We start from the raw sequence: 72,089 nt of genomic DNA on the forward strand, positions 1-72,089 counted from the left end.
ATGGGGATCCCAGCATCAGAAAGGGCCAAAGTTGCAGCATTGATACATGCAGATCTAGTTCCTACACAAGGAATATTGGGGAAAAGAGTTAGTTAATGGTCAATAATGAAGAGCTTCAAAGAAACTAAAGAATCATTTGTTAACAGAAGATAGATTATTAGAAGAGCACAAGATAAACAAATATTTATCATGAGGAAAAATGGTGATAACAAGATCCCATTATAAGGTTTTAACTTACCGCCATCTGCTTGGAGAACTTGGACATAAATATCTATCTGCAAATGATAAATATGAATCATACAAACAATAAATATACAATTTACATTAATGAAAAAGAGATTCCAGAAGCTGTGTATAATGGAACCTGGGAACGAGGCATTAAATGTGTCATTATGCATGCTTCCATAGTCTGTCGAATAACCATAGAAATTTCAGTTGATCTCCTGTAGCAAGAGAAAAAATTTGGCCATAAGAACCTGGCAATTTGGCCATAAGAACCAGTTTAACACAATCTAAAAGAAAAAATTGAAGTGTCATAAGATGTATATTGGTGGGGAATGGTATGTCCTAAGTTTCTCCTTCCTTTCCAAATTCTCTTCTGTACTGTCAACTCTTCTCAAACCGAGATATCTTAAAGACCCTTCACTTGGACACATCAGTGATTAGTTGCTCAAGTTGGCTACTTACATATCTCAGTGACTCCTTCGTTTGGTTGCTAAATTTAATTGTGGGACAAAGATTCTAGTGTTCTCCAAATTCAGCATTGCACTGTTCTAGTTCACACATTACATATTCTACTGCTACCGATTGAAATTAGAATGTTATGTACTGCTGACATATTGGTCAGTGTTCTGTTTCATAATATTAGCATTATTTGCATCATCCAATTCAGTCTTGAGCTACTATTTCAACAATTATAAATAACTAAAAACAGTGCCAAACAAAAAAGAACTAGGAATTAAATTTAAGCAAAAGCATATGAGAAAACCTGTCACCCTTTGGTTTCCTCTTGCGATCTCCAGTGCTGAAGTTAGCCATGCTGTACTCACATCGAATCTGCAGAGATGATGAGAAGCAGATAGATAGAGAGACAGCAATTAGGTATCCAGCAAAATACACTACCTAGACACAAAATGCATAATAACTTGATAAGAAAAAAAATGTTTTTCACCAGAGCCTGGTCACTCATTTGCTGGCTCCTATTTTGGACCTGAAAGGCATACAAGTTAATACAGCAATCATATCAGATAATGCTGAAATGCAAATTGAAAGGTTATTTACCTCTCTGGGGCCATATACAGCAGCAACCACTTTGGTATTACCCATCTCAAAAATAGCAGAACTGGTTCCAAAAACAAAAAACATGCATTAGCCAAACCCTAATTTGGAAATTAAGAGGTTTGAAGAGCACGAAAAGAATTACCCATCAGCTCTGGAAACAGCACCAATCTCGGCTCGAATTTGCCGCATCTCCATGGGGCGGCGACCATCCAAGCGAAGTCCTTCAGGGCTCACATACTCCATCTTCCTTCAATTTCCTTAATCAGGAGAAGAACCAAGTGGGTGGCAAGAGGTGGTGGCGCAGGAAGCTGAGCTGGTGCAGCTATTCTGAGCTGCTGGAGTAACACTGTAACCGGAATTAGAGAAGGGCAAATTAATCAAACCGGTCATCCAACTTGTTAAATGAACGATTCAACAGTTTAATAGTCCAAAAATCGTAGATGAATCACTTTAATTAAATATAAAATAAAAATTATTAAAAATACAGAATAAAATTTTAAATATTTAAATTTAATCATTTATATAATAATAAAATTTAAAATTTTACACTTTTATATAATAATTTATCTGTATTTCATAATTAAAATTTTACATTTATTTTAAATATCAGATTTCATAAATAAAAAAAAAAACAAAATGTACATAAATCATTGCGTCAATGCTAATTTTACGTTCAAATTCATAATTTTCTATCACCAAGAGTAACAATTAGTCAATTATGTTGTGTTTCGAATGGAGACAAAAACTGAGAGATAGAAACTATTGTATTTCATGTAAAATATACTAGATTAAATTATGTCTAATTATTATATTCCGTTTAAGATAAATATAAAGATTGAGAGGCAGATTTAGAATTTGAAAAATTAAATAAGCGAATTTTTAAAAATAAATATTATTAAAGTTTCAATATCAAAAATCCTATCAATTTCAGATTTCCGCTATCTAGAGTTACCAAAGAAATTAAAATTGTGTCCCATTAGCCGTTGCAGTCTCTAACCACAAACACAATCTTTAAGTCTTAGTCCCATATCAACTCTAAAAACAACCTCTGCCTTACAAACAAGTTTGTATCATAGTTATCAAAAACGAACCCGTAATTGATCCGGTCATACGACCGGATCACTGGGTCAACCAGTGGGTCACTAATTCACCCTGTTGACCCGGTCATAATTACATAAAAATAAAATTACCATCAAAAGTTAAAACTTAAAATACATTTCTTCACAAACATATTAATACCAATCAAGTATCAATTCTTAGACATAACTAATAATGCAAAAAGAGATAATAAACTAGTCACTTGGTACAAAATACTTTTTCAATTTAAATGAACAAGAGAGAACAAAAGATAACACAATCAGTAAATCAAATCCGAGGAATGATCTGAAAGTCGGCATCTATATCTTCATAGGACAAATTTAAAGCTTGACCAACATTTCCTTCATTTTGATTTGCATCTATATCTACGTTTGTGTATGTTTCACAAATCAATACCAAGAATAATTCATAATAATACAAACAGAACAATTTAACTAAACAATTTTATCCTGAGTTGCAAAAAACATGAACTTCATTTTCAACTACAATAATTTTCGGCAGCAAAAGATTTAGCTCAAAAGATAATTTACAGATTTACAGCAACAAAAAATATAGCTAAGTGATTATTTCAGCAAGACAACAATAGCTTCAATCTTCAGTGATGAAGATCAGTAACAAATTTAAATGATTTTTAGCAACAAAAAATTTAACGAAGTGATTATTCAGCAAGACATCAACAAACTCAACATTCAATCAGTAACAAATTCATTCAGCAATGAACAAATTTATGTTAAGTGACATGATATTCAGTAACAAATTTCAACAACACACTCAATTTTCAGCAACAAATTCAACTTTCAGCAACAAAATCAGAGTTGCAGTGATGAATTACGGCAACAAAATTGAAACTGAAAGAAAGGGGGAATTTGTTGGAACTCACCAAATCGGTTGCGCGAAGGAAGATGACGGCGAGGCTCGAAGCAAGAAGACAAACGAAGACCAGCCCACCAGGACCTGATGCCTCTGCTGCCGGCGACAAGGAACGCAGGGAAGGCGTGCGTCTGAGTGCGAGATGGTGACGAGACCGAGAGTGACGACGACCGGCCCCGGGACCTGCTGCTTCTGCCGCGGCGACGACAATCGCGGGGAAGGCGCGCTAGTTGGGTGCGAGACGGTGACGGGTGAGGAAGCTGGTTCCGTTGGGTTCTGCCGCCGGCGAAGCGAGCGCAGGAAGGCGGCGACTGCGCTTGAGACTGTGTGGACACAGAGCGAGACGAGTGGCCGAGTCCGAAACGGTAAGTGCCAGACCGAGATGAGGGGAGAGACGAGAGAGTGACGCGGTGAGGGTGAGGCCGTGAGTGAGGCCGTGGAGTGTCGAGAGAGAAGAGAGACGAGGCTGGGGGTGGGGGTTCCATTCAGAGCAGGGTTTCATTTAGGGGCACCTGAAACGACGTCGTTTCCAGGTAAAATATATAAAAAAAGTAAGAAACACAACCCGGTCTGGAAAATATAAAAAAAAAAAAAAAAGTAAGAAACACAACCCGGACCGGGTTGCATTAACTGGCCGGGTGAAACCGGTTTTTACCAGATCTCATACTTGTCCGATTCGATAAGTAATTCGACCTGACCAGATGACTCGGTGGTCGGGTTCTAGTGAACTGACCGAATCAAGTCAAATTTGATAACTATAGTTTGTGTCCATCTTCAAAATAAAAAATATGTTACTAATTATTAATCACAACTTCAGTAATTTACTAATTTTATTTTATTAAAGCACAACAATCAGCCATAAAAAACTCATATCCATCACAAAATTGGATTATTAGTTTTATATTATCAACAATGAACATATATTTTCAATTTAATTTAACATATAATTCTAATTTCATAAAAATAAAATATAAAAACTGGAGACGTTAGCCTCACACTTGAATTACAAACAACAATTAAGTGAACATAAATCAAAGATGAATATAGATTGTATTGGAAAAAAAATGCAACAAAATATAATAAGAACACCCTATTTTTCTTTTGAATCTCGGAACGTGACTCCTTGAGCATCAACTAATTTTCTTTTAACCTTATTCTCTCACTCCCCTTACAATATATATTCTAGGATTCTAACTAACTGTAAAGTCTCCTCACTCAGTATTCTCTACTCTATTCACTCTATTTTTCAATGTTCTGAAAATCGGACCGGATTGATCGGTCCAATTGATTCAACTGTGAACCGTTAGTTAAAATGGTTCGGTTTACTATGCAAAACTATTAATTTAATCGAATTTAAACCATGGAACCGATCAAAAAACGTTCGGTCAGACCGGATTGAGACTCGGCCGGTTCTCATCAAACAATGTGGTTTCACGTTAAACAAAACCAAAAAGAAGCACACGTGAAGCCACAACCAACCTTTTCTCCAATTCTTCCATCTCCTTCCTTCTCTCCAAAGAAACGGAAACCTTAGCCTCACCGCTGCAAGCCACAAGAAGTGAGCCACCACCGCTGTCCGTCGCAGTCAGGGGCACGTGTGAAGCACAGAAGCCTCTCCTCCCAACCCTAGAGCCCCTTCTCCGATTTTTTTATCTCCTTCTTTCTTCCCAAACAAAACAAAAACGGAAACCGTAGCCTCACTGTCGTCCGTCACAGTCAAGGGCTCCTCTCTTCGTTTCGTCGGCGTCCTCCAAAGAAGAACCCATGTTAGCTCTTAGTCTTCGTTCTCTACTGTCGACGTCATCTGCTCACAGTCATCCTTCGAAGGTCAATGCTCACTGCTCGAAATCTTCGTTCTCTTTTGTGTCGTCCGTCGTCTTGCTCGTCGCTTAGTATCCGTCTCCGTCGCGCTTCTGACCATTGGCTCAAAACCTTTAGAACAAAGGCAAAGGCTTCATTTTTTTTTAATTTTCGTTCTATATTCTTCATTCTTTACTCAAAACATTGTTTATTTTTGGATTTCACTAATGCTACTCAGATTGAAATTTGAATCTAGATGTATTATACTTTATTTTCTTGTTTTGGATTGAATCATTGAATGATTAGTTGATTTATTTTGCTGGTTAATCTTCATTAAAACTGTGCTGCTGTCTTTTGTTTTGGTGTTGTGACTCGATTGTGCTTAGATTGTGACTGTCTTAATGACTTAAAATTGTACTTAGATTGAATAATTAATTGATTATTGATTAGCTATGGTTGTTTTTGTAATCTCAAAAAAAATTTTGTGGGCCACTCTTCTTTTTCTTTTTTCCCTAACCCTAATCACACACAAACACTTTCTCTCAATCTTCAGTCCCTCACTAGCCGTCACCCTCCCCAAACCCCCCTTCCTCACTCACACACGGACACAAACTCACAACACACACAAGTCACATGAACAAAGAAGAGAAGAATGGAGGGAGAGCTGCGCTGCGAGAGAGAAGAGAGGATCACCACTATGTGTCCTGCTGCTGCCCTCCCCACCGAGCCGCCGAAGCCACACCTCGCTGCCAGTTGCCGCCATCATCAACAACGATGGAGGAGAGAGAAAGAGGCGAACACGAGGAGAGAGAGGGAAGCCTTTGTGTTGTTGTCGTCATGTTGGAGGGCTGGCTGTCGGAGGAGCTGCTGTGACGAGCTCACCGCCAGCTAAGGCCCATCGCCGTCCGTGGAGAGTCGTCGTCGTCTGGGTCGCTGCCGGAGGAAGAGAGCTTGCACAAGGGGTTGCTGGAGTGGCTCGCCGCTGCCGCAAGTGCCACCACACCTCTGGCCGCCAGAAAGTAACATTGAGGTCTCCGTTCTTCTGTCGTCGCCGCTGCCGGGGTTTCTGGTTAATGGGTATGGCAGTGTTGTTGTCGGAACCACCACCGGTGCTGCTGCTACTTGTTTCCCTTAAGTCCGAGTCGTTGTGGTTGCTGAGAAAGTGGGTTGGAGATGAGGTTGCGGCTGCCGAAGTTTCAGGTTGAGAGGAAAGGTTCCGTCGACACGTTTGGATTATAGTTTCAACAATCGAGAACTATCGCGAGCTCCATCTTGTCGCTACTCCAGTCCAAATTCTACGCTCATTCGTTCCATTCCACTTCAATCCTCCTTACCTTGAATTTGGCACTCTGGATTTGGTATCTTCGGTCCCTTGGGACCACGTTGTGAGTAGGCTTTACATTTATAATTATTTGACTGTGCATCTATAACTATTTTGACATATATCTATTATGATCTTTGAATTATATTCATTATATTTGCTTTGAACGATTTTAAATTGATTAAAATAATTAATTTATTAAAATTAAATAATTCATTTTTATGAAGTTTATACTTTCAGAATTATACATGAGACTATATATATTTTTGATGAAATTTTGCATTATCCCAAAATGTTTGATTTTACTTGAATATCTGTTTTTGAAGTATTTGTTAGTATTCACTTACTTTAAAAATTGTGAAATATATTTGAAATCTCTTATGATTGAGAAAGTATGATTGAAAAAGATTTCTGATGAGAAAGTATTATCTGATTTGAATTTATTCGATATCTTATAAATTTGAAAGATAAAATAATTTTTGTATTTGAAATTATATGTTTTGCATTGGTTTGGGAGACTCGTATTAGAAAATCGTAGTTAACGGCGGTTATAACGTTAACTTAGATGCATCTAACTCAGACTCCAGCTACCAGGGGTGTTGCTAGCCTAACGTGTAGGCCACACGTTAGATCTGTTATTCTGTTAGGACACACAAGAGAAAAGGGCTACCCATAGAGGTGGAGCCGCCCAAGTGTGGACTTTTGATTTGATTTCTGTATGAGAACTCCCTTATTGATTCGCTTATTATAATCAACTATTATTTTCTAATTAAAATTACTTTGATGATAAAGTTTGTTTAGTCTCATGTCGATTATAAATGTATTGTCTGGTCACTGAGTTGCAAAACTCACCCCGTTTTTCTAAAAATATTTTTCAGGAACAAATATTTGACTGTGTGAGACTTTCTATTCAAGAGTAACGGTCTACAATGAGTACCTATTCTTTGTCGAATTCCTAGAAGTATATGCTCCATATGTCACAGGCAGGATCCAACAATTTGTAATTATTTTATTTTTGAAAAAAAAAATATATAACTATTTATTTTAGAACTTGTAAAATATTTGTACTTGCTTATTGAACTTATATTTGACTATGTTAGGCTTGCTATAGGATTATTTTTCTGAGCGCCGGTCATGACTCATTTTGGGTCGTGACAGTTTTGCTGTGTTGTTGTTTTGTATTTTGTGATTTTTATATATAGTGATGTGTTGTTGTTTTGTGTTTTGTGACTTAGTTGTGTTTAAATTGAATGATTAATTGATTATTGATTAGGATGATTGTTCTGCTATGCTACTACTTTGTGTTGTGATTTTTATATAGGATGGTTGTTCTGCCATGCTGCTATATTTTAGGATATTTATACTAGTGCTAGGAAATATAAATTATGTTCTATAAGCATCCTTTTTTTTTGTGACTAGACAAGAAAGAAAAGAAAACAAAAGAAATAAAAGGGAGAGGAAGGTCTCCTAAAAACCAATAGCTAAGTCCCTTGTAAGTAAGACACGAAGCTCATCCCAAGACTCCAACAACTCAGTTTGAGGGATAATGTTCACTACTGCAAACTTTGCTATAGCATTCGCAACGTGGTTGGCTGATCTCTGAATTACCTTGACATCAGCTCTCCAATTCCAAATCAAAATATCATGAATTTTAGAAACCAAATCATGATCAGCACTTTGGATGTTAGTAAAACGGTCTTGGACTAGGAGAAAAACTTCCAAACAGTCTGTCTCATAAGAAACCTGCCTGTACCCTGCCTCCCAAGGCAAAAGTAATTCCCTCCAAATAGCAAAAAGTTCACAACGAAGAACTGTTCCTAGCGGCAGAACCCCAATACAACCACCTTGCCAGGCACCATCCAAGTTTCTAATAGTACAGCCAAAACCAACACAATCGCCATGGATACTAGCATCACTGTTAATCTTAAACATCCCCCCAAGGAGGAAGAGACCAAGATGAGCTCGAAAAAGATAAATGGACACCGTTAAGCTTAGTGAACAAAGACTTTAATTCCTTATCAGATGCTGAGATTAATGATAGCACTTTATTAAAAGGCCAAGAATTCATAGGATTGAAAACATCATTATTCCTGTCTCTCCAAATCCACCAAAGACCAGAAAAGAAAAGAGTAGCATTGACATTTTTCATTCAAATACCCACTGTTTAAAGGATGGACAGTGAACATCATTAAACTGTAAAGTTTGCCAAACTGCACTAGCTTTTGGACAATCACACAAACAATGAAGGATGGTTTCTGGAGCTAGAGAGTAATGTGGGCATAAATCAGAAGAAGAAAGCCCACGGTGATGTCTAAAAACAATAGTTGGAAGAGCATTATGGAGGCAAAGCCAAACAAAAAATTTAAATTTCTCAGGTACCTGGGTTCTCCAAAGCCAGAGCCACTCTTCAGTCTTCTCCCATCCATATTTGTGCTTGCAAAGCCATAAGTAACCACTACTAGAAGAGTAAATTTTTTAATTTGATGCATCCCATCTCCAACCTGCTATGTTCCCAGATTCCACATCAAGATTGTAAGAATTAATATTTAGAGACAAAACATCAGGTATAGTAATGTAAATTTCATTGAAATTCCAACAACTATCTCTCTAAAGATCACCAATAGCAAGGTCAGTATTTACGATGTGGACATATGGTAACTTATTTGCAACAGCACTTTCTCTTCTCCAAGAATCAAACCAAAAGGAACCATTTAGAGAACCAATACACCAAGAAAAACCCTTTTCAAAACTTGATAAGCCTTCACAATACTTGTCCAAACATAAGAAGCATTCTTATAGGAGGACAAGCCTCTGCTCTTGTATTTCATAGCAAGCATTTGAACCCAAAGTTTCTTTGGACACTTAAAAAACTGCCAGACAAGCTTGCCTAACAGTGCTATATTGGCATAAGCAGGGTCTCTAATCCCAAGCCCGCCAAACTTCTTTGGGGTGACCACTGTCCTCCAATTAACAAGACTCATATACCTTCTTTCAACATGGCCCTTCCAAAGAAATCAGCTCATTAGCAAAGATATCTTATTAGTGACATTGATAGGAAAGAACGAAACCTGCATTTGGTAAACTGGTAAAGAGGCCATTACTGAATTAATCAAACAGAGCTGTCCGGCCCTATTCAAGAGATGCCCCTTCCAATTAGCAAGCCAACTCCTTATTTTATCCACGACACTATTAAAGGAAGCTCTGGACACCCTGGAGTGATTAAGATTGACGCCGAGATACTTTCCAAGATCCTGGGTGAATCTAATAGCAGAAACTCCGGTGAACATCTCTTTCCTTTGATTAGAAACATTCTTGGAACAAAGAGCTTTTGATTTATCTAAGTTCATTCTCATCCCGGAAGCTTTGCAAAATAAGTTGAGAGAATTCATAACAACTTGGACTTGGGATTTTCTGACTTTGTAGAAAAGTAGCAGATCATCAACAAACATAAGATGGGAGACCCTAGGTCCCCCTTTAGAAATAGCCACAGAATCCCATATACCCATATCAACCTGATTAGCAATATAGCAAGCTAAACGTTCCATATAAATAACAAACAAATAAGGGGACATAGGATCTCCTTGCTGAAGACCCCAGTTAGGGACAAACTTATGTAACCTGCTGCCATTCCAAAGAATTGAAAGAGAAAAAGCTTAGACACAGGACATGATAAGTTTGATAGTAGCAGTGGGGAAACCAAAACCCCTAAGGGAATGTTCAAGAAACCTCTAGTCAACCCTATCATAAGCCTTCTCTAAATTAATTTTAAAGGCCAACGTTCCTTTGCGTGATTTTGTTTTCTTCATGAAAGGGAGAATCTCCTTAGCAATGATAATGTTCTCTGGTGCGCTCCTGCCTTGGATAAAACCGCCTTGAAGAGGTCCAATGATATTTGTCAAAAAAGGTCAGAGCCGGTTCACCAAAACCTTGGTGATAATCTTATACACCATATTATACAGACTAATCGGCCTGAAATCTTTCATGTAATTAGGCACCTCCACTTTGGGAATAAGCACTATGAGAGTTTCCATAAATGAAGGTCAATGTAACCACTTGTGAAAGCATTGTGAACAAGCCTCTAGATATCCAAACCAAGAATCTCCTGATACTCTTTAAAGAAAAAAGCTTGAAAGCCATCCAGGCCTGGAGCCTTGAAGGAATTCATAACAAAAATAGCTTTTTTTACCTCAGCTAGCGTTACTGGTGCAGTGAGATTCTGACAAGCTTCATCACTTAAAGAGGGTAAGCAAATATCTCCAAGACAATCCAAATCCACTTCCTCTATTGAAGAGCATCTTGATCCATAGATCAAGTACCAACGTTTAAAAATAACCCATTAATCTTATTATGTTTCCTACGATTCAGAGATTGGAGGTGAAAAAATTTTGTATTCCTGTATCCAAAACGCACCCACTGTTCTTGGAACTTTTGAAACCAAAAATTTCTTCTTGTAAAAGAATGCAATTATACTCATCTATAAGCTCTTTTTCTTTGTTTCTAAGAGAAATGGAATCAACCAAGTCAAGCCTCTTCTAGATGGATTCAATTTGCTTCTTTAGCTTTCTTTTTTTCATAAAAATATTACCAAAAATTTTGGAATTAAAATCCAAAGAACCTTATTGCACCTTGTGAAGATTTTCAGCTACACACCAAGACCCACGCCTCCAATTTTGCTGCACAACCTGTCTATATGTTGGGTGAGTAGCCCAAGCAGCTTGGAACCTAAAGGGACGAGCACCTTTGAGTTGAGGAGCACCTTCACATCTCACTAAGATTGGGCAGTGGTCTGAATAAAGTCTACTGAGAATTTTTGCATAAGCTTCTGGAAAGAATGAAAGCCAAGAACTATTAATAAGAGTTTTGTCCAACTTCTTTGCTATGTCTCTATAATTTTGGATTCTTCTATACCAGGTGAAGCTCCTACCAATCATACGAAGGTCAAGTAAGCCACAGTCTTCTAGGACAAAGGCAAAGATCTCAGCCCTTTGAACAGAAAAGGAGCCTCCTCTGACCTCATCTTCTCTCAGAATTTCATTAAAATCCCTAAGCACAAGCCACAGACCATCAAAAGAAGAACCCAAAGATAAAAGATATTCCCATAATAAGACTCTACTATTAAAATGGGGACTATCATACACCGCATTGCATCTCCAATTCATATTGCCATGGCAAAATTCAAAAGTGAGACATTGATCAAAATTACTAATATGCCTACAAGGAATATTTGGAATAAAAGAGAAACCAAATACCTCTTTTATGACCTATAGCCTCCACTACACCAATAGAATAAAATTCCAGCCTCTCCCAAAATACTTTAAGACTTTGAAAAGGTAAATGAGTTTCCACAATAATGAAAAAGGTAGGATGATATTTTCTCACCAGCTCCTTGCAATGAACCCGTGCCAATTTGTTAGAGGCACCTCTAATATTCCAAACTATTATATTAAGACTATCCATAAACAGTAACATCAAAGAAAAATAAAGAATAGGGGTTCTAATTCTCAGCCTTCGCCCCAATCTGGCCATCTCTTTGTTCCACCTCAGTTTGCTTCTCGCCATTCTTAGGCCCCTCATGAACTCAGTCATTGTCCACTGGGGATGCTTGGAGGGACGCCGATCTTGATCTTTTTCTACCAGTTTCGAAGAGAGAAGTATACATTCGAGGAGTTGCGCCCTTCTTCAGGTTTTGTTCTGTGATTTTTAGTGCAGAAGATTCTTCAAGTTTGCCTTTCTTAGCAATATCATCTTTGGGTGTATGTTGTTGTTTGTTTTGGCCCAAATTCACTAAGCCCTTCAAGATAACTCCTTTCTTAGCTTTGTGGGCCTTGCTGGAAGATGGCCCATATAAAGCTCCACCCTTTTTTAAACCCACTTTAGCCTTTCCTTTTTTTAATCACCTTAGCCCACCCCTCCTCTTCATCACTTGTTGCCAAATTAACGTGATTTGCATGAGAAATTGTCTCCAAAGAATCCGGACCTTCCCTATTCTTTTGCTCCTTACCATTATTATTTCCGAATTAAAAAACTTGCCATTTTTTATCAACTACTACATTCCTCATCTCTGGCAATTTTTCGGCTTCCGGCGACTCCTTTCCTTCCACACCCTCATCAATGTAAGAAGAAGCACTCTTGCACTCCCTTGCTACATGACCATAGCATGAACATGTCCCACAAATAAGATGGAGACTCTTGTATTCTACCTTATATTCATAGTCATCAACAATTATTTTCTTTATCACCGCTATACCGAGGTCGATCTGGACACATGCACGTGCAAAATTGCCTCTCTATATCGATTTTGTAGCTAAGTCAACTTTTTTGGCTTCCCTACTGTCACTGCTATGCGCATCATTGCCTCCTCTTGGTAGTACCTTATGGGAAGTCCAGAGATGCAAAACCAGACCATGGTGGATCCAAAAGAGGCCTCACAAGGTCTGAAATCATAGGACCAAGGTTTTACAGCTACCTAAAACCTCGCAATCAGCCAAGGACCACCTAAGAGAACTCTCTCCCTATCTTCGAAGAGATCATACTTAACCATGAAATATTCAAACCCAACATCTAACAATTCAAAATCACCTTTGAGGTGCCATACGACCTTCAGCCTGTGGAGAAATGCTGTGTAACTGAAATACTTTCCTAACACCTTAATAACCACTGCATCCATATATGGTTCAATCAAAGAAGATCTAGCTTTTTTCCGAAAAAGTTACACGTGGTGGTGTGGAGTCTCTCTACTTTTCAGTCACTGCAGCCATGCTATCTCCAGAAAGAGATTCTACCCATGTGAAAGCCTTAGTCGTCTTAGCGCCCACCACTTTATCTCTAAAGGACACCTTTAAAGGTTTAACCGTCTCTCCCAAATTAATTTCCTCCTTGTCCCCAGATACAAATCTCCCCGCACTCTTCCCCTTATCTTTGCCACTGGCATTGCCAGCTTCCTCACTATGTTTCTCCCTCGAACTCTCTCCCCCGCTCTCTCCTCCGCTCATTGAAAGTATTGAAAGATTTGTTCACTCATACTACAAGCACCCTTTTATTTGGGTCTTAAGAGTGTGTAGCTTCACAAATTATATTGCATTATAACTGTCTTAATTCTCATATTAATTTATTTGTCTTAGTTTAAGGTGAATACACGAGTTTTTAAATAGTGATATGTTAAAAAATTTTGCTTTTGATTTACTATCTTATTTTTCCATATAAATTATGAGTATCATGTCATTATGCAATAATAATTTAATCTTAGTCATCAAATGATATAGATAATGCCATTAAAGTTTGAATAATATTTTGATGTTTGTATTTTTTAGGGTGTTTATTTATAATTTTAAAATTATTTATTATGAAACGGTTTTGTTAGTTAAACTACGGTTGAACCAGTTAGACTAGTAAACCAGTAAATCAGTAACTAGAGCGGTTCAATTATCGGTCCGGTTTTTAGAACCTTGCTATTTTTTCATATAGTAGTTCCTCACCTAAAATGGGGCTTTCGTCGTCCTCCTACTAGTTAGGCTTGGTTCTTCAGTTGCTTCTGGTATTAGTTGGTCTTGATAACTTAGTTCCGGATCGGGTTGATCAGTTGCATCAATTATTCCCTCATTGACAACAACCTTGTCCTCAAGGTTGAGTTTAAGGAATATATTTAGTAACTCCTCCCAATCAATCAAAATAGTTTTGTCCTGAGGTAATCTCTCCTAATCTACCAACACTTGCGCAACTCTTCCCCCATCCCGTATTACTGTGCGTCGTGCCAGGATTGCTGTCAGTGCCGACTGAGACGATGTTGGCATTGCCGCGAGAATAGGCACATCCGTTGGCTACTCACCATGGAACTCCTTCAGCATCGAGACATGAAAAACGGGGTGAATAGCGTTATCCACTAGAAGCTCGAGCCGATACACTGCTTTACCCACCCTGCTCTATATGTGATAGGACCTGAAGTATCTCCTTCCAAGCTTCGGGGTGCTCCCTTTGAAAAAGTAAAACCTGCTGGTAAGGCTTCATTTTGAGCAACACCCAATCTCCTTTCTTGTATTCTTTATCCCTCCTATGCTTGTCTGCTTGATTTTTATTGTTGTGCGTGCCTGATGCAGATAAAAACCGAGCTCATCATTCGGAATCTCTCAAATTCGTAGAAAAGAATCGACTTCCAGCACAAGGGAGGCTCCCGATGTGTACCCCAGGGGAAGGTTTATGGGAAATTCGTGTAAGACTTTGTGTGAAATCATTTGGATAGTAGAGTGATATGAGCTATTGTAGCAAAACTCTGTCCAAAGTAGGAATGATGCCCATTGGTGTGGCTGAGAGTGAGACAAGGCACAAAGGTATTGTTCAAGTGAGCGGTTGGTGACTTTGGTTTGGCCGTTGCTTTGGGGATGATAGGCAATGCTAGAATATTGACACCTAACCAAAAAAATACGCACAGTATAAAAATTTTGATACGTACAATAAAATTTGGTGTGTAACAGAAAATTTTTTTAAGAATTATGTCCAAAACATTAACACGTAACCAACAAAATACATACCACACAAAAATTTTGGTGAAATTTTGTAAGAACCATAATTAACGCATCCAACTAATAAAATATATTCACAACCAAAAATTTATGTGCTATGTTTAAAAACGATATTTATAGAGAAACAAAAAAAAAAACAGGCAGAACTTGCCTTATTTAACATTCATTAATTGTCGCGATAAAATTTCAATTTAAAAATTTCTATGCTATTCCAATAAAATTTTTGTTATGTGCAAGATTTTTTGTGCTATGTGAAAGAATTTATGTACTACATCAATAAATTTTTGTTCTTTCTAATAAAAAATTATATGCTGAGAAAGCACGGAGAAAAAAAAAATGATAACGTATGCACACTATTTTTTTTGGATTTGTATCAATTTCATTGGACTTGACTATAAAAATATTTATACGCGTAACATCACTCTAGACATAAATATAAGAGTTAAATATGTAAATTAATTAATGTATGAAGTTATATTAAGTACATGCTAACTTTACAAAATTTTATTTTAGGTACTTTTAAAAATATTTTTATCTTTTAAAAACTATACGGGAACTTTTTATTTATTAAAATACAAAATAAAAAATTTATACCGTTTAAAAAAACAAATATCACTTTAAAAAATTTTATCAAATTAAGTCAAAGTATTAAGGGCTAGTTTGGAAAGCATTAAAAATAATTTTTTTTAAACTTTTGACTTATGAAAAGTAGTAGTATTAACGTTTGGTACAATTTTCAAAATCAAATTGCAGCTTTCTAAGAAACTATTTCAGAGCTTATAAAAAAGTTAAAAAAATAATTTTTCTCATAATACTATTATTTTTTTATCATATTTCTATAAAATAAACACTTTTAGAACTAAAAACTCAAACACAAAATAAATTTATTTATAAATTATTTTTAATATAACTATTTAATATTTAAACTATTTTTTAAAAAAAATTAATTAAACTATTTATTCAAACTGAGCCTAAAAACTAAAACGCAAATATATAAGTTTTTTTTTTGTCAAAGATAAATTAAAGTGCTTGTTTTTAAGAAAAAACACACTGTTCTCCAAAAAACTTTATAAAATTCACTCGCCTCAAAACTAGATTTTAAAAAAAATCCTAAAATCAAGAATGCATCTATCTAAGCGCTATTTTTATTTCATTCAAACTCTAAAGGGTTATGTTACATGTACACCAAAATCAATCATTAAAATTAGTCACTAGTATAAAATATATGTTAAAATATAAATACATATTGAAAATAAATTAAACCACATATATATTTATATACAAATACATTAATGACTAATTTTAGTGGCTAATTTTGATGTACAAATAATATTTCTCTACTCTAAAATATTGCATTAATGAATAATAGAAGATATTATAGATTCAAAATTTCCTATAATACATACATCGAAATTCATATTTCCTACAAGGTATGCTTGATAGTTGATACGACTAGTGAATCATCATAATAGCATGAAAAGGTCATTCCATTTTTAATTTCAAAGTGCCTTGGTGGCCAAGCTTTATTGTACTATATTAAAACTTTTACTTGATAGCCAAGTTTTGACTTTCAAAATATCTTCCTTGTAGGAGAGATTGTATTCCCAGACTTTTTTTCCATTTTACAAAAAATTCTCGTTATGTATTCTCTAAAAAAAATAGAGAAAACAATTTATATTTAATTTTGTTATACAAAATCCTAATTACTCTAATTTTGTTCATACTCTAGTCAACAGTCATATATAATCATTAGTTCATTACCAAGAAAAAGAAAACGAAAAACTAGTTTTCTAGTCTAGTTATTTCGAAATAAGTATAACAGAAAAACAAACAAGAATAATAATTAAATAAATCTTAGTCATGCTTTAAATGATATAAATAGATAAAAAAAATTAGGAGTTCTAACTAATCCTCGTGATTATTCTCTCAACTTCTAAATAAAAAAAATTGAATTTTATATTTTGTATGTTTTTTAAAAAATAACACACATATTTAAATCTTTTATTTTTAAATATTAAAAAATAATTAGAAGAATGAATTACGGGTTTAAATTATTCTTCTACACAAAATTACTCTCAAACAAATCAACATGCATAATTAATGTTCATTCAATCTTAATAAATGCACATTTATTTTGAAATATAACATTTTTTTGGAGTAATATTTTGAGAGAGAAAAAAAAGTGTTAATTTTTTTTAATATCGATGAAAGATGTGTTATGTGTGTTATACTGTATTATCTCACTTCACGTGAGTTTTATTTTGTTATAGATTTTTTTTTGCTTTTCGAAAAACACAAAACGACATCAACGTTTTGTTTAAAGAAATTGTTTTCATTTAGAAATATTTTTTTAAAAATTTAACAATACTAAACGGCATTGTTATTTTATTTTTTAATTTTAATTATTAAAATAGAAAATGGCATTTTGGTTTTTATTTTTTTAAATTATGAAAATACAAAAAGGGGTCGCTGTTTTGTTATTTTAACAAATTTTTTAAAAATTAAAATTATAGCACTCCTATAATTTAGTACAACCCCACATAATGGATCATTTTGGGGATAATATCCTTCTAATCTAATATTTAAAAAAAAAATTCTATAATTTGCAGCTTCCATGCATTTAAATGAGTACGCAAATTCAAATATCAAGGAGAAGACTTTTTGTTGGTAAAATTGAATGACACATTACTCAACCAAAATACATGCCATGAATGTGTTTTTTCTTTTATAAGTGAAAATACATATAGGTTTTACATGTTTATCACCAGTTGGTTTTCATGTTCCGTTTCCAAAAATATTTAACTATTTAAAAAACTTAGTCCAATTTGGATAACTAACTTAATTAAACTCTTTTTGATAAAATAACTTAAACAATAAATGGCTCTATTAAAAGTAACTTATAAATAAGTTATTTTGTGTTTGAATTTTTAACTCTAAAAGTGCTTATTTTATAGAAATGTAATGAAATGTAGAAGTATTATGAGAGAAGTCATTTTTTTAACTTCTCTATAAGCTCCAAAATAGCTTCTTAGAAAGTTGCAATTTGATTTTGAAAATTGCACCAGACATTAATACTACTACTAAAAAAAGCTACTTCTAAAGTTTCCCAAACGGACCCTTATGTTTGGATATTTAAGGCAGAAACTCATCTGCAGTCGATTTCATATGAAGTTGTTTTTGGATGGATGACACGTATTATCATTTGGTTTAAAAAAAATCGATTTATTTTATATAAATAATTTAATTAAAAAACCAATTGATATAGCTATGATTTTAGATTTTTCACCGTATTTTATTTTAAAAATAATTGACTAATTTAAATTAAGAAATTATAGTTAATTATTTATTATATAATTTTTTAACTAAAATTATAATTAAAAATAATTAAAAAATAAAATTATTTAATATATTAGTCCAGCTCAATGTTAATTAGGTTTTTTTTCTATTATAAAATATAAAAAAATTTAATTCTAAAAAAAATCATGTTATTTTTTAGAATTTAATTTTTTTATTATGTTTTCATAAAGTTTGCACAAAATTTATCTATCATATTGACTAAACTTATTTATTTACGTAAATTTTGTTTATGGACTCAGTAAACTTGTTTATGTTTTAATACAATTTGAATGGTATTAGTACATTTTTATTTTTTAATTAATTTAAAATTTGAATAGATATAATTTAAATTAATAATTTATAAAATTATATGTATTCGTATTCTTGTACTCATATGAATAATTATATTTATTTGATTTAAAAAAATATAACGGTTAATTTTTTTATTTAAATACATTCATATTATTTTTAAATTAAAAGAATATACTTATTTAAAATAATATGAGTACGTTTATTTAAATTTAAAAAATTTTAAAATAATAAGAGTAGATTTATTTAAAATATTAAAATTTAAAATTTTAAATAAATCTACTTATATTAATTTTAAATTTTATTTAAAATAATACAAATATGTTTATTTAAATTAAAAAAATTAAAATAATAAGAGTACATTTATTTAAAAAATTTTAATTTAAAAATAATATAAGTATATTTATTTGTTAGTTAAAAATTAACTACGATTTTTTATAAATCAAATAAATATAATTAATTATATAAGTACAATAATACGAATACATACAATTTTATAAATTATTAATTTAAATTTTAGTTAAAAAAATTATATAATAAACAATTAATTACAATTTTTTAATTTAAATTAATCAATTTATTTTTAAAATAAAATACGATAACAAATTTAACATTATAACTATATCAATTGATTTTTTAATTAAATCATTTGTATAAAATAAATCAATTTATTTTAAACCAAATAGTAACACGTATCATTCATCCATCTTACTCACTTTAAATTTCAAAATTACAGAATGAGCACATCAAGTAACCTTAAAGAGTTTTGAAGGCACTAAAATAAAAATAAGAAAATATAATAATTTGTAGAACAAAGAGACATGTGTTATAATAAAAAATTAAAATTGAAACGGTTTTTTTCCTAAATGCGGCGAGTCGTATGGTTGTGACTTGTCACTCACCCTGGCCTTGGAATCTACGACTTCTTCGTCTTTTTATATGTTAAAATAAGAAGAATAATAGAAAATAAAAGGAAAATAAACAATTGGAGAAAGAATAAAAAGAATCATAATGAATAAAATCATGGCCATAATTAGTTATTAAGGATTAGCAAATACTAATACAAGTATAAAAGATTAAAATCTCATTGATTTTTTTCCAATGCAAAGATATTTCTCTCTTCTTCTTTCTCCCTCTCACTCTCTGCTCGATGTGCAGAAAAACTGTGATATGCAAAGTTCGCGAACCCGGTGTTGGTGATACTCTCAATGCAGAAACAACACCCAAGGTTGTTCGTGTTTCAGTAATGGATCCGGAGATTACTGATTCTTCGAGTGACGAGGAGGAATATCAACAGTATCAAGGACGAAGCAAAGTGAAACACATTGTAAACGAGATAAGAATTTTGTATCCGCCATCTCACAACACCACCAAGGTGCAAAGATCTAAACAGCAACAACAACAGAACAAGGGTAAAAAGGTGGTTGTGGCTGCCATGAAAGCTGCTTCTTCTTCTCAAGAGGGTAGGAAGCTACGCGGGGTTAGGCAAAGGCCATGGGGGAGATGGGCTGCAGAGATCCGAGACCCTGTGAAGCGTACGAGGTTGTGGTTAGGAACCTACGACACTGCCGAAGAAGCCGCCATGGTTTATGACAGAGAAGCCATTCGCCTTCGAGGTTCTCATGCTCAAACTAATTTTCTCAAGCCTCCTAAGGAGGAAGAATATGAACAAGTTTTTGATACCAACAATATGAAGAACATGCCTTCTCCTACTTCTCCCACTTCTGTTCTTCTATTTCAGTCTGATGGATCTGGAAGTAAGGTTTTAGGAGAGGATCAAAGCGAGTTCAGAGATGAATCTCCTTCTTCTTATTTTCAGGATGCATTGTTTTTAGATTCACCTTCTCTTGATTTTTGTTTATCGGATTTTGAGACTCCTCCCCCAATATTTCTTGATGAAACTTGTCTACCCCATTTTATTTTTAGTGACAGCAATTTCAGTGATGCTACCATTGAGCAGTCTATTGAATTATGTAACTTGGATGTAGATGATTACTTTTGCAGTCACACGCCAAATTAAGATGATCAATAGGAAGCTTTTTATGTTTAGAAACCGGAATATATAGTGGATTAGTGAGGGAGTGGTGTTTTGGACTTTTATTCCTTTTTTTTCTATGTTTTTTTAGGCTAGCTGATGAGTGATGGGACATGTAATTAGAGATGGAGCATGTGTGAATTTATCCTAAGTTTTGATCTTTTTCATATTTGTTTTGTAAGGATGTTATTAATTATTATTAGTATTATTATTATGCTAATTCTAGTGATTTTTTGATGCTATATATGAACTTTAATTTGCAGTTTTTTTGTTGGCTTTCTTCAATCTATTGCTTGATATAAGATGTATTTGATTAGATTTGGAAACTTAATATATATACAATATTATTTTGTTTCTCTGTAACTCATAATGAAGTGTTTGATGGGTTGTTGGGATATTTTTTTTCTCTGGTCATTGACAGAGAGAATGAAAGTGTATGGAATATGCACTACTAAGATTAAAGTTGTGGGTGTTTTACTATTCACGTCTCACTATTCATGTTTCAATGGTTGGCCACATTAGACATCTTACATCCACACATGCAGCATCATCTTAGTTCCCAATCACCATAATTTTGGAGGTAAGACCCTCTTGGTTGTACACCATTTTTTTTTTCTGTTCTATTATGTCTCCAATAGTAAATATATGGCATTTTCAATGACAATTATAAGGTCAAGTGGGTTTATGATTGGGCACTAGGCATAAAGAATATACATGTATAAATAGCACTTTTACATGCACAACATATATATGCTGTGTTTACATGGCCAACAGAGATTGTGTGTACTAAGAATGAATCATTTGGGGGACCCATATGTATTCAGGAATAGACCTAGGAGGCTAGGACTCTACACTCTAGGAGTCGGTTATTGATTATTATAATTCCTTATTAAAAAAAAATAAGCTTTTACTAGTACTTTTAATTTGTACATTTTTAATTGAGGAATATTAAGAAGTCAATAAATTTTATAATTTATAGTCACTAATTAGTTATTATTAATATTTTTAATGATGTAAAATTTTATTCAATAGTATAAAATTATTCATTTTTTTTACTAATTAAATACTGACTAAATTTTAATAAAAATCCTGACTCTTACACTTTCTCTTTTTAATAAATATCCTAAACAAACTTGTTAACAAGATACAAATTTTAAATGCACCATGCAACATAACATACCGACTTATGACTGTAGATTATTAAGTAAATATCTCAATCTGCTTGATTCTGTTCTCTCTCCATCGAGCCTTACAAACCATAAAATTTTTTAATTGAGTATGAAAAATCTATGTTATTTGAGTTATTATTTATTGGCTACTGTAATTAATTATTTAATTAACATAAACAGTAAAAATATATTGTTAACAAATATCTTAAAAACTCTTTAAAAATATAATATATATTCAAATTGATATCTAAGAAATTTTGCGTCAAATATTTTAATCCTCAAACAAATTTTATTACGTTAAGATATATAAGCTCTTTCATCAAATTTTTGATAATCTATTTGTCCAAATAAAAATAACCGCTCTGATTAAAGTAGAGAATTATATATATTATTTTTATAAAATTTAATAATTTTAATATAAAAATTTTTGGAATAAAATTGTCCGACACAAAATTTTTTAAAAACTTATTTAAGTATATGATTTTAAAAATATCATAAACATGAAACTTGAGTAAAATTTATAATTTTTTTTGTAAATTTTCAAAGCATTGATAATGTATTAAAAGAATAAAAGAATTTTATTCAAAAATACTAATCACACACCAAAAATTATTTATTATGTATTTATATATAAATATATATTTATTTAACTTATTTTTAATTATATTTTAACATATATATTTTATAGGTGGGTACTCCCATGAAGATGTTATAATTGTCTTCATGTGATGATTTTTCTTTTTAACCCTTAGATGATAGATTGTAGGGTTAGATTTTGATATGTTATAAAAGTGTTGTTTTTATTTGAAGTGTGGCCAAATCAATAAATCATACTTTTATACAAAACATCTTCATAAAAAGATGTTTTTTGCATCTTCATTTGAGTAGCTCCCTATTTTATATGGTTGTTTCTTATTTAAACTTTTTTAACCAATGTTTATATGAAACTTGTTAGCTAATTGGAATGGGAAAAGTAGGTATGGTATGTTGGTAACTGTAACCGGAGGTTTCTAGAGGGTAGCTACTTTGAATCTTAAAATCAGAAGAGAACAAGTGTAGAAGTGTATTTTTTTTGGTGACTAGTGTAGAAGTGTATTTGAATTAACATGGATGTTATTTATGGTTTTTGTTATATAAAAAATAGATAAAATAGGTTTGTTATATATCTAATTATTTTTTAAAACTAATAAAATAAAAAATAAAAAAGTAGTAAGTTATTCAATTTATATTGTTAGAATATAATTAGGATCAATTAGCATTATTTAACATATTTGAATATTTATTATAGGATATTACGTCTTTATTATTTCGATTCTCTTAATACCTATAAATACCTTTCTATATTGTATTATTACAGACAACTTGAATATACTTAATATTAATATACAAATCCTTTCTTCAGTTTAGTCTCTTGTTTCTAACATGGTATCAGAGTCATAATATCCTCCTTGAAGATGATAGGTTGTTTTCCTTGCGGTAAAATTACGGTAGTTTTTGCACTTTTTTTTCTATGCAATTTTTTCTTACCATTTGTCACTCATTTGATACTTTTTTCACCTCACTGACTAGCCTGTTTTCTCTGTCTTGTATTTTTCCTGAGTCGAATGATCAAATACCATTGTCATCCACTGCTTACCTATTCTCATGAAAAAATCATATAGTTTTCGCTCTCTTTCGACAGTTTCGTCTGCGTTTTCTCGTGGCACTTCCGTCTGCCTTCTTTCGCGACAGTTCCGTCTGCGTTTTGTCTGTGTTTCTTTGAGGCAGTTCCATCTCTGTTTCCTCGTGGCAGTTCCGCGCTTCCTTCAGACAAGCGGTAGTTCCATCTATGCTTCCTTCCGGCAGTTCTATCTGCGCTTCCTTACGGCAGTTCCGTCTACGCTTTTTTCTGACAGTTCCGTCTGCACCCGTTTTATCAGATTATGCAGTTTTTTTCTCTTTATTTCATTGTTTTAAATAAGTTTTTGATGGGATGTTAGAATATAATTAGGATCAATTAGCATTATTTAGTATATTTGAATATTTATTATAGGATATTACGTCTTTATTATTTCGATTCTCTTAACACCTATAAATACCCTTCTATATTGTATTATTATAGACAACTTGAATACACTCAATAATATACAAATTCTTTTTCCAGTTTAGTCTCTTGTTTCTAACGCATATGTTGAGATTTCTTTTACAAAATTTAAATTAATATCTCTATAATATGTCTTAGTTCACAATATTTATATTTTAAATATTTTATATATATACAACATTTATATACTTATATGTATGATAAGGTAGGTTCTATGAAATGATTTTGTTACGACTCCAGAACCTATCTATAAGCCTCATAATTTTCATTAAACTACCCAACATTAAACCAAATAGAAAAAGAAAAGGCCAAATCTTCATGTTCATTATTTGCAAACAAAAAGAAATTTAATCAAATTTCATTATATAAATTAATTGGGAGGGAGAGATATCTAAAGAGTAGCTACTTTTGGATCTCAAAATTAGAAGAGAATGAATGAATGAGTGTTAGCCATTAGAGGGAAATTGAAACCCCAGCACCCATCTATAATATCTAGGGGTGTTCGCAGTGCGGTTTGAATCGATTTTGAGTAAAAAATTTATCCGATCCGAACATTATGTTTATTTGCAGTGCGGTTTGGATTGGATTGGATTTGCGGTTTTGTAAATTAAAAAAATTAAATATATATAACAAATCTCAACATCACATTTCAAATAATCAACAATGACATAGCAAGTCTTACAATATCATAAAAAACCAACGATAACATAACAATAGAAATAAAATGATAGGTTAGTTAAAATAAATAAATAAATCACATTTTGAACATAAAACATCTATTAAATAATAATAATACATGAAAAATATAAAAATGTATAACAAATTGAATATGTTATAAGTATAATTGTAAACATAATAATAAAATAATAATATTATAACACATTGTGCGGTTTGAATTAGATTGGATCAGTTGTGAAAAGTATATCCGAAATCCGATTCGATCAATCGGTTTGCAAAAAATAAGATCCAATCAAATCCGAATTAGTACGGTTTTAATCATTTTTTGGTTTGGATTAGATTGAATGAACGGTTTAATTTAGATCGGTTTAAATTTGAACACCTCTAATAATATCTACCTCTTTTTCCTCCATCCTCTAAGTCTCTAACCATAGAATTATAAATCTTTTAAATTTTCAAAATAATGATAATAAAATTTAATGTGTATATGTTGTTAGTAAAAAAAATTATTTAAACACATAAATTTAATTAAATAATCATATAAAATTTTAAATTTTTTGATAATATATACTAAAATCAATGATCAGAATAGAATGTATATTGAAATATAAAATATATATTTTAAAATACACATAATAACTCATTTTTATGTACAAATAATATTTTTGTATATTTATTTAAAGATGTAAAATATTTTAAACCTTTTTAATCAATGTTCATATAAGATACTCTTTTACTAATTCCCACAATAAAAATAAGTATATATCTTGGGAAAGGGAGATTTTTCTAGTAGCTACTGTAGACTGTAGAGTTTGAATCTTAAAATGAAAAGAGAATGTAGAGTTTGAATCTTAAAATGAAGAGAGAATGAATGAAATTTAAGTAGTTTTTGTAGTGGAATTGAAACACTAGCCTCTTTCTATAATATGATTAATATCTACCTCTCTGGCATCTGTCCTCTGCCCATTGAGATTATTGGTTTATTATTTTTTTGTTTAGTCAACATTTTAGAAGCAAATGGTGGGAAGTGTGAAGATGTTGCAGACTACTTTTTTTTGACATGTCTAATGCATGTGTACATGTGAAGGAATGAGATTCAAAGCAACTTGCATGGTCCTCCTATGCTGATAAGGTGTTTCAAACCAAATTGATATCCATGCTATACTATGCAAATGCAACACTGCCATTGGTCCATTTCTGATCACCTTTTGCTATGGGGTTTTGGAATTTTTGCCCTTACCTTTCACTTTCTATCCTTTTTTTTTTTTTACTTTTTTTTTTTTTTGGAGTAAAGGACTAAAGGTTGAGTCGAGTACTCCTACTGTAAGTTAATTTAAATTTGAGTTTAGAATAATGATGTATTAATAATTAATTTATAGAAAAAAATTAATTTATTTTCCCAAGGAAATGAATCTATGTATATTACAATATTTGTAATTTCAAAGATAAAAGTGAAGAAGTTCAATCTTAACCTCCACATAAAGAAAATCAAAGAGAAGAGGTCACCACATTCCATTTTAGAAAAGCTGCAAAAAATAGCAGAAGAGCTACAATCAGTTGACTTTTGTCGGGCCAACTCCTTTCTGCAATCCATCTGCATTTGGAAACACACCCCAAAGCTATCTACTCACTGCTACTATTACTAATTAACACACAAAAAAAGTTTTTTAATAAAAAAGAAAAAAGTAAAATTTAATATTTATTATTTTTGAATTCTAGTTTAATTTTTATACATATAAGATAATTATTTGTTGTGTTATTATTTTTCTTTAAATTTTTTTAATTATATTACGTATATATTAAAATTAGTTATTAGTCTAAAATATATATTAAAATATAAAATATACATTAAAATTAAATAAATATATAATCATTAATTTTAATATATAAATAATATTTTTTTTAGTGCAACCATTTAAGTTGGCTCTTTATATATATGGTAAATAATTTGATGGTAGAAATTTACAAAAAATAATCTTCTAAAAAGAATTTTCAATTGAGACAATAAAATGAAATTTCTAACCTTTTAATATTTTTTTTCTGATATTTTGGAGTTGTCCAACAAGTATGTATATAGTCTTGATGATGTAAAATTTACATGCATAATTACTTTGTTTGAAAATAATAATAATAAAAATTAAATAGAATAAATAAAATGCACGTCAGAAATAATTAGTTGGTTCCTCTCTGCAGCAATAAGCAAGCATGCTAGGTATCTAATTTTTCATCTGAACCGAAAAAACCTTATTTTAAAATGCAAATGACAACACTTTGATAATCCTAAACCATAACAACTAAAAACAAGAGGGTTTAGAAAGGAAGATACATGTGTAGTTCAACGTTTTATGTGTATATATTTCTTTTTTGCTTGCAGATATTATGAATGGTTCTAATTGAGTTATTAAAATAAAGTATTTATTTAATATATTTAATAAAACTTTAATTATAAAAATAAAAAATTATTTTTTTTAAAAAACTATAATATATATTTTTACTTAAAAAATATATTTTTAACATAATAAATAAATAAATAAATTTTATTAAATATAAAATTATTTTTATTTTTTTAAAACTTTAAAAATGTCACTTGAAAATTTTTTTCATAAAATTTACTCGCAAAATTTTATATTACTCTAAAATTATTTAATATATGTTATGGAATAGATGCTTCAAAACTTGTGTTTGGTGTACAAATATGAAATATGTGAATGAATTTAATAAAAAAAAAATGATGGAAACAAATGGTGATGGATAATGGCAACTAACGGATACATTGGGTGCAAGGAGAAATAAGTCATGATTAGTATATAATCAGTACAAAAACAATATTAAATGACTAATAAATATTTCTTATAAATATTTAATCAATATTAATTTATATTTATATTTATTAAAATTTATATACATAAATTAATATAATTTATATTTATATTTTTTAGAATTTTTATATATAAATTAATAAAATTTATTTATTAAAAATAATTTCATACTTATGATGATCAAATAATAATAAAAAATAATAAAAATTATTAATCTTTGAGAGTTTCTCCAAATATAAATAGTGTGGCAGTCATAGAAGTTGCATGCACAGGGATGGAATGAGATAATCGTGATTTTGGTCTTCATGCTTATTTTATGATGTATTTTTTTTTATTTTTAATCTGCTGTAAAATATTCTTTGATTGATTTATTGTTCTTTTTTATACCAATGCTGAATAAGAATATTTTTGTTTCTCCCTTGTTTGTGAGTTAAGCTGTATTGAACAATCTACAACATGTATACTTAAATAATCACAATAAATTATTTTGAATTCATTAAATAAACTTCAAGGTATGTCATTTTAAGGCTTAAGCCATTATTTATCCAACACTTGTGAACATAAGGAGAGGCTAATAGTATGCCACGAACCCTTTCTACTTTAACCTTCTATATAAAAGAGGGGGCAAACGTTAGGAGGAACTGAAAAATAAAATAAAAAAACTATCCATTTTGACTTTAAAGAATGTATGTTATGAGAAATTTTTTTCGATAAGGAAACTATCTTCTAAATTTTGAAGTATCAGATAGTAACGAAATTAATAAAAAGGGTAAAAGACCATATTAAATCAAATGAAAGAAAAATTTACACGATTTTATCAAAATAAAAAATGTAAGATGAATCATCCAAAAGTATATTTTAATGTAATTCGAATTAAACTAATTTGAACTAACTAAAGTAATAGTAATTTGAATTAATCAAATTCAAATTAATAGAAAAGTTTAATTCGAATTTAATAAATTTGAATTATACATGCATTTGGTCTTAATTTGTTCGAATCAATACTATTTGAATTATGCATGTATTTTATATCAAGGTAGTTTGAATCATATTGATTCGAATTAAGCAAGGAAGCTACACATAACATAAATTTAATCCATACAATTATTTTAATACACCAACAAGCCAATGCTAAATCGAATTCAATTAGTTCGATAATACGAGTCTATGAAAAAAAAATTGTATTTTATAAAGTTTAAAAATTTTTATTATTTGATAGATTAGTAACAACTACATTACAAATTTTTATAGTACTCATCATAACAATGTTTAATTTAATAAGTGTTATTAAAATTTTAGTTGTATTCATTACAAAATAAATAATTACAATATATAAATATAAAATGAATTGACCGATTTAAAAATAGGACAATCTAATAATATTGAAAGCCATCTAATTTAAAAAATAAATCCTTCACATACTTACATAATTGTGAATTTATAATATGATAAATACTTTCCAAAAAGTTATTCTAATACTTAACTTCTAAATATCGAATTATTTATTTAAATAGTTTAATTTTTATCTAATCTAATATAATAAAGTATGCTTAAACCTTATTATTATTATCTATATTCTCTTATTGTAAATAATTTTATAAAATGTGAAAATTTTTTAGAAAATTTTATGAGTACTATAAAAATTAATAAGTCAATTTATGTAAATCGATTCAAGATACTTTTTATAATACTCATGGCATCTTTTAAGGAAGTTTTATAAAAAAAAATTATTGTAATTATTTACTTTGTAACGAGTACAACTAAAATTTTAATAACAATTATTAATTTGTAATGTACTCGTTATTATTACTAACCTATTACATAATAAAAATTTTTAAACTTTATAAAATGTAATTTTTTTATAGACACGTATTATCAAACTAATTGAATTCGATTTAGAATTAGCTCCATATAGATATAATTGTTAGTGTATTAAAATAATTGCATGAATTAGATTTATGTTTTGTGTGGCTTCCTTGCTTAATTCGGTATGATTCAAACTACCTTAATACAAGATGCATGCATAATTTGAACCGTGTTGATTCGAACTACCTAGGACCAAATGCATGCATAAATTCGAATTAAACTTTTCTATTAATTCGAATTATTATTGCTTTAGCTAGTTCAAATGAGTTTAATTTGAATTACATTAAAATATACTTTTGGGTGATCCATGTCACATTTTTTGCTTTGGTAGAATTGTATAAATTCTTCTTCTATTTGATTTAATATGATTTTATACCCTAATAAAAAATACGGGAATCGATTCACAAATAATGAATAATAACAGCCAGAGTAAATTTGAGAAAAGTATACTAATTTATTTATTAAATAAAAACTTTTGATTATTACAACTCACCTAAGTCTATCAATATTCTAGATAGAAGATTATTAATAGGTAGGGTTAAATTGAATTGAGGTCACAAAAAAATTTCGTTTGGACCACTTAGAAACAGACAGCACCGCACGTCTGAACACCACCGTAGCAAAAATTGAGATCTAGTACGTTGTGTCGATCACCTTGAATTATTTACAATTCGATAATGTCTCTGGAGATTGGTGAACCTATATTGTCGAAATTGGTTTCAATTGGGGGATCGTGCCTTAGCCGTGGCTCTAAATTGACGACAAATTTGATGTTGCAATGTTTATAGTGTGTGATGTGAGTGCAAATATACAGAATTTAAATGTTTGATTTTGTTAAGCATGTAACGTTGGTAATTGCTGTTATTAAGTTGTCGAAATTAAAATTAAAATGAAAAAAATTAATTTTACAGAAAATTTCGTCCTATTAATGAAATGTGTTCAACTTTTAAACTTTTATCTGATATGAATAAACTAATGAAATAAGAGAAGAGTATATTTAGACCCATTTCTAATTCTTCTCCACACGGTACGATGTGTGTAGTTTATTTGACTCTGATGACAAGAGTTTGAAGTTTTCCATGTTTGACGTGGCCCTCATGTGTTATACACACGAATTGAAAGTTATTAAAATTTGTATTGAAATTGTTGTGTATTATAATTTATGAAGTGGAGGTAGATCCGACATATGTACGAGATTTTTTCTGAGGTGTGTGATATAACTGTGTGTTGATATTTATGATTGATAATGTCAAGTTTCAGTTAGTGTGATATATGAACTGTGTCAGGCGAATGGGTTTGCAGAACAAAGCTACAAGGTGTCATTTGATTTTCATCGAGTCCATGCGCTACAGGGGTGTGTGTGTGTTTTGCTCATTTGTGAAGTTTATAATATGTTATTGTCCGATTTATGTTGATGTGCCCCGTTGCTTAGTGTAACCCATGGCCTATGTTATGTGTTTTAGGTTGGAAAAGATGGGATGAGTGGCGAAACCATTCCTAAGAAGAAAACAGAAGCGATGGATTTGTTAGAAGGAGATGCAGAGATAGAAGTAGAAGAATCAGTGATGATTGTTGGTGGGATTGGGTCGTTTTGACGCAATTGATTTTTCATCCCTGACAACGAACGACATCCTTATGACGGAGTTCATAAATTTGCAAGCCGCTTATGACTACTACAACGAATACGGTCGCATTAAGGGATTCTCGATGAGGATGTTGAAGGTAGGTCGCAGAACAAAGCAAGGGTCGGAGGTTGAAATCATTTGGCAGATATTCATGTGCTCGAGGGAAGGAGAGCGAGAGGCGAAACACATGCAGCAGGAAGACAGGAAGATGGATCCTCGATCTATCACACGTGCGGGTGTGAAGCTCGGATAAAGTTGCATGTTGATGATACTAGTGGGCGTTGGTATGTTGAACAATTTTGTGATAACCACAATCATGCCATGCTGGATGCGAGGTTTAGGGGTCTGATATGGTCACACAGATTAGTCAAGGAAGGTGATTTGCACCAAATCAATTCAGTGAGGAAAGCTAGCTTACGAGTGCTAACGATATTCTGCACTTTTGCCAATCAGTCAGGGGTTTCGAGATTGTTGGGTTCGAGATAAAAGATATCTATAATGCAATAGAGAAGCAAAGGAGGGTTGACGCGATAGATGTTGAGGCCGCGTTGAAGTTTTTGTCAAGTTTAAGGAGTAATGATTGTGGAATGTTCTGGAAGTACTTGCTGGATGGTGAGAAGAGGCTTCAAAATCTTTTCTAGTGCGATGGTACAAGTCGTTATGACTATAGTGTCTTCGGGGATGTCCTGGGATTTGATGCAGCGTATGGTCGGAACAAATACAAATGTCATTTGGTAATATTCTCAGGGGTGAACCATTATATGAGGATGGTGGTGTTTGGTTGCGCAATTTTGAGCAATGAGAGAGAAGATAGCTGTGTGTGGTTGTTGCAGTCATTTCTTGAGGCAATGAAAGAAAACAGCCGAAGTCCGTCATGACGGACGGAAATCTTGCAATGAAGAGTGTGGTTGGTGCAATTTTTCTTGGTGCACATCATAGGTTGTGCAGCTGGCATTTGTTAAGGAATGCCACTGCTAAGGTTGGACGGCCCGGGTTTCTTTAAAAATTCCGTTTATGCTTAATGGGCGATCTAGAGATTGACGAATTGGAGAGAATACGGACGGATAGCGTGGTAGATTTCGGGTTAGAGCACCATCCGTGGATAGCTGCATGTATGCAAGGAAGCATTCATGGTCTAATGCGCACATCCAGGAAAAATTCTTTGCAGGACTGAAAATAACATCGAGGTGCAAGGCGTTGAATATGCAGATATCTTGCCATCATGATGATCTCTGCCTAGTTGTTCTAGTCCTGCCAACCTACACACAACAAAGATAGTTTAACAGAATTTAATTAATTATGTTCCATAACAAAACACGTGTTCAATGTTGACTACTTGGTAGGTAAAAAATAATTTACAATATGTACGAACTTAGAAGAAGGTGGGAACCTAACGATGTCGTATCCCACCGGACTAAAAGATGGGAACCGATGGTAGATCCACGAGACAAGAAGCGGCATACACCCTGCATTGTCCGTCACATCACGCGATATCGCAGTGCACAATTAGTGGTAGATATGACAGAGTAGTGTAGATCCCATGACAATTGGCTGCAACGATGAAAATCATCCAGCAGTGGCAACCATCTCAAAGGCACAAGTGCAACAGACTTGTCTGTGAACAGAAATCTCCTATCAGCATCATCAAGTAGCATCGGGCATACTGACGGAGTGTATCTGGGACTGTTCCATCGGGAATGTGTGCAACTTGGCCCCTGAGACACATCATTTTCACCCCCAAAAACCTACTTCCCTCCCTCCAGCTGTGGTGGCGGCCTGACGCCCAATAAATCCTCAATCCACTCTCGTCGGGTGTCCATGCCATCACTGTAAGTCTCTGGTACAACTTTCAATGGGCTCTCCAGCAGTGCGCAGACCAATGTGGTAGGCAACATCCTAGATCGTAATGCTGGCCTCTCCCCATGGAAGGTGGAACACGTGGGTCTCAGGCCTCCACCGCTCGACAAATGCAGAGATCAATGAATTGTCAAACATAAAATCCTCAATTCTACTGCATGTCCAAATCCCATCTCCCTTATATAGGGCAACAGGATGGCCGACGGTGAAAGACCCAAGGTCACACATAGTGACAACAGTAACCGTGGTCTCTGCAATTCCCAAAACATTTACTAGCACATATTAATTACATCTAAACCATTAATTGTTACTAAACATTACTAAAACTTATAATTCACCTAAATAAGCATTTATATTAAATATAACATATACCTATTTATTGGACTTACAGGTTAAATGAGAATTACTTATTTTATTTATTTAACTTAACATACAATTAGGTACCTATTTTATTTATTTAACTTAAATAATTACAATCAATTATACAAAATATACAACAATCCTAGTTATACCAAATAAACCAATGTAGATCTTCTAATTTTGTCAACTCAATATACCTACTCCATTAACTAAGTTACTTAAGACTGAATATCTAAACTTATTATTCACTAACAATAATAAAAAAAGATTAAACTACTAATCTCAAAATCTAAAATTTCAGTTATATGTCAAGTAGCATTCAACCTGTTTATGTCTCCTTCGCAGACATATTATCGGGGACTATATTTTCTGAAAGAACTCAGATACACGTGTCTAAAAGGTCACAAAATTTGAAAAAATGGTTATAATTCACGTAATTTCTGGATGATATGGCTTAAATATACATCCGGGCTTATCTCAAATGTCGAGTCTCCATGCACAAAAATTATATTTATCTTAGATGCTGAACCTCCCTCCACAAAACATGCCTATTTCACATGCTCAATATTCGATATCCGCATGTGTATATATTACGAATGCACTCGTAATATGATTTATCGTGACCCTTTTATTACATGAGATGTGTCCCAAAATGTATTTTTATAATTATCTTACGGTTTGTTTGTTTTTGTAAATACTATATTTATTTAATTTAAATAAAAAAAATTCTAAATTTCAAGATGTAGAATATAACAAAGTTTCTCGTATATTCTGAACGTGAGGCAGGAAATGGAATATGTAGGTGCGTGACCAAATGTTAGGACTTAATTAGGCGCCCGCCCTCAATCGAATATCGCGCTTTCGCTAAGAACAATTACAAACCAATGTTGTTGATTTTGAAAGAAACGTTTCACCGATGTCACCCTCGTCATCATCTTCTTCCGATGCGGAATTGAGTATTGGAGAGAGGGCCTTCTCCGCCGCCGGTGCTGCTGTCATCTCCGCCATCATCGTTAATCCCCTCGATGTTGCCAAGACAAGGCTGCAAGCACAGGCTGCCGGGGTTCCCTATCCCTACCACTACATCTGTCTTCAACCAAACGCCGTTTGTCAATCTCTTTCAACCTCTGCTGCCGCGCCGCCGCCATGTCATTCCGGCTGTAACCGCTATAAAGGCACGCTAGATGTCCTTCACAAAGTTGCGCGTCAGGTTAGTTACTACCTCCAATCTTATAATTTCAATTCAATTCAATTAAATTTGCCTTAATTGTTTGATATAACTGATAATATCATCGCCAAAAAAGGTATGATAAAAGCTATGTAGCAAACACTGAAATGGATTCGTTTTTGAATTGAAGTTATTTGTATTTATCTGGTACTTTCCATGAAAATAACTTACTATAAGAGGGTTCACAGGAGTGAATTTATGCAGGAAGGGTTTATAAGATTATGGAGAGGCACAAGTGCAAGTTTAGCATTGGCTGTGCCAACTGTAAGCTCCCTTTCCTTTTGGAAATCCGTTTTCTCCTTCATACTTTGCCTACAATCTGTTTTGTCCAACACATAGTTACATGCTAATGGCCTCATATTTTCCTTGTCCAACAGGTTGGGATTTATATGCCTTGTTATGACATCTTTCGCAACTTCATGGAGGAGTTTACTACTCAGAATGCTCCAAACTTAACACCTTATGTTCCATTAGTTGCCGGATCAGTTGCACGTTCATTGGCTTGTGTTTTGTGTTATCCTGTAGAGCTTGCAAGGACACGCATGCAGGTAGTTGATTTGAAATCCTTAAATGTGGATTCATTGCATGATTTTGCTACAGATTCTTAATAGCTCCTCTAAAGTATTTGAGTTTTTTCTGTCAAGCTGAATTGAATTACTCATCCCCCCCCCCCCCCCCCCCCCCCCGGGCTCTTCTTGCGTGTTATATATCTCTCTGTTTAGGCATTTAAAACAACTGGAAGTGGGAAGCCTCCAGGGGTTTTTAAGACATTGATTGGAGCCATCAACCCAATCAGGGGTACAGAGAGACTTCAAAGTTGTAAGTGTTCTTCTGGCATCTTTCTCTCATTTCATTCTGAGTTAATACATTTTATGGTAGATTTTTCCAACATGTCTTTTACAAAGGAGTTCGTATGCTGTTACTGTTGCACATGATTATATCTGTTATAATTTTTGTTACCTCAATTAATAATTATTGTGGTTTTGATTATGTTTTTCTAACAGTACATAGATACCGTTATTGGTGGACTGGCCTTGGAGCTCAACTTTCTCGCGATGTTCCTTATTCTGGAATTTGCTGGTTAACCCTTGAGCCAGTAGGATTTCTATATTCAATGAATAAAATGTATTGCTTATTTGATTTATTTTATTTTTGACCATACAGCTTCTTTACAGATAAGGAAAAAACTTCTTGGCCTTGTGGGTGATGAAGCAACAGCAGCCGCTATCCTTGGGGCAAATTTTACTGCTGGTTTTGTTGCAGGAACTGTCGCAGCTGCTGCCACATGTCCACTTGATGTGGCAAAAACTCGACGACAAATAGAGGTGGTTTCCTAAAACTAAGCTTTTAGATGATAACTAAGCCAGGACAGGACCCTGCCTGGGTCAGGCGGGGCCGATTGGCCCTAGTGTTTGGCCGGCCAAGGCAGGCTTTTGGCCGAGTAAGGTCAGGCAGACTGTCCCTAGTGTCTGGCCGGCCAGGACACACCCTTGGTCGGGTCTGACCAGGCAGAGTAGCCCTACAGCCTGGGTGGCCAGGACAGGCCTCTAGCAAAGTCAGGCTGGGCAGACTGGCCCTAGTGTCTTGCCAGCCAGGACAGACCTCTAGTCAGGTCTGCCAGGCAGACTGGCACTAGTGTTTGCCTGTTTGACCAGCCAAGACAGGCTCCTGACCGGTGAGGCTGGGTAGATCATCAATAGAAGTAGTTAACTAGCTGAAATTAGATACAGCACAAATTGCTGGCTAAAATCAAACTTGCAGCATCATTATGCTGATTTGGCTCTTAACTCCAATTAGCTAAGCAGTAGACACAATTAGATATGCCATGTATACAAGTAATACAGACTTATTCAATGATTATTTTTGGGTCTGTGGGGACACTTTTCAAATGTCCGCCTTTATATGCTAATATGTTCATTGGATTTAGAAAATGATGAAAATTTGAATGTAAGTGGAATGCAGCTGGAATATTTATGCATTAGTAAGTTGTTGAGGTTTGGTTTGTCTCAGACAAACCTGTATAGTTGCATAATTGACCCTCTTTAATGCATGATGATTAAAAATTATTCTTTGCATTAACTTTTCGTAATGGTTTGCTGTAATTCTTTTTCCCCGTCCTGATTACTAATTTTTATTTTAGAAGGTATGCATTTAATTACTGCACATTAATAATGAACTCATAGTTTGAGCCTTTGAGTATTCCATGTTCTCTAACATGATCCTTTTTGCATTTTCACAGAAGGATCGTGAAAGGGCATTAAAGATGACAACAAGAACAACACTGATAGAGATTTGGAGGTAGGTGCATTTTTATAAGCTGATGACTGGTTCCCCATATCATTACATTTAGCACATAAGCTTTGGACTGACATTGGAACATTTCTTCTTGGGACAGGGATGGAGGATTGAGAGGGCTATTCACAGGTGTTGGTCCCCGTGTAGGCCGTGCCGGTCCATCAGTTGGTATAGTTGTCTCCTTCTATGAAGTTGTCAAGCATGCCTTGCATCGTAGACAGAAGACTTCATCGTAACATATACTTGCATTCATCATTGAGTCTTATTTGCTGGAGTGGTTCAAAACTTCGAATTCTACTTTTTGAAGCTATAGCGTAATAGTGTAGAATACATCAAAGACACCAAACTAGATCCCAGAAGACCAAAGATGTTTCTGACATATCAATAAGTTAGGGTCAACTGGCAAAACAGAACATGCTGCAGTTGGCACCTCCTAATAAGTGATGATGGAATGATCCATTAATTGTCCTCCACATGCATAGGACTTTCTTTTGGATACAGGGTTTTTAACATTTTTAGTTATTGCATTTGCAACGTTTTTTTAAAGGAAAGTCAATAAAGTGCCTATGTACAATTTGAGACCATGAGTCGGCTTCTAACCGGAAAGTGATAAGCTTGCAGTGAAAAATAGGTGGTTCTCTTTTCTTTTTATAGAATAAATACTACGAATTCACAAAATTCTTGTGATAGTACATCTTTGTCACGTTATCATAAATCCAATTCATTTACTGGCCGAAAGTTTAAGATCTGGAAATCTGTTTGTGAATGTTGTAGAAGATACAATTTTTCATAGACTTTGTTCTTTTTTTGTTGGAAATTTTGGTGCAGTGGCCTTCATGTAAAGTTGGTAGTTAAAGATAATTTAGTTGAACATGTTAAATTATCAAACAATTTTTAACTATTAATTTCACATGAAATTAGCTGTATTTGAGTTTCCAACTCGTTTTTCGTCAATGAAAAAGTTTGTTCTAAATGAGACACATATGGACGATTTTGAAGTGGTAGCATGCGTTTGAATTTGGAAGTAGTAACATTTAAAATTTGAAGCTGGTTATTTTCCAATGTGAAATATTTCAAAGAGCAAAAAATGTACGGAAGATCATAACCTTTCAACTATATTATGTTAGATTTTACTCTCTTAGATTATGCTGATGGATTTTTAATTATTTTAATTATAAACATTGAAACGATCTGAACGGTATTAGAAACTAAAAAAGAATAAAATTAGCATCGCATCAAACACATTGATAACAGCCCCTGCATCAACAATTCAGCCTAAGAGCATGGGAAATTAAAAACCATCGATCCCTACTATGTTCACTTTCTATGAGGGTAAAAATACAAGAGTAGGGAAACGGATAATTCACAAATTGTAGAAAGAGGTATTAAGAGGGTGGATGAGGTATGTGAGAACCAATGCCACAAGCATAAGCACGTAGGCAATTCCTTGGTCTATTGAAGTACCTGTTTAATAGCAAACGCATTAATTAATAACAACATTTTTCTAACACGAAATTCCAAATGCAATGCGTTTGAAGGCAACCTTACACTCTATGATATGCCTAAGTTCAGAAATCAAATGAAAAAGGAGATAAGAAAAAGGGATAGTCACCATCTCTGGTGGGAGCAGGTGCAGGTGCAGGAGAAAGGGATTGGGCTTCAATAATAGCTGGTTGAAAGATGGCAAGAAGAGTATATAAGGCCAAAACACCTGACGAAGAAGAAGCAAGAGCTATGAGAAATGTCATTTTCTTTTCTTCTCTTCTTGGGTGCTTTCACAACCAATACTGTCAAGAGAGGCTGAGACAATGTGGAAACTTCAGAACCCCAAAACCAAGTATCAATTTGATACTATGTGATTAGCAATTTAGCATACACTGATATGATATCACATTTATATAGAAACTCAATTGTAGTGAGTGAACTGATTTGGTAAATACTTGAGTGTCTTTCTTCCTTCTAATATGGGGACCACTTACAACTACGGCACGTTCTTTTGAATTGCCGCTAACAAGGGCCATGCGGTAGTTACCTCTTCTGTTTTCCCCATCAGTCAAACTTATATTAGAATATTCACCGAGTTTTCGTTTACTCTTGATTTATATTTCCTAAATTGACTGATTTTGATGTAGTCTTTTATGTGTCTGTTTAAGAAAAAAGTATATAGCCTAAGTTGCTTTGGATTCCCTGTTTCCTCCGCTTTCTAGCGTTTTGGCAGTTTTGACCCATTTTTCTCTTCTCTTAAATTGGTGGTCAACTACTTCGGTTTATTAACCTTAGGATGGATCAGGGTCGGCAATTAATGTTGGACTGAAATTTTTTCCAACCAAAGCTGCAAATGAATAACATTGCAAGTGGTATCCCGAGATATCTCTGTTCTTACGTGTTCTTCACCATGTAAGCAAAAGGAAAGACTCTTTTATATTCTCCAATCTGGTTTATTGCAAAATGTTGTTTGAACGTGAAAATACACCATAACTAATGGCATGTGTAACGGTGAACTGAGCAGTGAACATGCAAGGAGAAACATGCCACGTGCCCATAACTCACGATATGACCTTTCGGGAATGAATCACGCCACCGAATCCAAGTATTCAATATTCTTGCAGAGTTGCAGTACATTTTGGGAACTATATTTTTGTACATATAACGGTTAGGTTTCTAAATAAAAATACACGGGGTATTATTGGTTCACCATAATAGAATGGATTTCTTTTTCCTTTTTCACTTGAAAGTTGGAATTGAAGTCCCTTTCGAAATTTAATTATTTAAGAGACAAACACCACCAATCACGGTGTTCATAATCGAGGAACTCAAGACCAGTTCAAGAGGACCGTATAATATGCAAATCTGAATCACGTAAATCTATGCACCACATCAATTTAAATATTTCAACATTCATTCGAAAGTAGCGATCCAGATAATAAAATGTGATTCCTAATTTCCTAAGCATCAGTGATCAATCAATCATATAATATATTCCTAAAACGAATTAATACAGTGAGAGTCTGTACTAATTCTCGCTTGGTTGGATGTCCAAATGATTATCAACAGACCATACAAACCAAAATTATCACACTGCAAACCATTGAAGCCCCAAAACAGTTGAAAATGCTCATTTGAAACCTCTCCCAGCTTACATAAAGTCTTCAGTTCCCTCCCTTATAGTAGTGCCTGCAATAATTTGGTTCAGGATTGTGAGAAGTATCTTTAGACATTTGTTGGCCTCTTATTTTGCACTACAAGGAAGTGTATGCGCGGGAACGCATGTGTTTATAAATTATCATTGACATTGTATTCTTCTCCCCAAGTGTAAATTGTTGAATGATTTTACAAGAAGTCAAATCCTAAAAAATTAACTGACCTTGGGTTGCGTGGAGTCTTCACACTACTAATATTGGATCTAGGGATCATGTAGCACTGCCTTCTGCTGTTAGCATATTGTTCATGTCCTATATAAGAAAAATAAATAAATAAATAAATAAAACCATTTGCAATATGCTACATGAACTTAAAATTGGAAGTTGGCTAGTAGAGAATCAACCTCAATTCCCCATTTGACATAATCTGGGGACTCACAGGCCTTATATTCATCAACCAAAGCCTCAACTTCATCCCTTGATTCATCAAATTCTGAGAGGTCATTATCCTGTACATTTTTCACTGATATTAGATTTGAATAACAAGAATCTACAAGAAGGTGGTACAAACCAAAAGCATATTTAACAGACGCAGCAGTGTAGTTCAAAAGACTGATCAGATTGTACACATGAAATTGGCACTTACAGCAAACATTGGGAACTTCCGGTAGTTATCTAGAAAGGCTTGTTTCTTTCTCAGCTTCTCGTACTGGCTCAAACACCTACTGAAAAGATGTCGGATGCTAGTATGGTTTGCCAACATAAGACCACTGACCTATAAAATGGATGATATTATGTTATTTCCTAACTGATTTCTTGTTATCTAACTTCAGACTATTAAGCATTTTCAAAAGGTATATTGGTTTTTCTCCAATACAATCACATAAATTGAAAGAAACATCATACACACACATAACAACAACAACAACAACAACAATAACAAGAGAGAGAGAGAGAGAGAGAGAGAGAGAGAGAGAGAGAAGAGAAGGGGGGGGGGGGGTTTGAAAACTTGAAATTAAAGAGGTCATACCCGGTGTGCAGTCTGAATATATGGTGACTTTCTAGATAGAGCAACCTATCAGATGTTCAGGAAACAAGACGAGATCATGTGTGTAATATAAACGAGACAAATTGATGCAGCTGCTAAAAGCCTAAAACTTCAATTTGCACTGCCACAACACAAGAGAGAGAGAGAGAGACCTGAATACTTGCAGGACCCCACTCAATAAAGTTCACTAGCTTTCTTTCACGAATCCTCTGTAAACTTTCATGAACCTAAATCCAGAGAGATAAACTGTTAAAATACTTGTATAGAACCATATTTTTATCTATGAACAAGTCAATCAAAGCAGGCTGCACCTACAAATTTCATTTATCAGGGGGAAAAAATCAGAAAGAAATGTCATTTTAAGTTTCAAATAAGCTCATTTTAAATTCTCAAGGATAAGGATGTTTAGACAAAACTGACTTTCACAAAATCGCTCTCACTACTTTTTTAAGAAAATTTGATCTTGGAAAGCAAAATTTATCACAAGGCCAAACAGCTAGATGACTAGCAATTCTTATTTTTGTTTTTCTATTGTTTTAATAACAATTTCACTTTGCAAACCGACAATATCCAGGAAATGCTATTAATGCTGCTTATCATACCTGAGTTGGGTCAACTTCTCCTTGAATGATATTCAGAATTGATATATATTTTGCTTGGCTGGCATCTTTCGTCCGAGCATATGAAGACACCATAATATTCTTTGCCTGTCAATTGAATTAATGTTTTAGTTGGTAGAACACATAGGAATTTTGTTTGACGCTTTGTTCATGTAGTAATTATACCTGTAAAAGTCTTCTCATAACATCGAGTACAGTGGTTTTACGAATTACATTAGCCTGCAAGTAGATATCATCAAACTTTTAAATGTTTCATTGAAGTGTAATAGGAAATCACAATTAGGCAGCAACTTATCTATATCCTAATTAAATTACAAAAGGAGGGTAAAATGGGAAGAAAGAGGAGAGATAGAGTGTGTAAGATAGTGAGATTAATTCAATGATTCTCTGTAAGATTCTTCAAGTCCAACAAGTTAACAACAGAAAAATTTAGAAGACATTAACTAGACTAATATTTTATTCTTCAAAGATAACTTATATAAGAAAAACAGATACAATGGTCTCACCTGACGCTCCACTGTCAAAGGGGTATATCCAGTCATTAGAAAATGGCATCTTGGCGTGGGAATCAATGAGGCAAGAAGACCAACCAAATCATTATTCATGTATCCCGGATACCGAAGAGTGGTTGTGCTGGCAGACATCACTGTAGAAACTAAGGAATTAGTTTGAGCAAATGTTGGGTTCGACAAATGAAGCCGTTCCACAGCAATCCTATTCAATGCAGTATTGTCAAGAACTACAACACAATCCGCATTAAGCTTTAGTCGCTTGAGTGTTAACAACGAATTGTATGGTTGCACCACCACATCACTTGTCTCCATTTGATTAGGAAACACACTGTATGTCTGAACCAATTTTTTGCTGTAGCGATCATTCAGGGTCTCCAACAAGTATGAGCCCATACCTGCATTCAAGTAAGATAAGCAACTAGTACAAAAGCAAGGATATTTTAAGAAATAATAATAAAAAAAGGTACACCACTGAGAAGTACTTGAAAAATATCCAGTCTTCTCTGCTATGAAGTAAGTTCAAGGATCATCAGGGAACCCAAACATTATGTTGTACAGGCAAGTTTTTCACAATAACCTAAAAGGTGCAGACTTGTTCAATTTCTTTTCTTAAGGGTGAGATTAGTTTAACTTTTGTTTGAATGTAAACTATGCATCAAGGGCAAAATTAAGTCAAACATTTCACAAATCTTTAGCTTTTCAGATGAACCAACTACACAAATGCTCAATAACAAAAAGGAATAAAAGATGGATCCTATGGGATTTTTTAAGATAGAGAAGAGATGGAAAGAAACCTGAGCCTGTTCCTCCAGCAATTGAATGACACAGAACAAAACCCTCGAGACTGTCACTGCCATCTGCTTCTCTGTCAATCATGTCCATTATGTCCTCTTCAACATTCTTTCCCTGATCAAATGCAACAACAACAATAGCTAAGCATTCTTTCACCCCACAAAATTAATACTTGCTATAAACTACTCATAAACAACGAGACGAAAACCAATCGCAGGAAGCAAGAATCCTCAGTTCTAGGATGATATGCATGCAAATCATGATTGTGGGACAATGTTATGACTAGTAGTGGCAAACCTGATGGTATCCACTAGCCCAATTGTTTCCTGCACCGCCTCCGTGGTCTGAGACAAAGATGTTCTCATGGTTGTAGAGATTACGATAATCACTATTTTGAATGCCATTAATAACTCGAGGCTCCAAGTCGATGAGCAGAGCTCGTGGTATGTAATGCTGATCATCAGCCTGATAGAAGAACACATCTTTCCTGTCACCACCCTGCAGCAATTTCACCAAAACAAGTCAACGTAGAACCACACTGCACCAATCACAATCACACACTCCACACTACACAAGTAACATAACCTAACCTAAACTAAGTAACAGTTCAACACATAGAGCAATTATTAGTCACTGAGATGAGATTCCAGTGTGAATTGGAAGTTGTGTGCTATTGATTTGGAAACAAACAACCCGCAGTTCGAATTGGTAAGAAGAAATGATAGCTTGATAGTAAGGTTTTGTAAGAGGGAAGTGAAAAGGGGAATTGGTATGAAGTGAGACCTGAGTGGCGAAGTCTTCGAGGATGCCATCTTTGCTGATGCCATGCTCGAGGCAGAGCTGCTTCCAGAACTCCATGCCAATCTGGTTGCCGCATTGCCCTACCTGAAGCGTTATGATCTCCCGAGGCATTTCTTCCTTTTCTTCCTTTCTTTCTTTCTTTCTCTCCGGAAACGCAACCAACGCTAGGGTTTAGAATTTAGATCGCTCTGGTGGCTTAACGGGGCGGGTGACAGTGACACCCTTTTTCAAAAAAGAATAGGGAGAAGAAGAAAAGGGACAGTAAAATAAGAGTGGCAAAAAAATTAGAAAAAGGAAACAGATAAAGTATTACACAGACATAAGTAAAACCTAAACTACCCGTTTTTTATTTTTGGGTAAAGTATTAATTTGGTCCTCTATCTTTGAGATGAATTCTATTTTAATCCCTAATATTTAAAGTGTTCTATTTACGTCCAAAATAGTTTTGATTTGCATCAATCAAGTCCTGCCGTTAAATGAGAGTAAAATACTTAACGTTGTGTCCGACGTGGCAAATTGGGTATAGTAGCTGCAGTTCACCGTTGAAAGCACAAAAATAAAAAAAGAAAAAGAAAATCCGGTCCAATAAATAAACCCTAATCCCCAAAATTGATGTTCTTTGTCTGCTGAAAATGGCTCCTCAATCTTCTTCCCAAGGTTCGCGTAGCAGCATCAAGAGTCGTGGGAGAAGGAGGACGTGCATTTGTGGAGAGAGACCAGTATTGCAGACATCATCTACAGCAGAGAACCCAGGAAGAAGATTTTGGGGATGCATCAACTATCAGGTGAGTCTCCTCATTTCTGTCTCTTGTTTCAAAATAGCGTTGGGTGTTAGTGTTTGGAGGATCTGAACTGTTTAGTGTCTTCCTTTTGGTTTGGTTGAGAACAGATAGGAGAAGAATGCAATTATTTTGTTTGGGCGGAGCCTGAAGAGCAAGACCCACAAATTCAAAGACTGAAGAATAAAGCAAGTGTGTTGAAACAAGAACTGCAGAAAGGCGAAAAGAAATTTGCATTGGCACTTACTGTTGAAATTTTTGGATGGACAACGGCTGGACTGCTGCTATATGATCGATTTAATTAAGGTTTAGGGAGTTAGCAGTTATCTTTGTTTGCTTTGCTGTTGTTGTCCCTAGTTTGGAGGGAATGTCAAGTGTTTAGGGGATTGAAAAAATTGACATACAGTTAGGGTGATAACAGTGATGTGTTAGTTAAAAGTTTTGAAAGTTGTATGTGTAGACATGTGTTGTAAATATTATCAAGTTTTTGAGTGAAATGAAAAATTATGAGTTCTTATATTTTGACATATATTATTTGGCCCTGTAAAAGTTTAATTCAGTTTGATCTACTAATAAATAGAAGGCTTAAGTTGCCAATTCACATAACTATGCTGCTGAAAATTCATTTAAATCATTAGATAATGGAGAAGTCTTAAAGTAGCTTCTCTTAACCATTACAATATCCAAACAAGCCTTAAATATAACCATGAAAAGATAACAACACAAAAGAGATCAACATGAAACTAGTAGTCTTAAAGTAGGCTGTCTAAAGTATTACAGGGACATCAGCTCTTGGTCATTGCCACTTTCATTACAAAACAGAAGGTAAACACTAAAATCCACTATAAATTCATCCCAATGCTTTTCAGGCCCTAGGTGGAGTTTTTGCCATGAACTTCAAGGTCTTCCTTGATGGGCTAGTAACCGTTGCTGTCGATGGCTGGGGTTGACTGGCGCTGCTACTGCATCTAGCTCTTTTGGAGGAGGTTTGTGACTCTTGAGTCCCTCCAACTTATGCATTGCCCTTCCTCTTTGGCTAAAGTTTTGTTGCTGATTTTGTTGTTGTCTTTGCTGGGTTCTTGCTGGGGTTTGGAGTCCTAGTTGTGCGAGCACTTCTCTTGGCTTGTGGAGCTGCATTATGCTATAAACAGTAACAATAAACAGTGACATCAGGGGATTGTGTTCCACAAATTAGGTTCATTAGACAGTAACAACAAACAATCACATATAAGGAATTGTGTTCAAATTGACAACAACAAATTTACCTTTTTTGTCGAGGCCTCCACCTTACGTTTTCTAAGGCAGGTTCTTTTGTTGTGACCAAGTGCAAAACAATAGGAGCATTTTTGTTGTTGTCCAACCCTGGATAATTTAGTCAGTGGTCCATTCTTGCGTGACTCATCACCAGTCTTGTTCCTGCTTAGTTTTGGGCACCGTATTTGTTTCCTAAACATTGGTGGCAGCACATCATCGTTCTCAGTCCGGGCTCAGAGATTTAGTCCATTCAATAGGTAGATTACATGTTGATAGCAGTCTACGTAGGTCTCTTTCTTATAGCACTGGTTCACATAGTTCTTAACATCTAAACACATTTTCTTAATGCAACTCATGGCATACTCACAAGGGTAACCTGTTAGTTGAAACTTTCTACAGGAGTACTCATGTAACTTTAAGTCCACAACAAATTTGTCTCTATTACCCTGACTGCTAGACACCTCATACTTGTCCCTACCCGCATAGATGGCCAACCACTCCCCACCCTTATCAAACTCTCTTTCAATTTTCTTGTTTATTTTTGGCAAAATTTCTCCAGCATATGTAATTATACTTTGTCTGTTATCAGCCCACCTATTCATTAGATAAATCCTAATATCTTCTAATATAGACACTATGTGTTTCTCTCTAGCCTCTACAATAACAGAATTAAAACACTCACACATGTTGTTTACAAGTGTATCAACTCTAGGAAAATAATTAAACTTGGACTTGCTCCAATACTTGGTAGGGATCTCCATGAGATGATTATAAGCTCCTTGATCAACCAACTGAATCTCCTTCATCCTTCTCTCCCACTTTTGGACATATGTTGCCTTTGCAGCCTTCCACATAATTATTTTCAGCTGAACACCTGGGAACCTTTTTTTTGAAATTGCTATATAAGTACCTGACACAAAATCTGTGATCTATGCCAGGCAGCAAATCATCAAAGGTAGGGATCAATCCCTTGGAAGCAGAATTTAAAAATAGCACAACAGCACAACATGAATTAAAGACAAAATCAATTACACAAGTTCAGGTGAGTACTGCTTAGATTGAGGGTTATCTTTTGTTGGTCGCTCATGAATGTACACCATATGATCTTATCAACTCCCAAATCATCACACAGATTCAACAAAAACTATGCCCACGAGTCTTTTGTCTCTGCTTCAACAACAGCATAGGTAATTGACAAAATCTAATCATTGGGGTCCCATCTAATGGCCATGTTATCCCTCATTCCAATTCTGGTCATGTCCATTGCATCCTTGTCTGTGTGAAGCATCCTCAGTCCTACATCTGTTTTATCTTTTAGAGACTTATACCACATTACAGTAATGTTCTCTGCCACATATCCCTGTTCGACCACTATCTCCATGGCCTCGAACCTACTCCATATATCTTCATCACAGTAGTCCACTATCGAAGTCTCACCCCCACATAGTGTAAAGGTTCACCATCAAACTAAAACTTTTTCCCATGGTGTATCTTGATACTAAAATAACTCATTCTCCGAATAATCTGTTAGACAAGCATAATAGACTTCATAAAATTCTCACATTGATCAACAACAGCAGAAATGCATAAATGCAATCACTAGGACAAAATAAAAACTTCCAAAATAAAACAAGAAACGAATATGAAACTATAAAAACAAAATAATCACATATCAACATGCATCATTACATATCAACATGCATTAAGATAAAAAAAAAACAAATGGGTTGAGGAGATTTGATAAAAAAATACCCGATATGATCTTCTTTCGGAAAGGAAGGGTTTCAAACTAACTGCTTATGTGGACCTTTAACGTTACTGAAGGACAATGTCACCTCTCTAGCTGCGAATCGCAACCCTTGCATGACGATCGGTAGGGGACTAAAGGGTTTTTTTCAGTGTAAGTATGCGTTCTGTCCAAAGGCGGGAACCATTACACGTCTATTAACCCCTGTCCCCTCTCCTTTGCCACGTCGAACACGACGTTAGGTATTTCACTCCCACTTAACGGCAGGACTTGATTGATACAAATCAAAACTATTTTAGATGTAAATAGAACACTTTAAACGTTGGAGACTAAAACAAAATTCACCCCAAACGTAAGGGACCAAATTGGTACTTTACCCTTTATTTTTATATTAATACTTTTGGTTATATATATTAGATTAATTTATTTTGGTGTTTTTTTTATTTTCCAATTTAAAAGACTAGTAGATAAATTTTCGATAAAAGAAAAAAAAAGTATAGTACATATATAATAAAGTATAAATTATTCTTTTTTATCTCTAATGTACTGAATTTATTTAATATTTAATTTAATTAAATTTTATTTTTAATTTTAAAATAAATTTTAATTTTATTCTTTAACAATATCAATTTTTTATGATAGATAATTATTTAATTTTTTAATCATATTTAAATAAATTACTCTTGATCACATTACTTTCATTTTAAGTAAATTTATTTTTTAATGTTACTCTTAAAGATTTTTACTCGTCATAAAATACTTGTAGAATGAGTAGTAAATAAATTTTGAAAAAGAAAAAAAATAACATGGTACATGTATAATAAAATATAAATGACGTATTTTTGTCTCTAATGTATCAAACTTCTTTTAATGTTTAATTTAATTAAATTTTATTTTTATTTTTAAAATAAATTTAATTTTATCATTTAATAATATCAATTTTTTATGGTAGATAATTATTCAATTAATTTTTTAATCACATCTAAGTAAATTATTCTTAATCGCATTACATTCATTCTAAATAAATTAATTTTACTCTTAATCATGTCACTTTTACTCTAAGTAAATTTATTTTTAATTAACTGTAAAATTAAAAAAATAAATTGAATAATTATCTATCATAAAAAATTGATATTATTAAACGATAAAATTAAAATTATTTCAAAATTAAGAATAAAGTTTAATTAAATTAAACATTAAAAAAGTTTGGTATATTAGAGACAAGAAAATAATATTTATACTTTATTATATATGTACCATAGTTTTTTTTTTTTTAAAGTTTATCTATTAGTCATTCAACAAGTATGAGTAAAAAACTTGAATTTCTAATGCAATTTATTTCGTTAAAATTTACTATCATTTTACTTAATTTGGTAATTCTTCTAAAAATAATGTATCATTTTTGTCCCTAATATTTTCATCCTATTTAAATTCCTAACATTCCAAAATTGTTTCAATATCATCCTAACGTAAATTCTGTTAATAGATCACTAATAACATTAAAACAATTTAAAATATTAAAAATTTAAATAAAATTTAAATATTAGGAATAACTTTAGAACTTATTCCTATTTGGGACAAAAATAATACATTTTAATATTATTTTTAGGGTAAAGTATTATTTTAGTCTTCAACGTTTGAGTTAAATTTTAGTTTGGTCCCTAACGTTTCAAACATCCTATTTTAGTCCCAAAAACTTTCAAACGTCCTATTTGAATCCTAAAAAAATTTTAAGCGGGTTTAATGTTGTCCCACCATTAAATTTGACATAAATAATTCACATATTGAAAAGTCAATATCATTCAATTTCAATATGTAAATTAAATTGATGAACCAATGATCATTAATATAAAAGTTTTTTTTTTTTAATTTTGAAGCGTTGAATGTTGATGATTGATTATTCGGATTTGGAGTTTTATATACCAAAAAATTATGGAAAAAAGTGTTATAAGAAAGTTTGGTTATATTTTTTTAACACATGAAAAAAGATATGACTCAACTAGTAACATTATTAACGTCTATGTCACTCATTTCGTTAATTATTAGTGTCAATTTTAAAGATAAGACCATATTAAATCTGTTTAAAACTTTTTAAAACTAAAATAAAATATTTAAAATATTAATGATCAAATTAAGATTCGACTAAACATTGAGACCAAAATAGTACTTTATCTTTATTTTTATTACTCATTTTCAAAGAGAATTCTACGGGGGTAAAAGAAAATCAAGGTCCTTAAGGTAGTGTTTGGTGGAGAGACAGAGACGGAAAGACTGAGACTGAGAGACAGAGACTAAGAGATATGGATTGAAATAAATCTCAGTATTCTGTTTGGTGTAAAATAGGAGACAGGAATTGAAACAATAATGAAACTCTAATTTAATTTACACAAAAGGTAAAATTGGAATTAATTAATTGAAATAAAAATATGTTAGGTATAAAATGTTATTAAAGTTTCAGTCTCTATCTCTAAAAATTTCAGTCCCCTGTGTCCCTACTTTTTGGAGGTACTGAAATACTGAAATTTTAGAGACAGAGACAGAAATTTTAGTACCAGTCTCTGAACTAACAAACACGATACTGAGTCTCAGTCTTTCAATCTCTGTCTCAGTACTTCAAAACAAACGCTACCTAAAAGACCGAGATCTTTATGCAATTTTTTTAATTATATTAAATTAATTTAGAATTAGAATATACTTTTTTATTCATTTGTACATGTGATACGACTACATTTTACTTCTTTCACTGTCGAAATGACCATTCTACCCTCCTTCACATAAATAAATCTCTATTATATTTAATTTATTTCTCAGTTTTTTCATTTTTTCGACAAATCCAATTGCAAATTAAAATTACATTACGTAAGTGAATTATAATTAAATAGCCCCTTTTATATATTAGTGATACACAACTTTATAATTTAAATAGTACCTTTCATATAATAATGACACATAATTTATATTAAACACTTGTCGAAAAAATCATAGTGACATTTTATAAATTGAATAATCTATTACACTAGTTTTTATTCTTATTTATCCTATTTATATTTAAAATCAATTTTATTCTTATAATTAGACCCAAAGCAGGTATATTCATTAGATTTTTATATTAAAAAGGTTTAATTATTCTGCAGGTTCCTATAATTTCATCGAATTTTTAATTAGGTCTCTATACTTTTTTTTTTTCAATTGGGTCCTTGTACTTTTTTTTTTCAATTAAGTCCCTACCGTCAGTATAACGTTTAACATAACAGAATATTCTTGGTAAAAAAGAATATTATTCTCATTTAACTGGAGTGGATAGCTGAAGTAATATGAAATTTTCCCAAATACCAAAAGCACCCCTCACATTTCATCCTAAAGGAAAAAGAAAACCCTAAGTTGCTCTCATCTCATGTGTCTCCTGCGTCGGTCGGTCGGCGGCGTCCGTGTCTGGCATCAACTGCAACGGGCGCTTGAAGATGTGCTGTCCGTCGCGTCCTTCTCTCTGCGCCGGTCTGCTCTGCGTTGTTCTGTTCGGAGGTGTTCTCCGCTGCTTGTTCGTCCAAGGTGTCGCCGCCCCTCGCGGTGAAGACCCTTGCCTGGCGTCGCCTCGTCGCACCGTGCCGAGCCTCGTAGCACCTAGTCTCCCGTCCCCGTGTTGTGCCTCTGCTCCATCTCCCTGCACTCAAACTGTCTGCAAACATGTAACAAAAAAAAGCCTTTTTTTTTCAGTTTTAAAATTTGATGTTTATGCTAATTTTATTTTTTTTAAATTATAAAATTAGTTGATTATGTATTTGTTGAATTGATTTCTGGATTCTTTTGATTTAATGGTTTATTTAGGGTTTACAATATTGATATTTATGTATAGGAATTATTTTGATTTAATGGTTTGTAATAGTTTAGTTTTGTTTCTCTGAACAACCTTAATTGATTTGGAGTGTTACTCTCAAGTTTGCAAATTGCTTTGGAAGATGCATAATTCGATGGTTCTTTTTTCATGTTTGGGTTATGGAATTAAGCAAGATAGGAAGATGTATCGCAAGATTTGAGCTAGGGATTTATGTTATGATAGTTTCCATGTTCAAATAATAAATTGTGTTGATGGTTTCAAAATCATTGCCTTGCTTCTTTTTCATGTTCTGGATGTATGCTGAATTGGGATGACTTCTGCTTCTGAATTATATATCATACGTTGCAGGGTTTGATGCAAGTTTTTCAAGAGATGATGCTAGCTATAGAGCATAGACTATGCTTGAGGCATCTGTATGCCAATTGCAAGAAAGCATATGGTGGTGGGACTGTTTTGAGGGACCTAATTCTATCAATAGCTAAAGCTATATATGTGGAGAAATGGGAGAGGATGATGACTCAGTTGATGCACATCAACCATCAATTCTATGAGAAGTTAGCATCATTGGATCCAAAGCTCTGGTACAAGAGCCACTTCATATTTTTTGCTAAGAGCGACATGTTGATGAATAACATTTCTGAAGCTTTCAATGATAGGATCTTGGAGGCAAGAGACAAGCCTATACTTACGATGTTTGAGTGGATTCGATGTTATTGGATGTCTCGGTTTGCTGAAAAAAAAGAAGAAGGCTGAAAAATATGAGGGTACAATCATGCCTAAACCCAAAAAGAGGCTTGATGTCATTGCTATGCGAGCTATGGAGTGGCAAGCAAGATGGGCTGGAGGATTGACATACGAAGTTTCTCATAAGAACCGGATGATTGTAGAGAGGTTTGTGGTTGACTTGTTGGCTGGAACGTGTAGCTGCAGATTTTGGGAGTTGTGTGGAATGCCCTGCCTGCATGCTTGTTGTGCCATATTCGAGAAAGGGGACAATTCAGAAGACTATTGCAGCAACTTCTATAGCCCAGCAGCCTATCTGGCGACTTAGGGTAAGTTAGTTTCTCCAATCAACGGAGAAAATATGTGGCCGAAAGTTGAGTGTGATACCATCATACCTCCCATCTTTAGAGTGAAGCCAGGAAGACCACGGATGGTGAGGATCAGAGAACCTGATGAGAATCGTTCTCAGACAAAGCTTAGGAGGACGGGTACATCTGTTACATGTAGCAATTGCGGATAATATGGACATAATAGAAGGCATTGTCCTAATCCAATTGTGTCAGGTATTTTGCAAATTTGAATATACAAACTGTTGTTTTACTGTTTTCTTTTCAAAATTATAGGGTGTTTGATGTGTCTAGTAGATTAGGTTGTGATATCATAAAATATGTTATGTGAAAATAAATTATAAATTATGTTGTGTTACAAATTGCTGTTTTATCATTGTGGATTGCAAACAGATTATGCTGCCTTATAAATAGATTATAACATGATTATAAATTGATTATGCTGTGTTATAAATATATTATAAATGGATTATAAATTGATTGAAAAAGAGTTGAATATTCATGTTGCAACTGGTTGTGTTTTACCTGATTTCAGAGCCTGATGTTGCTGCTGCCGCCAACGGAAAAAATACGGCTGGTGCTGACACCGTGGCTACTGCTGCGGCTGCTTTTGTGGCTGCTGCTGATCCTACGACTGCTGTTGACTCTGATCCTGCTGCCGACAATAGATCTGGTGTGAATATATGTAGATCTGAGAGAATAAGGCAAACAGGGATAGGCAGGGGTAGAGGAAGTGACAGGGGAAGGGGTAGAGCTGCATCTTCACAACCACTCCCTACCACACCTGCATCTTCACAACAGCTACCCACCACACCTGCTGTTGCTACCTCTACTCAACCACCTCCCATACTTGCAACTTCAGCTTCTCAGGCTCCAACCACAGCCACCTCACAACAAGCCTTACCTCTTGAAGGGCCAGCCTCCCAACCTCCCCTAGTTGTGGCAAGTGCAAATTCTCAGCAACCACCTAGAGTATCTTCTCAACCTTTACCCAAGACAAAGGTGTTTGGTGTGAGGAGAAGTGGGCGGCTAAAGTTAGGAATGAGGAAGCAAAAAAGGGAACCTACTCTACATATAGATCTAAGTGATGACTGAAGTATGATTAAATTTATAGTTAGGGTTGTTGGGGTTGCTATTATATAGTATATTTTGTTTTCAATTGTGTCTCTGTGGCCACTGTTTATTATGTGGATAGGACCACTATTTTGATATTTTGGAATTAGGTTGGACCACTTTTAATTGTTGCACTTCTTGGACCTTTATTTTGGACTAGGTATGTGGCATATTATATGACCACTTATGCTGTGATATTTTGTGTAAGTAAGGGGTACAAGAACACTTATTTAATAAAAATATATGTGGCATATTATCTGGCCACTTTTTTCTGCAAGTTGTTGTCAATTGTGAAACTTTAAATATTCACATTGATAAACTTTCTTCCCAACTATCATTTTATTGTTATACACACACAAAATACATCAAAATGCAAAATTCATTCAAACTAAACATAATTAGCTTTAATTGGATTGAAACCATAGAACCTCTTACATAGAATTCCATAGCTCAGATAACTCTAAAATCTTGCAAACCACATTCCAATGATTAAGACTAGCAAAAACATAAATAGCATATATTGTATTTTACATTGAATTTTCATATTGTCATCCAATCTCCCAACTTGTTCTTGGAGAATATTGAACTCATCACATAATCTACCCACACAAGCATCTATTTCTCTGGTTTCAACAATTAATCTCTCCATCTCCACGTTTAGTCTCTCTATCTTTCTTTCTTGTACATCCAGTTTCTACATTTCACCCTCCAACTTAGCAGAATTTTGTATTTCAACAACTCCAACAGTAGCAGCAGACACGTTACTTCTTGCACCAACTTCATCAACCCTCTAAAAAAATTTGCATCTTCTGTTAGGGCAAGAAATAAATCTTCTATTAGGATTTTTTGTTGTTCTTGAAATTTGAAGACTCAGAGTGTCACCACAAAAATAGTGAACCCGCCTTTTCTTTTCCTTTGGCCACCCATTCTTTGCACCGTCATCAACCTCAATCCACTCAAAATCATCAATCCACTCAAAAAAGTTGTATTTTGGTATCTTTCCACAAGTAACATACCTCCTACCATGGTCAGAAACGGCTGAGAAACGGCGGATGGTTACTGCCTCTCCACAGAAACACATGTGTCTTCTTTCCTTCGGGTTGGAGCTCCTGGAAACATAGCTTCCCGAAGAGAGAATGAATGAGGTTCCTTGACTTTGAGCCATAAATTTGGGGAAGATAAAAATTGAAAATGAAAAATGGAGAAGAAGAGAAACCTCAGATAACTCAGACACAGATATGTTTATAGGGAGAAGAAGGGTTAAATAAGTCATTTCACAACTGACTAACATTTTTTTAACGTTAAATGTTAACAGGGATTTAATTGAAAAAAAAAGATACATGGACCCAATTGAAAAGAAAAAAAAAAGTATAGGGACCTAATTGAAAATTCAGTGAAACTATAGGGACCTGCAAAATAATTAAACCTATTAAAAATTATAAAATATCATTTTACTTTATTTTAAACGACTAAAAGATCCTACTAGGCCAACGAACTATAGCTCAAATGGCATTGTCTCTTCATACTCACCTAAAAGGTCGCAGATTCGAGTCTCTCTATTTTCAGTAAAAAAAATAAATAAAAAATAAAAAAGATCCTACTAGATTTAACGATACTTGATTATATTAGACATTATAATCTTAATTTAATTATTTTTATTTTTTAGTATTTTTTTGTGTGTGTCTATCTTAATCCGGTTATGAAAATGCTAAAATTTTAATTTCATTACAAAAATAACAAAATATCCTTTAAACATTAAAGTAAAAAGATTAAATTATTCAATTCAATAATCATATTTTTATATATATTATTTATATATATAATTTAATAAATAAAATTATTCAATTGTATTTATACAACTTAAATTTGTAGAGAAGATTATTAACACGTTATTGGTAAAAAAATTTAATGACTACTCACTACAGATAACTTGATGTAAATAAAATGTAAATATTTTATTTGGCTCTTTATTATTTACATCTACTTTAAATAAGAATTAACTCTGATATATAATTGAAAAATTAAAATACAATCAGTAAAGAATTTTATCTATAGAAAGAATTATTAATAAGATTTAACCAAGTTGTTATAACAACTTTTTAAATCATCAGGCGCTTCTTTTTTTTTTTTCCGTTTTTTTCTCCATCTCCTTCTCCTTCTCTTCCTCCTCATTTTTCTTCTTCTTCTTTTAAATTCGCGCAGATTTTTCTTTTTTTCTTTTTCTTTTTCTTCTTCCAAATTCACATACGTAGATTCTGATTCTCCTTCAATATTGTGTCTTCTTTTTTTTTCTTTTTTGTTATCGTTATCACTAATAATACCAATATTTTGCGAACATTTTTATTAGTTCTGATTTTCTCTCCTGTCATCATTAAATAATTTCAGTTCATTTTTTAATTTATTTCTTTTTATTTGTATGTTAATTGAGGTTCACTTGATGCTGCTGATAAGTATTGACCAAATTTTTTATTCCTTAAGTAATTTCGGTTTATTTCTTAGTTAAATTAAGATTCATTTGGATTCAGAAATGAATTCAATGTGTTTTTGTTAATGATTGAGTTTTTTTTAGCAAAAAAGAATGAAATTATATATATATATTATCACTTTATTCAATTGTATTATATTTCATTCCATTCTATTCAATTTGTCTTGAAAGCCATTCCAATCATTGAGACAAATTATTCATTGACAATACACTTGGACTGTAAATGAACCGAAAATATTATTAAAGCGAAACCATTATATAATACCAAATGAACCGAATATTTATCCATTGTATAAATTCGAATTCAAAAACACATGCATCTAGTATGAACCGAAAATATTATCAAAACAAAACTATTGTATAATACCATTGTATAATACCTGCATCTAGAATGAATAAAAAATATTATCAAAACGAAACTACTGTATAATACTATATGAACTGAGTAGTGTCCATTATATAAATTCAAATTCAATTCAAAATGTTGATTTTTATTAGCAAAATGTTGGTGTTGTTGGTGATTACGATAATGAAAGAAGAATCTGCGTGCGCGAAGAAGGAGGATGAGGAGGAGGAATAGAAGGAGAAGACGAAGACGAAGAAGTTGCATTATTGAAACGCATATGTGATACATGCTAGTGTGATGAAAATAATTTTTGTTAAATTTAAACTAATTTAATTGTCAAAAACACTTGGATGTGTAGCTGAATTGTTAAACATATTTATTTATCTTACTTAATATAATATCCTATGTTAGTCATTCTATTAATAATTATACTATTATATTGTAGCATGTTGATTTTTTTTATTATATGAACCCGTTTTTATCATAAGAACCAAAAGTTTGGTGACAAGGACAATAGATTCTTTGTTTAGTTTGGTAAATTTTTAAAAAATTTAATATTTGTTTTCGATAAATTAAATTAAAAATAACTTTTAATAAATATAAGCAATAATAGTTATATTTGGTAAAATTATTTTAAAATTTAAAATATTATAATAGACATTAATATAATATACATCATCTTTAAAAAGTTTTACCTTAATTGTTTTAAAAAGTACATTTATTTTTTAAAAACTACCATCACAAGCACATGATCTTTTATATTTATCAAACATAAAATAAAAAAATTTACCAAACTAAACCTACAGCTTTACATGCAAACTTTTGTGTACTAAAATTATTAAATAATTTTTACTTGTATGGATCATTGAGTCTCAACTATCTTTATCTTTCTTAAAAAAATATTATTATAATCTAATTTTTTTCAATAATTCAATAAAAGAATATGAGTCCGAAATTAATTACATATGTATTTTAGTCATTTTAAAACTTAAAAATTATAATTTTTAATATAACTAAATAGCCATTATCATAAAAGGGTATTTTAATCTCTTAAAACTAATTATAAAAAATTATTTTAGTATTTTAAAGGTTAAGTATAAGAATATTTTTATCTTTTTAATATTATATTAATATTTTAATTTTAATATAATCAAACAGTTTTAATTAATCTTATAAGAAAAATTCAGTCTTTTTCATTCTAATGATTAAAAGGGTATTTTAGTACTCTAAATATGAAGGGATAAGTATTGTTTTAGTCCCTAAAGTTTAGGGTCAAAATCAAATTCGTCCCTATCTTATTTTGAATTTAAAATCGTCCCAACGTTTCATTCGATATTAAAATCGTCTTTTCAACTTTTTTCGAACAAAAATACCTTCCCTAACCCCATCGTTCACCACCACCACCACCACCTTTATTACCACAAACTATTCCTCTTCTCATATCTATTCATTTTAATCCATCAACAACAGCAGCAACAGAACAAAAATTCACACTATTCCTCCTCCTCTAACTCCTTCTCCTCCTCCTCCAACTCCTCCTCTTTTTCTTAATCGGACCACCCTCTAATCCACTCCTCTTCTTCCTCCTGAGCATCCTTGCCCTAATTTCGGTGCTCTTCAAAATGGTGTCGTTGTTGTGTTGTTATTGTTGTTGTTGCATGTGTGGAAAGGGAAACCACAACAGAGATCTACCATCGAGGACTCCTCCAACGCCATCGAGATTGACGGTCGCCCTCGCCTTGCCACACCGCACCCTCACCTCGCCTCGCTATTGAAGGACATCTTCTTCGTCGTCGCCGCCCACCTCTTCGGTGTCGGTCACGGCGCCGTCACTGCCGTCACCATTTACCTTGTCGGCTGTCGACAACCTTCTCCGGCGACAGCAGTGGCGGAGCAAATCGGTGACCTTGCTATCTCTACTTCACTCTGGATCTCATTTGTCTTTTTTCTATAATTGATTAAGTTTTTCATTTTTTTTCAAAAATATATTAATACTTTTGTTGTTGTTGTTGTTGGATTTGAAGGATTTGATGTTGCATTTAAAACAAAAATTTTTGAAGCGTTGGAGATGGTGGTGAACATTAAGGCTGAGCTTCTCTGCTTCTCTGTTAGCGTTTGCAAGGACTTCTCTGATTCCAGATCTCTTTTTCCTTCCTTTTTCGGCGGCAATTTCCAAGAGCAACAATGGCGGCAGTTTCGATGGTGGTGGCCACGATTTTGAGCTTTCTCCCGCTCGCTCTCTCGTTCTCTTGCTTCTCCTCTCTTTCTGACAATCTCACTCTCTTCTCAATCTCTTTAAAATAAATGAGGTTGTTGATATTTCTCTTGAATTTGAATGATATGTTGTTGATGATGAATTTTTAAATTTGAATGTTATGTTGTTGATGATGAATTTTCGTTGTGTTACTGTTGTTCATGGATTAAAATGAATAGATATGAGAAGAGGAATAATTGGTAGAAATAAAGGTGTTAGTGATGGTGAACGGTGGGGTTAGGGAAGGATATTTTTATTCAAAAAAAGTTGAAAGGACGATTTTAATACCAAATAAAACACTGGGGATGATTTTAAATCTAAAATAAGATTAGGGACGAATTTATTTTTAATTCTAAATTTTAGGAACCAAAACAATACTTATCCTAAATATGAACTACAAGATTTTTTATTTTTATTTTTAAATCATATTCAAATTTTTAATTTTAACACAAGAGTAAATACCCTTTCCGTCCCCTGTCCTTTTTAAAACTTGACTACTTGCCCCCTAACGTTTATAAAATATCAAATCGGTCCATCTATTTCGTGAGACCAATAAGCTCTTCTGTAGGTTTCTCCGTTCATAGTCATCGGAAAAAGTTGAGGTGTAACATGCAGCCTGTGACATGGCATGGGAACATCCTACGTGGGACGCTATGTGTTTGCTAGGACCATTAAACCCCTGTACAGTCAGCAAAACGACATTGTTTTGCTTGGAAGCCTTTTTGCATGTTGTTGTGAAATCCCATTCTCCCCCTTGTGCACACTTCAGTAACCATACATCACCCTCATTCTCAACACAAAATTACGAAGAAAACCTAAGAAAGCGAAACATTTCCCTCCAAGGCAAGATGACAAAGACTTCCAGCGGGGAGGTGGTGACGGGATTGCAGACGGAGCAACTGACGATGCTACTAAGGTTAGTGTCGTTATCTGATTTGGCAGCTTCGTTCGTTGGTGTTGCTCCAAATTTTTTTGCTTAATGTGGTTTTTGTTAATGCTACTGTCGCTTAGTGATCATCCCATCGATGGTCTAAAAATTATTCTATTAATGATTGAAACTGATTAAAGTAGTTATTTAAGTTCTAATTGTTGCATATTATTATTTTGATAGATGTCGTATGAAATAGTTCCTGTTTTTCACTATGGGGGTTGGTTTGAATGGGATGAAGATGGTGTATTATACTACTATGATGGAAGTGTTTAGACATTTCCTCCATTAGACATAGATTATGTTAATTTCAAGGATTTGGAGAAAATGTTCAAGGGTTTAGGGTATACAAGCTACAAAGAGATGTATTGGTATGATGGTAGTGCCCCTGATTTAGAGTTTGGGTTACATGTTCTTAAGGGAGATAAGGAGATCAATGAAATATGCAATAAAAAGATAGAGAATGTGGAGTCAGATTTGCTGGTTATCTAATTTGAGCACGATGTTAGTCAACCAGAATATGGTCCAGATGTTGTTGAAGTTGATTCTTCTTCTTCTTCTTCAGATGATAGATATGAGACCACCGAAGACGAGCCTTACACCCCCCCACTTGGATTCAAATCTGATAGAAGTAGTAGTGGTGAAGAAGTTAATGTAAAGAGGAAGAGTGTGAGAAAGAAGGAGCCTAGTGTTAGAATGAAAGAGGCAATGGGTGCTGGCCAAAAGTGTACTAAGAAGAAGAGTTATGTTAGACAAAAAACACCTAAGTAGAAGAGGAATGTGACACCTGGTAGAGGTGATGATAAGGACATGTCTCCTAAGACTAAAAAGAAGAAGGCAAAAAAGTATGTTGGAAGAAAAAGAAAACATATCGTGTCTCAATAAGAAGGAGGAAATGTGCCAAACAGTGGGCCTAGTGGAGAAGGAGGTAATGGGCCAGGTGAGGTTGATCCAATAACTGAGGCAAGGGACAACCCAATTCAGATCCAGCGAGTGAAGAATTGGACTCAGACCTGGACAAGCCATATCAATATGAATCTGAGGCATTTAACTCTCCAATATCCAGTTCAGATGAGGAGCATAACCCAAGATATCCTGACTTCAATGAGGAGGCCGAATATGGTGAGGTTCAGTTTTAGATAGGACAACAATTTGAGACTATGGCAATGTTTAAGCAAGCACTTAAGGACTACTTTGTCTTTGAGGGTAAATAGTTGATGTACTTGAAGAATGAGCCGAAGAGGACTAGAGCGAGGTGTGTTGAGGAGGACTGTCCATGGCTGGTGTTATGCTCTTATAATAGTCAGAGTTTGTGTTTTCAAATCAAGACATTCATTGGAGAGCACAACTGTGGCAGAAATTTGAGCCGTAATATGGCTGATAGAGCTTGGATAACAAGCAAATTGGTGAAAAGGCTGTTAACTCAACCTCTAATGACTCCCAAAAAGGCACTGGACCACATGAAACAGGACTATAATGTCCATATACATTACAAGATGATCACTAGAACACTGAAGGCTGCTAAAGAGCAAACAATTGGAAATGAGCGAGAACAATATGAAAAGCTCCATGACTACCTGAATGAAATTCACAGAAGCAATCCAGGGTCAGAGTGGGCCGGGGATGAAGCCAGAGTCTTATTTGAAGTCCAGAGATACCAAACAAGAGTTGCTGTCAATTTGCAAAGACAAACATGTGCTTGCAATGTTTGACAACTAACAGGTTTAAATTGGCTCCACTTTGTGTCTGGCGTTATATCTTATGTTGTAGTATGGTTGATTTAGTAAATGTTGATTTATGTTTCTTTTCCTAACAGGGTTGCCATGCAAACATGCAGTAGCTGCTATATCAAGACTAAGGAAACAAAATCTGAGGCCAGAAGATTTTGCACACAAATGGCTTACAATGGAAGCCGTAAGGGCTACTTATGGGGACTCAATAAATCCAGTGAACTCTGAAGAGTTTTGGGAGGAAACCAACAGGCTGCGTCCAGAGGCACCAATAATTAAGAGATCTTTTGGGAGACCAACAAAGAAAAGGGATGTTGATATGGTGGTTGTCTCAAATGCCGCCACAAGGTCACAAGGTGAAGAAGTCATTTCAAGTAACATGCAGTAAATGTGGGCAGAAGGGACACTACCATAGGACTTGCAAAGGCGCACCTGCAAATCCGAATTGGCAGCCAAAGCGAAAGAAGGCAAAGCAACAACAAAATGGAGACCAATCATCACAGACACCTACAGATCAACCTCCAGCACAGGTTAAAGGGTTCTACATGTTTACAAATATTCTAGATATTGTTTACATGTATAAAATGAGCAGAGTAGTTATTCTTTACATGCATGAAACAACCCGAGTAGTTATTGCTTTTATGCATGAAAGTAGCTGACATGTTGTTTTTCATTTGTACAAGCCAGGGAAGGAGTTCAACCAAATAACCCCCAGAATGTTATTGCCACACCTCTAGACCCAGTGGTAGCCCACTGTCTTACATCCTATAGTTAGTTAGTGTTTTTTTTTTTTTTTTTTTGAGTTGGATGAACAACTTTACTTCTCTTGTGTACTTCACAGGCTAAAGCAAAAAAGTAAAAGAAAAAGGTTCTAAAGAGATCCACCCCTATTTCAGTCCAAGAAGAGGCAAGAGTTGAGATCCAATGCTCACAGTCTGCCCCACCACCTATAGAGGTAATTTTATTTTTCATATCCTTTTGTACACTGCAACATATTTTAGCCCATTAGCATACCCCCTGAATTCTGTTGTTTTCATGTGCTTTAGGGAGTGGGTTTTAACACTGAACACTCAAACCCTACTAACCCAACTACACTGAATCAGGGACCAAATTTTAGATCCAAGCAAACAATAACTAGGTCACCAGCATCTACACTTCATCACCCTCAAGAGCAGGCCACAGCCCCAATAGTACAGCACCCTCTGCAGCCGACCACAGCCCCAACAGTTCAGCACTCTCTCCAGCAGGCCACAGCCACAGCCCCCATCACAACACCACCAAGTTAGCAGCAACAAACAACTGATGGAGCAACTAGCTCAGGGACTGCCACAACTCCCTTTAAGTTTGTCTCCATACCAGGCCTAAATGCACCCCCAAATTCAAGCAAACATATGGGTTTAGGCCACTAAGACTTCAGAAATGGCATACTTGTATTGATAGTTATGGAGACTATGAATATTTTAGTGTAATATTTTTTGGTTGTTAAGTACAATAGGTAATAGACTTAAGGCTACAATTATGGAATTTGGTAGACTACTGGAACATGTTTTTTGTTTTGTGAATTCAAACATATGATGATGTTTTTGGATGATACATCAACAAACTAAAGTAGGCCTTTAATTTGTGCTTAGCAATATGAATATAAATATTATACTTTTTGCTTATACATCATTGTCCAGAATTATCATGGTTTCACATTAGGATTTTTATAAAAAAAATTCACATTCCATTCATATAGAACTTGCAATTACAGAGCAAATTAATTCATGTCTTCACCTTGTCCATACATCACTTACAGCAACACAGTATACCCTAAAATACTACATACACAATTGTTGTTAATAGAATTAACATTGCTAGCATAACAAATACACTACAGTGATTACTACATTTTTTTATTTTCCTTCATTTTCAAGCTCAATCTTATATTCCAGTTGCTCCAATCTATTCTCCAGCATCATCATTCTTCCTTCAACATCGTTGTCATCTTCATGCCCAAAATGTTTAGAAATCAGTTCATTCAGCCAAACAAAATAGTTGCAGTGACGTTGCTCCATTTGCAATTGCCATTATAGTGAATACAACTTGTTAAACCACAGAAGAAGTTGATTACATAAATGGAAGATAGAAGCACACTTACACGATAGTAAGAACAACCGAAAAAGATTCTGTCTGGGTTCTTTAATGTCCCAGATTCTTGCATGATTGCATAAGTTCCACACTTGAATTTACAGTGTTGGAACTTGGCCTTCTTCCCCTCACTTGCATTACTACTCGAACCCACCATAGTCTTCCTCCAGACACAGCGTATGTGAGAGGTTGAAGATTGCTCTGGATCGCTCATGCTTGCGGCTAGTGTTAGGGTTCAGAAAAAGGGGAGAATGGGATTTTACAATAACACGCAAAAAGGCTTCCAAGCAAAACTATGTCGTTTTGCTGACTGTACGAGGGCTTAATGGTCCCAACGAACACATAGCGTTCCACGTAGCATGTGTTCAGGCCATGTCACAGGCTGCACATTACGCCTCAACTTTTTTTGACGACTATGAACGGAGAAACCTACAGAAGGGCTTATTGGTCTCACAGAATAGATGGACAGGGACCGATTTGATATTTTATAAACGTTAGGGGGCGGGTAGTCAAATTTTAAAAAGGACAGGGCCGAAAAGGGTATTTACTCTTAACAGAATCAAATAGCATGAATTAGTCCTATGATGGTTTTTTTAATTAATCTTCAAAGATTGTTTTGTTTTCTTGAACATCAATTATAAGGGTATTTTAGTCTTTTTTAAAATTAATAGTAAAAGTTTGTTTTTGTTTGAGTTTTAAAGAGAATTTTAGTAATTTAAAATAAACTAAAAGGATATTTGAGTCTTATTAAAATCAAATTCGAATTTTTTATTTCTAATATGAGTAAACTATATGAATAATTCTATAATAGTTTTTCAATCTTTTTAAAATTAAACTTAAAACATTGTTTTTCTTGTTTTAAAAATTAATTATAAGGATATTTTAGTTGTTTCAAAATTTTAAATTTGTAATCTCTAATACAATTAACTAACCTTTATTCTAAATAGGTATTTTAGTCTTTTTAAGATTAATACTAAAAAATTATTTTGGTATTTTAAAAATTAACTATAGGGTTTTTTAATCTTTTAATATTGAATTAAAATTCATAATTGTTAATAAATCAACTAATTTTAATTATTCCTATAAGGATGTTCTAGTAATTTTAAAATTATTAAATAAAATATATTTTGGTATTTTTAAGTTTAATGTTAAAAAAATATTTTAATTTTTTAAATAACTCTGTGGAGTTTTTATATTTTAAAAATAAAAATCAAATTTTAATTTGTAATACAATAAAGCAACTATAAAAACAAAAGGGAATCAGCTCCTTTGTAATTAGTCCACTTTTAAAATCAAAGTTTGTAAATTTATAACTTATTGTATAGCTCCAATGAAAGCTACTAAATTGAAATATTATCACCTAGTCTTTTATGGTCGAGCTTCAAGTTTTCATACAATAGACAATTCCCTAGTTTAGCTGTTTTATTGCCCGTTTTTCCCCCTCGTTTGTGTTCGATTATTATGAACCAAAGCAGTGACGGAATTTGAAACAAAATTTTGGAAGCCAGATAGAGGATAATTGTCAAGATATTTTTTATATGAACTCCATTTAAGATAAGCTCGTCTAACCTTATCTCTCTGATTTGGGTGATATTGTCAAATTTGAAATCGTTTTTCAATGTCTCGTTCCAAAGAATTAATGTCAAAATCATCATATGCAACTTTTTAAACTTTTGAAGGTTGTATCTCACTTTCTTTGGGATTTGGATTCTCTAAAGTTTGAATTTTACTTTAGAGAGTAAAGTGTGATTTTTCACCATTTATTTTATAGGTGGGACCAAAAATAAATATGAGAAAGAAACTATTCAAGGGTAGAAGATTACACTTTACCCTCTAAAGTACAAATTTAAAATTTAGAGGATCCAAATTCCTTTCTTTGTGATTCATTAAAGTAGAAAAACTATCTACAGGTGTTGATATTATAAAAGTTATATATTCTCTTTCTTAAATATTAGTCTTCCTCTTAAAAATTCATCAACCTTTTTATTTTTCATGATTATTTTATATAAAAATTTGAATATATATCCTGTAAAATATGTAAAAAAAAGTTAAAAGGACAAATTTTAAAATTTATAATATTTATTGAATTTCTTTTATCAATTTATACAAATACAATAATATCAATACTTATTGAATATTTTAATATTTTTTTATCATATAAAAAATTAAATTAAATAAACAGTAAAATATAAAATAATATTAAATTAAATAAATAAAAAATAACTAATTTTTTATATTTGAACTCAAAGGTAGAGGAAGTGTTGCTTATTGAATAGAGAGCTGCGAAATGCAAACTTGGATACTTTAAGTCACAGTAAAGTATTTGAGCCAACAAAACTATTTTTTATTTTTTGAAAAAGTACTACTAATTTTTTTTATAAAAAGTTTGGAGAGTCATGGCCTCCCCTTGTCTCAACTAAGCTCCACCCCTAAACCAAAGGAAGTGATTGATAAATAGCTCACATTCTGAAATAGGAGAATATAAAATCGGAACCATGGATTTGAGAAAGAAATTTATCCATATTTCTTGTAACTCAATTTAGGATCTGCCTTTTGGTGGGCACGCATTGTTGAATCATGGCCTGTTTATTCCAAAAGAAAACAAGTGTGAATGAAGCATGAACGTTATAAAGCACACGTTACAATAATAAGTAATAACTGCATATAGTAAAACAAATTTGTAAAGATGGGAGAGGCAGAGAAAGAAATAGTGATTACCGAAGGAGATAATGAGATGGAAGAAGAGAAAGATGGAGAATTCCATTCACATTCACAAACACAAACACAAACGCAGCAGCAGCCAAACATGTTCCAAACGGAGCTGAACATGCTGCTTGTATTCCTTTCCTTAACATACATTTCAACCGATGAGTGCATTGAAGAAGGAGAAGGAGAAGGAGCCGAAGATAAGGAGAGCACCCACATCAGAAGGGAAAGGGAGAAGGTTCCTGTGGCCAAGACATGCACCCTGTCAAGAATACAAGACAAGAGAAATGATCCTAAGCTTGGCAGGAGATCCTTTTCATCAAGATTTCAAACTACCATTAGAGACTCCAGGTACCTGCCATTCTCACGCTTTCTATTAATTAATATATCTGAGTATGAAATATCCAAATAAGGAAGCTAATTATTTGTCTAGGATTATGGGGATTTAATAAACTGGAAACTCAATACTATAGCACGTCAAAGACTAGGCATGTTTGTTATCTTTTATTCAGGCATGGAAGAAAAATGTGAAGAAAAGTATCCTTCTACTTCTACTTGGGCGAGGATTACACAAATTAACTCAGATTACAGAGAACCGTTACTAAATTTTTGCTAGTGCTTTTGTACAAATTCGTACAGGAACCCCAACGCCGTCTTTTTTAGAAGCCGTTGATCACAAAAAGGATGAAGGAGATAGGGAAGTCTTGTACCTAGGGCTATGGCAACGGTATTGTCTCCTTGCATTGTTTTCCAGATGCCAATTCTTGTGCACACAACAAGTCTCTTAGACTGCTTCTTACTATTTTAATTCTGTTATTTTTGGCTAAAATGTTAAAGGTAAAAACTATGTTGGGTTTATAACAACTATAAATTATCTTTGAATGAAAACCAAGTTCATTCAAATACACGGTAATTTGTTGCGCAAGTCCTAGAATCAGATAAGCCGTTCATTATACATTTGTACTGAATTCAAAGTAACAAAAATTTGTACTGGAAACCTATGATATATTCTATCATGTTTACATTCTAGGCATATAGCCACTCTTATACAAATAATTGCCACAATTTAGATTCAAAAGGGAGTATATAGATTTCTTCTACTAGAACCAATAATGACGAAGGAAGGATTTAGCTTACATTTCGAACACTCTTCCACCCAATCAGTTAACAAGTCTGGACCATTTGTATATTGAATGAGCAAAAAGAGGAACCAAGACGATTACTTACAGCAATACAACAATAAGCACCAATTGCAATCAACTACTAATAAAAGCAAACTAATATTACGTTATTCTAAAAGCAAACATGAAGTAAAAAGAAAAAAAAAGCCAGGGTTATTGTTTGTGTAAGTAAGTCTGGCAGCTTAAAAATTCGCATGAGAAAGCAAGTCATAATAATGAATACAACCTGGAGATGGAGCTATGGAGGAGCATCCAATAATCAATGACTGAAACTCCAGCAGTAAAAATGCTTTCTTCACTCGTGCAGAAAAAGCCAAGCACATATGTCGTTGTATTGTTTTTCCACAACACTTATTGCCAGAGAAGATGAATAAGAAGCTAATGCTACAGCATGTTCCCAAGGAAATACAAATAGGAAACAAGGGAATTCATTTATAGACTCTATCTCAAATGCTTCCTAACTCATCTGTAGAGAGATGAAAAACAAGAAAATAGCCCTACTTTGCCATCTCTGCATCCCCTTGCCTACCAAAAACCCCAAACAGGCAAACTGATATATCCTTCAGTCTGATATTCTGAACTCCACTCCTAAAACGTCCTTCACCACCTCATATGTTACAAATGCAATTGCTATGGATGGGACGACCTGCAATATAGAGTTGAAGAATGGTTTTAGCAACATGGGAAAATTAAGGCCTTCGAAAATTGGTTACAGTAAATGAGAATTGAGATCATCCATGAGCACCAACCATCTAGTAAGGCATTAAACAAATGGAAATATTACAATTTCCTCAGTTTATCACATCCTACAAAGAGGCTGCTATGCACTTGCTCATTGATTTGTGTGGCTAAGGACTGCAACCCAAATTTGTTATAAATAACTCATGACTCTTCTAAATAGGACAGCACTAGTGACTAGACAAGGGTGGAAAATCTAAGGCCAATATATCATTTCTTGAATCAGACCACAGAAACTTCAGATAAGTAGAGACAATGCAACTGAGTAGAAGCTTGTTAAGTTTGAAGTATTAGCCAGCGGGGATACACTAATAAATGATGGGCTAGTTGCACAACTGACACCAAGTCATCATGTGACAAAGTGAGCAGCACGAAATAAATCTACAGTCAAGTTGGATATAGCAACCAGATTTTGCAAAACTAGATCATTCATGAGCATATTAACATAAAGATTTACCTTTACAGAATTGGGAACCAGACCCTTGTATAATGCACCAACTCCTTCATACCGAACAGTTTTCCTAAATGCATCAACCATGCCAGTATATTCAAGTGGGGCCTTTACTCTTCCATCGCCAGCTACAACAGAGGCAGCATGGTTCCACCCCACCATCTGCATTCTTCGACGAATGACATCAAGGGGATAAGCAACAGTTTGCCCAACAGTTCCAGCTGCAGCACCACATGCCAGGCGAGTTGTCACACTCAACTCAGAATCTTGCACTAGACCAAATGGATTGGATTTAACTAACCAATCTTTCAAAGACTCATAAACAGCAAAGTTTAGACCTACATATGGAACCTGGAAAACAGGAAAAACAATTAAAAATAAGAAAGCATCAATTCTAATAACAGCACTACATCATGAGAGGAGGGGGTGGGGGACTTTAAGCCTTTAAGGAGTCAATTATATCACTTGCATGAATAGCCCATGAATCCAACAGCAAAAACACAATATTAAGATTTGTCATATTTGCCATTATGATCATGACTGTAACCATCAACTTTGTAAAGAAGTAAAAATGAAAAGATTACTCACAACTCCAATGACTGAAGGAAGCCAACCCTTATATAAAGCACGTGGGCCTTCTTCCCTAAGCACAGTTGTCAAAGCATGGAACATCCCTCTGTACTGGTAAGGGGACTTCTCTGTCTGCAAATACAACAAAAAGTATACTATAAATATTAAGAGCAGTAGAGCACAAAGAACACGAAGAAAACCAATGTTATATCTTCTCTCTATGTGATTTGCAAACCAAGCAATTGGTAAACAGAAAAATGAAGGTAAAGATGTACCTGTACAGTTATCCTGCCTCGAACCATATCCATTGGATAAGTTGCGGACATGGCAATTATTCCAGCACATGCTCCAGCTCCAAGACGTAACACAGGAGTCAGCTGAGCATCCTCTGCCAAAATCACAAGAAAAACTGTTAGACAAACGGCGGTTTTCATATCTGAACCCACCCCCAGCCCCTTTCCTTGCTTTGATTGAGAAAAGTGCTACTTATTAATTTTCATTGTAAAGTTTTCATAGGTACATCTGTAAAAATATCAGTTAATGAGAAAGCAGTAACTGGAAACCAAAACCTGCATTTCCTCTCACCCAACACCAAAAAAACAGATGGGAAAAAAAACAATAAATACGGACATACCATTTCCAGTTTTCTGCTGATACAGCTGCAGTATAGCTCTGAGAGAAAACAATAGTCAGTGAAACAGGGCAGAGACGCTTAAAAATATGTCAGATGCAATGAACAAAAAACTGAAACTTGTTAAATGAAACTGCTCCCTAAAAGTTCAACAAGAATTGCAGAAACCAATTTGTAGCCATTACAAGTTATCAGCTTGACAGTGCACTGAAATGAAATGACAACAGAAAATGCCAAACAATAAAGCAACCAGTGAATTACTGTAAATCTAAAGGACAACTTACTTCGAAGCTTGCTCATAACTGAAGAACTTTACTGCAGAATTGGGGACAATTCGAGCACAATTAGTTCCATTCCCTTTGAAGAGTCCACGAAAACCTTCAGTCCTCCATATATATTTTAGACCTTGAACTGTTCCATTGTATTTTATGTTGTGGGGATTCTGGACCTGTTCAATAGTGCAAGGGCCAACAAAACATCACAATCATGCCCATTCCAGGGGCACACATACACCAAAACTCCGAAAAAATAAAATAAAATGGAACTCATCAAATGTAAATTAATTATTCCAGCATACAGAATTTAACAAAACCTAGAATTTAGATCAGAGCAACAAAATAAATTTACCTGCAGCAAAATCTTCAGGCGTTCAAGTGGAGCAACAGCTGTTCGTGATCTGCATAGATACAAAAATGTTCAAAACAAATTCACAAGCTTCAAATTCATACAGCAAGTCACTAAATTGATTCATCCTACCACTGGAATTTGACATTTCAATACAGACTGATGTCATGCTAAAATGCATCGTTTATCTCATAAGACATAATTAAACTGCAGAGTGGTTCTACTGCACAACTAGCGATCCAATTCAAGTTTACACACTCAACAGAACAGTTTTTAGCAACTTCCCATGTTAACATCATAGTTTACTTTTAGTGGATCGCATTCCATTAATTAAAAAAAAAATGCAAAAAGTTGGTATTTTTTGGTGAAATAAAAAGGGGCAAGTGCTTCTTTGCTCTCAGACAAAGAAACACCAAAGCGTAATTATTCATGCAGTAGTGTCGTATCCCCATCCAGCATCGAAATTATCGGAGGGAAGCCAATGGAAACAAAACCAAATGCAAACAGCTTCCAAATTCTAACTAATCAATTTTTGTAGCTTAATAGTTAAGACAAACAAAACAGGAATGTTTATAATAATAACAATAATAATAATAATTGAGAAAAAAATTGAGGAGAGAATAGAAGAGAAGCATACACTCCTCCGGCGACGCCACCAGCGACGAGGGACTTGCAGATGCTGGTGAAGGCATAGCTGGGAGCAGCCTTGACGCCTTCTCTGGCTAGCTTGGCCTCCTCGGCCAGATTCACGATCTTCGTCTCCGATGCCATTACACCAAAAACCCTAAAGCTTAACCTAACGAGACCTTGAAAGAAAGAAGAGAGAAGGTATCGGAGATGTCGATCTGATCGTGAGTTTGGAAGAAGAATAGGTGGAGATTAGCGCAGAGAAGCGATCATTGGCGAATTGAGAGGGTGCGGCTGAGACAAAACAGAGAGCTCACAACAACCACAACTGAGTCTCAGACACTGACGGCGTTCGTTACAGTTGGTTTTTATTCGCACTATATATACTCACACTCTGCATCCATACACGTGGATTCATCTCCCTTCAGTATGTGCTAACTGGAAACAACCAAACTTTCTTTCCTTCCCTTTCAATACCAAATTATCGATTTATCGCATTCATTTTTCTACTCACAAGATAATATAATGTAATGATAGAAAAATTATTGTCATAATTTAGTTTATATCATCGATAAAATTTAGTGTTTTTGATAAATATTTAACTAATAAAAGCATATTTATGTTAATTTTTTTTAATTTTAATAATATAAAAATAAAATATTAACATTGATCAAAATTGTTCTCTCAAAGATAATTTTACAACAATTACTAGATATAGAGTGAGCAACATTTAAAAATATTCATGAGAGTATGAAACAATGCATCAAAATTAATTTATTTCTTCTAGAAAAGCAGGCCATCATATCACACCTCATTACCATTTACTCCCAATTTTTAAATATTACTAGAAGAAATAAAAAATAAAACAATAATAAATAGACACATGTAAAGAAAAAAAATAAGTATGATATATGAAAGAAAATTTAATAAATTACAATAATAAATGTTTAGGATAAAGAATGAAAAAAAAAATTGCAAATTTTTTTTTTAAAATTAAAAGTTTTATTCCATCCAAAAAAAAAATACAAATATAATTACAAGAATCAAACGGGTGATCGAATCAATTAACAGATTTATTGGTTTATTAGTTTAAAAATAGATTACTGATTAAACTAATATAACTGGTCTTACATAAATAAAAATATAAAATATTAAAAAATTTAAAATTAAAATATTTATTTACTAACATTTTAATATGTAAATATTTAAAATGTTTAATATTTATTTTAGTAATTATATAAATTCTAATAAAATAAATATATAAAATTATAATAAAATAAAAATATTAATAATAAAAATAAAAAATATAATATTATTATTAAAAGATAAAATTAATATTTGATATAACTTAAATTTGACTTAATTAAATTATATATAAATTATAATATAATATGAGTTTTTATATTATTATATGAACAAATATATATAACA

General features: G+C 33.5%; 6 protein-coding genes and 1 non-coding gene across 8 annotated transcripts in view; 2 read left to right on the forward strand and 5 right to left on the reverse strand.

The window, feature by feature from the left end:
• Positions 1–3,768, reverse strand: part of LOC112758405 (exosome complex component RRP41 homolog) — a 4,727-nt gene extending 959 nt beyond the window's left edge. Inside the window, exons 1-8 of one of the 2 annotated variants that reach the window (XM_025807077.3) lie at positions 3,260–3,768; positions 1,424–1,627; positions 1,282–1,342; positions 1,172–1,210; positions 989–1,056; positions 365–443; positions 239–275; positions 1–61 (exon numbers count right to left, since the gene is read on the reverse strand). The exon at positions 1–61 is cut by the window's left edge and continues 56 nt beyond it. In XM_025807077.3, coding sequence (XP_025662862.1) covers positions 1–61; positions 239–275; positions 365–443; positions 989–1,056; positions 1,172–1,210; positions 1,282–1,342; positions 1,424–1,524 — 446 coding nt within the window. In that variant the 5' untranslated portion in view covers positions 1,525–1,627; positions 3,260–3,768. Of the gene's footprint in view, positions 62–238; positions 276–364; positions 444–988; positions 1,057–1,171; positions 1,211–1,281; positions 1,343–1,423; positions 1,628–3,259 lie in introns of those variants that run through there. The other variant, XR_011874014.1, reaches the window with a different exon arrangement.
• A 15,731-nt stretch (positions 3,769–19,499) lies between these two features.
• Positions 19,500–20,828, forward strand: LOC112757725 (ethylene-responsive transcription factor CRF4-like). Its single transcript, XM_025806281.2, has one exon. It carries the CDS (start codon positions 19,682–19,684, stop codon positions 20,549–20,551), a length of 870 nt encoding a protein of 289 aa, XP_025662066.1. The 5' UTR covers positions 19,500–19,681; the 3' UTR covers positions 20,552–20,828.
• A 12,885-nt stretch (positions 20,829–33,713) lies between these two features.
• On the forward strand, positions 33,714–37,130 carry LOC112758408 (mitochondrial carrier protein MTM1). The gene is made up of 8 exons (XM_025807079.3): positions 33,714–34,233; positions 34,456–34,515; positions 34,629–34,799; positions 34,974–35,070; positions 35,256–35,347; positions 35,427–35,576; positions 36,491–36,549; positions 36,647–37,130. The coding sequence occupies exons 1-8, from the start codon at positions 33,940–33,942 to the stop codon at positions 36,780–36,782; spliced, it is 1,059 nt and encodes a 352-aa protein (XP_025662864.1). The 5' UTR covers positions 33,714–33,939; the 3' UTR covers positions 36,783–37,130.
• A 617-nt stretch (positions 37,131–37,747) lies between these two features.
• Positions 37,748–38,465, reverse strand: LOC112758409 (uncharacterized). The gene is made up of 2 exons (XR_011873519.1): positions 38,159–38,465; positions 37,748–38,010 (listed from the first exon to the last, which is right to left on the reverse strand). It is a non-coding gene; the product is annotated as an uncharacterized protein (transcript).
• A 924-nt stretch (positions 38,466–39,389) lies between these two features.
• LOC112758410 (tubulin gamma-1 chain) lies at positions 39,390–43,796 on the reverse strand. Its single transcript, XM_025807083.2, has 12 exons — positions 43,442–43,796; positions 42,956–43,156; positions 42,661–42,772; positions 41,861–42,261; positions 41,520–41,573; positions 41,337–41,441; positions 40,887–40,961; positions 40,717–40,761; positions 40,333–40,461; positions 40,091–40,195; positions 39,911–39,998; positions 39,390–39,720 (listed from the first exon to the last, which is right to left on the reverse strand). The coding sequence occupies exons 1-11, from the start codon at positions 43,568–43,570 to the stop codon at positions 39,957–39,959; spliced, it is 1,398 nt and encodes a 465-aa protein (XP_025662868.1). The 5' UTR covers positions 43,571–43,796; the 3' UTR covers positions 39,390–39,720; positions 39,911–39,956.
• Positions 43,797–45,274: 1,478 nt separating this feature from the next.
• On the reverse strand, positions 45,275–46,346 carry LOC140180045 (uncharacterized). Its single transcript, XM_072220429.1, has 2 exons — positions 45,759–46,346; positions 45,275–45,379 (listed from the first exon to the last, which is right to left on the reverse strand). Exons 1-2 carry the CDS (start codon positions 46,344–46,346, stop codon positions 45,275–45,277), a joined length of 693 nt encoding a protein of 230 aa, XP_072076530.1.
• A 20,555-nt stretch (positions 46,347–66,901) lies between these two features.
• The window catches only part of LOC112758411 (mitochondrial adenine nucleotide transporter ADNT1), a 5,272-nt gene continuing 84 nt past the window's right edge, over positions 66,902–72,089 (reverse strand). The window contains exons 1-8 of the mRNA XM_025807084.3: positions 70,669–72,089; positions 70,035–70,083; positions 69,692–69,855; positions 69,411–69,448; positions 69,052–69,164; positions 68,795–68,908; positions 68,213–68,557; positions 66,902–67,663 (exon numbers count right to left, since the gene is read on the reverse strand). The exon at positions 70,669–72,089 is cut by the window's right edge and continues 84 nt beyond it. Coding sequence (XP_025662869.1) covers positions 67,580–67,663; positions 68,213–68,557; positions 68,795–68,908; positions 69,052–69,164; positions 69,411–69,448; positions 69,692–69,855; positions 70,035–70,083; positions 70,669–70,802 — 1,041 coding nt within the window. The 5' untranslated portion in view covers positions 70,803–72,089 and the 3' untranslated portion in view covers positions 66,902–67,579. The remainder of the gene's footprint in view (positions 67,664–68,212; positions 68,558–68,794; positions 68,909–69,051; positions 69,165–69,410; positions 69,449–69,691; positions 69,856–70,034; positions 70,084–70,668) is intronic.

Source organism: Arachis hypogaea, chromosome 16 (assembly GCF_003086295.3).
Source record: "Arachis hypogaea cultivar Tifrunner chromosome 16, arahy.Tifrunner.gnm2.J5K5, whole genome shotgun sequence".
Lineage (NCBI taxonomy): Eukaryota > Viridiplantae > Streptophyta > Magnoliopsida > Fabales > Fabaceae > Arachis > Arachis hypogaea.

Excerpts from the sequence above, each read along its gene's own strand:
- LOC112757725 (XM_025806281.2), top strand. The coding sequence starts at position 19,682 with ATGTGCAGAAAAACTGTGATATGCAAAGTTCGCGAACCCGGTGTTGGT.
- LOC112758408 (XM_025807079.3), top strand. The coding sequence starts at position 33,940 with ATGTCACCCTCGTCATCATCTTCTTCCGATGCGGAATTGAGTATTGGA. Across the intron at positions 34,800-34,973 it reads TTGCAAGGACACGCATGCAG|GCATTTAAAACAACTGGAAG; the intron begins GTAGTTGATTTG and ends CTCTCTGTTTAG. Across the intron at positions 35,071-35,255 it reads TACAGAGAGACTTCAAAGTT|TACATAGATACCGTTATTGG; the intron begins GTAAGTGTTCTT and ends TTTTTCTAACAG.
- LOC112758410 (XM_025807083.2), bottom strand. The coding sequence starts at position 43,570 with ATGCCTCGGGAGATCATAACGCTTCAGGTAGGGCAATGCGGCAACCAG. Across the intron at positions 42,773-42,955 it reads GGGCTAGTGGATACCATCAG|GGAAAGAATGTTGAAGAGGA; the intron begins GTTTGCCACTAC and ends GCATTTGATCAG. Across the intron at positions 39,999-40,090 it reads ATGTCAAATGGGGAATTGAG|GACATGAACAATATGCTAAC; the intron begins GTTGATTCTCTA and ends TTTCTTATATAG.
- LOC140180045 (XM_072220429.1), bottom strand. The coding sequence starts at position 46,346 with ATGTGGAAGGCTGCAAAGGCAACATATGTCCAAAAGTGGGAGAGAAGG. Across the intron at positions 45,380-45,758 it reads ACGTAGACTGCTATCAACAT|CATAATGCAGCTCCACAAGC; the intron begins GTAATCTACCTA and ends TACTGTTTATAG.